Source organism: Carex rostrata, chromosome 4, assembly GCF_964058835.1.
Source record: "Carex rostrata chromosome 4, lpCarRost1.2, whole genome shotgun sequence".
Classification (NCBI taxonomy): Eukaryota; Viridiplantae; Streptophyta; class Magnoliopsida; order Poales; family Cyperaceae; genus Carex; species Carex rostrata.
Window position 1 is genome coordinate 3,973,919 of NC_135921.1, and position 51,207 is coordinate 4,025,125.

Consider the following 51,207-nt stretch of genomic DNA (forward strand, 5'->3'; position numbering starts at 1 on the left):
CCAAAGTCAAAGCCCAATTTATAAAGCCTTTTACTCATGACACACCACCTTCCACACTCTTATCATGCTTCTACACCCTAAGGTGTCATGCAAGGTGGCATGGAATGAAAGGTGGCATGAAAGGTGGCATGGCATTTTGGTAAATAGGCCGAACTTGAGGGGTATTTTGGTCATTGACGAACCTCCTCAAATGCCTATAAATATAGGGGTGAGGTGAAATAGAAAAATTACTAATTCACATGTTAATCTGATTACTTCGTTAATTAGAATTTCTCTCTTCCTCGGTTTTGGTTTTTCACGAGATCAGTGAATAGTGTTTTTGCAGAATTTCGTGGTTTACGGTATTTCTGGAAAAAAAAAATAAACCGCTCTCCGGTTAGTCCTGGTGGATAACCAATAGAGGTATCATTCGTTTGATACTCCGAGGCAACCATTTCTGATCGATCTTCTCGCTCAGCTACATTCCAACTGAGATTTGGAAACGAGGTATAAACATGTTATATTAATCTATTTAATTGGTAAATAGAGTTAATGCTTTAGAAAATCAATTATGGAGTAGATCTGTAAATGAATTAAATGAGGTTTTGATGCCGAAGGAATACTAAAGGTGGACCGCTTTGGAAAGTTTCCTGACATACCTCGTTTAATTCTTAGCTTAACTTAAACGTAAAATTTTTGTTTTACACACTTCCGCTGTTAAGCTAAATCAATGGGTTTGAGGATATCAAAACCCTAAAAATTATCCCCTCATGGATCCTCTACAGTCAAAAGACTTTTGTTTATAAATTGAGTACAGTTATGATTGTAATTAAATATGCACAAGTGTGAACCTATCTCAATATCTAATAAAAAGAAAATACATTGTTATAATAATCAAATCGGAGTCCAGTACCAAAGCACTGTGTGTACAAATATAATAATAATACAGATTATTTTAATCACCCCGTACTTTGCCAATAGGATCGAAAGATCCGATACAATATAATCCAAGTACTGTGATCAGAGGCACAATAATACACGTTGCCTAAATGACATCGAGCATTGCCCACAAGATAATAGCACACTAGCAGATGGTTATATCTTAAATTCCATGTTTCATCTCGCCTAAACGATTCGTCAACCAAACATATAAAATAGAAGAAATCATACAATGCAAGTCGTAAAATAAATCAATCTCATCCCTCATGAGCAGGAGAGAACTCTACCGTCCGGCCAGACCAATCAAGGGCTCGAGTCCAGCCTTGTGCACCACATCACAATTCCACAAGGCTCGAGTTTGGCCTTTGGAATTCCATTCTAGGCATGTAGCTCCTAATGTAGGGGGAATCACTCTCGAATTGTTTCGTGCCTCAGGACTTGAGTTCGGCCCACACGTAATGGTAAAATGATCAAAAATGATATATAATCAAAATTTATACATATAATATAAGTCCTAAAAGACCATGTGGTAAGTCAAGTTACACCCCGGTTCAGTGCCTGTTGGGCCGTCCTATATCCCATACTACAAGACGGAACGAAGTCACTCAGCCTTTGCTCAGCTCTCACCAATGCGTGCATGTGACTACTAATAATAATAACATTGTCTTCTACGAGAAGAAGACAAGCTACTAACCTAATACACTAATAATATATATAATATTATTTAATTATTTTACTCCTAAAATACAGTATATTCAGGATTTTCAGGGTTTATGCAATTTCTACATACAGTGCAGAAAGGATAAACATCCTCTACAATTTTAATGGAACTACTTAAAATAAAGTGCAGATGTCAGGTCAGATGGATCGACTGATAAGAGTATGCCCACAAAAGAAATAATTCAAATATCCCACACCTGAATAGCTGAAGACGCGACGGCTAAACTCCTGTAAAATCAGTGGAATCCTCGGCTGCTCCGAACTGCGTGTTAGCCGGATCAGTCCACGAATCAGACTCGTAAGGGATCTGCTGATATGAAATTACGTAATTATAACTAATTAAAATCTACGGTAAATTATACTAACTCTCGCTCCAATTTAATGTGTTTAATTTAAATTCTCATTTTTTTCGGTTTATAAAAATTGTCAATTCAGTCAATTCGACTCACCCGGTTTAGTCAAATTGACTTGATCCGGATTCGTCGTGAGTAACTTGACTTAATTTAATCTAAGTTGATTTTAAAGATAAATTGTATTTTTAGTATTTTAATTTGAAGATAAATTACTTGTTAAAAATTTAATGTCAAAATATTCGCAAAAATAATTATTCATGAGTTACGATAATTTTAAATGTGTTATACTTAGTTAACTTATTCTAACTGTCTACTCACTTTGATTTAATTTAATTCACTATAATTAATCTAGTCGTTCGAATTCGATATTCGAAACCTAAATTATAATTTAAATTTCTAATTGTAATATTATGATAAAATATGTTAATTTAATAGTTATTATCTAAATTCGTATTAGTTACGTATTTTATTAAATACGGTTGCGTTTGGTTATTTAAAACTTTAGTTTAATTATAATTTTAGAAACGTAGCTTTTTAAACTAATTTTACATGTTTCAATTAAAAATACAATTAATTAAATAAAATAAGTCATAATAAAATTCACGATTCCGATTCAGTTTTGAAATTATTTATTCTAACAATTAAGTCTATTATGATAATTCTATGATAAAATACATTACTTAATTAATTATCCTAAATATAATAATTAAATCTATTTTTAATATGAAGTAAATAGAAATACGTTACTCAATCACTCCAATTAATTAACATTTTATTAAATTTAAATTTTGGATCAAATTTAGTACATATTATTTTATTTACTAATTATTTTATTTATTTATTATGTCAATTGATTCGTCTTAGAGTTGCATTCAATTAATTTATTATTTTAAGATACGTACTTACATGTCATTAAATTATATGCTAACCTAGCATTTTAGATTATAATAACTCAACTATATTACTTATACATATTTATAATAATTATACTCTCAAAATTATATTTATTAATAACTTACTTAAGTTAATTAATATATTAGTTAATTATCACTTAGTGTTTAATATTTATATTATTTTATTAGGTTGCGGTTTGGTATTTTAATACGTTCATATTCTTTTGGTTGAGTCTGAGGCCCAATCCCATTCGGCCTAGTTCAAAAAAAATTATTCCACCGAGCTCAAATCTAAAACTTTCAAAATCAAATTTCTATTTGCTCTCTGCCGAGACATTTATTTCAAAATCTCATTTTTTACATATAGATCCCTATGATTAGAAATATTACCAAGGGTGTAGAATTTACATGTCAACTCCACAAACTATAAAAATTTACGCTTTGATCCATGTCAATTCCATACCGTAGCAGTAACAGAGAGACTTCAATACCACTTAGTACCAATGCACAAAGGGGTCGTTTAGTAGTTCAAGCACCTACTTACGAGTTCATAATCGATGACGACTAATTAATCAATACTACAAAGGTGAATTCTTAGATATCAAAAGTAACTATAATAAATTAGCAACATGCATTACATGTCTAAACTGAATATAATTAAGGTTGCAATTTCAGCGGCCATTTTTATTAATAACCCAAAAAAAAAAGTTTTTTACAAAAGTAACCTCAAAATCTGAGTTTTTCCAAATATAACCAAACCGCCAGGCATGCTGGCGGTGTCCAGTTCCTTACCAGACCGCCAGCATTCTGGGCGGTCCGGTTTTTTTTTTTTTTTTTTTTTTTTTTTTTTTTTTTTTTTAGAGAGAGAGATCTGATTTTTTTTTTCTTAATATTTTCATTTGTGAAGTTTTAGTTTTTTTTGCTTAGAGTATTTGCCAAAAAATAACGTCATTTAGGGAGAACCCCTGAGCATCGGAAGCATCAGAATTAAAAAAAAAACATCGTTTAGTGCCTCAAAAATGCAGTTTAAGTTTTAGTACAACGATCGGTATTTTGTTTAGTTAAAAGCCTAAGAGATTATTCAAGAATTATCTATAAACAGCCGACACTAAAGCTAAAAAAAATTCTTAGTTATTAGTGTCGCCTATTTATAAACAGCCAACAGTAAAGCTAAAAAAATTTCATTTTAAGTCCCGCGCACCTCTTTCAAACGCACGCCTAGGGTTTAAAACATAGCATTCACTTCGCTTCACGCTTCTCTCCGATCTGATCTTCTCAAACCAAAACCAGAAGATGTGATGCAATATGGTCCTGCGCATGCTTCACGAAAAGGGGCGTAACTTTTGATCCGTCCGTCGGATCGGGCTGAAATTTTGACAGGAACTCCACAGCCCGATCAGAAACAAATCCATAGATTTGTTTCACCCATTTTCGGGCTCAGATTCGCGATCCGAGCCTTCCTTCATAGACTTTTGGACCTTTCTTTATAATTTTAGAGTTTTTAGGGTCTTTTATGTTTTTTTTTTATGTATTTTATGTTTTTTTTTTATGTCTTTTATGTTTTTAGGGTTGCGTCACTTTTTGCCCATTTTATGTATTTTCTGTTTTTAAGTCTGATGCTTCGGATGCTCAGGGGTTCTCCCTAAATGACGTTATTTTTTGACAAATACTCTAAGCAAAAAAAACTAAAACTTCACAAATGAAAATATTAAGAAAAAAAATCAGATCTCTCTTAAAAAAAAAAAAAAAAAAAAAAAACCGGACCGCCCAGAACGCTGGCAGTCTGGTCCCTACTGGACCGCCCAGGTTCCTGGCGGTCTGGTAAGGAACTGGACCGCCAGCATGCCTGGCGGTTTGGTTATATTTGGAAAAACTCAGATTTTGGGGTTACTTTTGTAAAAAACTTTTTTTTTTGGGTTATTAATAAAAATGGCCGTAATTTCAGTTAATATCATTTAATTTGGTAATATATAAAAGATGAAACATTTACATTAAACAGGAATTCTACCGAATGGTATCTTGGTGGGTGTGCATTCCGATTCCGATTCCGATTTTAGGGTCGTGACGCCACGTCAGAGCACGCCTTCCGATGCTAATTAAACTATGAGTCAATAGTCAAACAATCCTGATAAGGCCACTTGGCTTACAGTTATCTACTATTTGTTATTAGATTGAGATGGGGTCTAACTCGTTCGTTACTAGCTCGGTTTAAAATTAATGAGTTTAAGTTAGAGTCTAACATTTCGCTAATTTGGGAACTAGTTCAGTTAGATATCAATTTGTGAATCTGTATGAATTTGTTTGTATTTTGTACTGTCTATCTCGGTCCAGCTTTATTTAAAAAGTTTGTATAATTAATTTTCTTCTTAAAACAAGATCTAGCTAGACCTAGCGAGTCAGCTCATTCCAACTCATGACAATCTCAAGCGGAGATTTCAGCTCGGACCTCTAAAGTTAGCTCGCTCGTGACTCAGACGAGCTAGTTCTTGACGAGTTTGAGCGGAACTTAGCTCATGACAAGTCAGCTCGTTGCCACCAGTAATATTATCCATTGGTTATCGAATGAGGGAACGTGTATCCTTTGCATTAACTCAAAAGAGAATCTTTTGAGTTTAATGCATCTCATCCGTTTGATAAGGATCGGAGCCAATATGGTCCCTGTCTATAACGCACAAGGCCCTTTAATATATATTAGTGCGGATTTCAATCAAACGGTTCAGATCTATTAACACATGATGTGCTAATGCAGAAGATACGAATTCGAGACAGAAAAACAGCACGCGGCTAATAGGAGAATTTTTTATTCATAGAAAATATTATAAAAGAAAAAAGAAAATGAAACAGTACTTAGTATTTCAATGTATATAGAAGGATATATATAATTTTGAGTCTGTTTAATATGATATTGATATCATATATGACGCTAATTTTAAAATTTATTGAACACACTTCAAACTAGTAATTCAAATCATTCAAACCAATTTACCTTGTGAGTTATAAGTTTACATGCATGATTTTTTATTTTTTTGGTTTATTTAAATATCAAGTCGAGCAGTAAAATATATTAAAAAATGAATACATTACAATTAACTTAAAAACTCCTACATTTTGACCGCTTGACTTGATATTAAATAAATTCAAAAATTTATAAATTTGACTAATTATAAACTCACAACTAAAGAAATAAATTAGTTTGAACAGTTTAGATTTACTGTTTCAAATCAATTCAATAAATTTTAAATTTAATATTACATATACACTAACATCATACTGTTCATACTAAAAATTTTCCAAATTTAAAATTTTCTCAATTAAATTTTTTGAATGGGTAGAAATCGCACCGTTCAAACTTTTTTATTTTTTGACTTGCCCCTTTAAGTTTAGAATTCATATCCTCTGTATTAACTCAAAAAAAAAAAAAAATCTTTTGAATCAATGTATCTAGATCGATTAGCTTTAAAATTCACACAAATTAGATCTACACTAATATTAAAAACCCTCTTTGTTATAAGCAGTGCCGGATGGACTCCGTTTGATGCATTAACTCAAAAGAAGTTTTATTTTGAGTTAATGCAGATGATGCGGACTCTTGAGTTTGGATCCCGAATTCCCAAAGTGCGTATCCTCTGAGATATCTTAACTTTTGCGTGACCGACGTGTCGGTGCCTATTTAGGGGGGTCAGTATTTTGTGTGCTTTGAGATTCGTGCAGAACGTATTTAAACGGTTGGGATTTTCCATAAAGTCACGCAAGGTTTGAGATATCTCAGAGGATACGAATTCGAATTCCCAATGTACACAGAACTGTGTACTTGTGATTATATGTGGCAATGAAAAACAATAAAAAAAAAATGGTATCTTTCTTCGTATGTGGCAATAAAAAGCAATAAAAAACATGATCTTTCTTTTTACTTGCCACATAGGATTTCAAGAAAATAAGAAAAAAATTCGCTTCTCCCCAAAAATCCAACTGCGCATGATATATTTGCTAAATATTCTTCTCCAACCGGCGTGTCCCGTGTCCATCTATTTTGATTATTCGAAGAACTATTACAATTACAAATAGATGCTAGGAATTTTCTCCTAATTTAATAATGATAAGTGTTCATCGTTATTGGGTATGGCTTTGATATTGGAAAATAATTTTCATATTTCATACAAGAAAATATGGCTTTGATATTGGAAAATTATTTTCTCCTGTAATTTATTTGCTGATGTGGTAATTAAAATACTCTAATTTTAGTTTCAGGTATGTAGAGGTTTAGAAACTTTTAGAGACAAAATTTCTAAAAATTAATTAGCAGTTATTTAGAAACTCTAAGAGTTTTACGTATGTAGATGCTCTTAAAGGAAATCTCCGTTTACATTAGAATATATTGAATTAAAAAATCAGCTCAAGAAAAATCAAGAACACATCACAGCAGAAACATCCCTCATAAACTATATACTGTATAAATTAGAAAATATAGAGCGGTTTGCTATCTCTACTGGTAAGGAACATGTAGTCTGATTTAAATGTAGGCCGTTTTCAAGTCAGGTGAGTGTATATTCTTTGCTCCGACATGAGCAAGATCTAATTCATTGCCACGTCATCTGTCATCCATGTAAAATTATATGGTCGTCTATTTTATATTGATATTCCAAGATGATTCTTTAAGATAAATTTATAAAATGAGAGATCATTCAACAATTATTTATTTTAATAATTTTCACATTTAAAAAAAATAAACTTTATATTAGAAATTCAACATCATAGCAAAATCTATCATAGCAAAATCTATGTTATTCATGTACTCTATTAAAAATGATGAGATATTATCGTCCATATATCATGTCTATTAAAAATGTTTATATTAATAATCTGAGTTTTAGGGTAAATCCAGTGATTTTGTAAAATATCAATGCTCGGAAATTAGATCCATCATCCAACAATAAAACGTGTTTCTACTTCACACAATATCTTCATTTTCAAAGTTCAAAACGTCGATCCGAACCGTTAGATGTGATCTCCATATTGAAATGTGCTTGGAGACCAAATTTTACATTTTTTGAAATTTTTTACTATTTATTAAGCCACTTTGAAAATCTGAAAATCCGGGTGAACAGTAAACATTTCTGGACCACCGGATCAACGATTTTCAAAGTGGCTTAATAAATAGTAAACAAAATTTAAAAAAAATGTAAAATTTGGTCTCCAAGCACATTTCAATATGGAGAACAAGATGAACGGTTCGGATCAACGTTTTGAACTTTAAAATCACAAAATATGAGTGTGAAGTAAATATAGTCGCTTTACTTCGCAACTCACCGTAGCTCATCTCATATATATATATATATATATAGAGAGAGAGAGAGAGAGAGGAGGGTTCCAATGCCTCATTTTTTTTATACATCATCATACCTCATATTTTATATCTTCATTTTCTTCATATTCAAAGTCTAAATTGTCGATCCGAACCGTTCAACATGATATCGATACTAAAATATGGTTAGGGATGAAATTTTATATTTTTTGGAATTTTTTTGCTATTTTTTGAGATGGGTAGAAAATCACTGTTTTTTGAACGGTTCAAAAACAGTGATTTTGTACCTATCTTAAAAAATAGCAAAAAAATTCCAAAAAATATAAAATTTCATCTCCATGCATATTTTAGTATAAATATTTTGTTGAACGATTCGGATTGACAATTTGGACTTTGAAAACGAAAATATAAAATATGAGTTATGATGAGGTATGAAAAAAATGAGGCATTGGAACCCTCCTCATATATATATATATAGAGAGAGAGAGAGAGAGAGGGGCTTGGGTGCTATGGATAGTATAGAGGCCTACGGTGCTACGGCTCAATATTCGAGTTTTTAAAATCCTAACGGTCGATCCGAACCGTTCATCTTGTTCTCCATATTAATATGTGTTTGGAGACCAAATTTTTCATTTTTTGAAAATTTTTTACTATTTTTTTAGCTAGGTAGAAAATCACTTGATCTAAAAAATTCTGCACCATTGAGATATTTGATTTTCTACCTATCTAAAAAAATAGTAAAAAATTTCCAAAAAATGTAAAATTTGGTCTCCAAACACTTATTAATATGGAGAACAAGATAAACGGTTCGGATCGACCGTTAGAATTTTAAAAACACGAATATTAAGCCGTAGCACCGTAGGCCTCTATGCTATCCATAGCACCCAATCCTTACTATATATATATATATAGAGTTAGGCTGGGGTGCTATGGATAGCATAGTGGCCTCTATGCTACGGCTCAATATTCGAGTTTTCAAAATCCAAACGGTCGATCCGAACCGTTCATCTTATTCTCCATATTAATATCTGCTTGGAGACCAAATTTTACATTTTTCTGTATTTTTTTACTATTTATTAAGTATTTTACAAAATTGTTGATCCAACGGTGGCTGCACAAAACAGTAAAACCGTTGGATTAGCGATTTTCAAAGTGGCTTAATAAATAGTAAAACAATTCAGAAAATTATAAAATTTGGTCTCCAAGCAGATATTAATATGAAGAATAAGATGAACGGTTCGGATCGACCGTTTGGATTTTTAAAACTCGAATATTGAGCCGTAGCATAGAGACCACTATGCTATCCATAGCACCCCAGCCTAACTCTCTCTCTCTATATATATATATATATATATATATATATATATATAATTGTATGTTAAACTAAGTATATATCTAAGGATTCCAATACCTCATGCATATCATACCTCATATTTTACATCTTCGTTTTTAAAGTTCAAATTAACAATCCAAACCGCTCAACATGAGATCCATACTAAAATATGTTCGGGATAAAATTTTATAATTTTTGGAATTATTTTATTGTTTTATAAGATAGGTACAAAATCACTGTTTTTGGATCATTCAAAAACAGTGATTTTGTATCTATCTAAAAAAATATTAAACATTTTTCAAAAATTATAAAAGTTGGTCTCCAAGCATATTTTTATCATGCTGAGTGATTTAGATTGACAAGTTGGATTTTGAAAACAAACGCATAAAATATAAGACAAGATGTGGTAAGAAAGGCATGAGATATTGAAACGTAAAAATTATAAAATCACACAAACTTGATACGAAAAAGTTATTGATTTTAAAATATCACAATAAAATATTTCAAATTTGGATGAGAGAATTTCTTGTGGATGTTGAATAGTTGAGTGATTTGACCTCTAATCTTTACTCAAAAAATATTACAATAAAAAAAAACTCACGCACATTATAATTTTTATTCACCCGAGATTCTTATATTTACTTAAATAAATCATTACTAGTATAGTGTCCATACATTGCAATGGGAACATATTATAAGATAACAAAATAAATCTCATACAAAATGACATATTTTCATAATAATTTAGACAAAATTACAAATAACATTAATTAAAGAGTGAGTCTATGGTGCTATGCATATTACGATTTGGCACCGTGCTACGGCTTTATATTTGAGTTTTCAAATCCTAACGGTCGATCCGAACCGTTCATCTTGTTCTCCATATTAATATGTGTTTGGAGACCAAATTTTACATTTTTTGAAATTTTTTTACTATTTTTTTAGATTTATTGAAAATCATTGTTTTTGGATGGTCCAGAATTTTCAAATCAAGTGATTTTCTAAATATCTAAAAAAAATAGTAAAAAAATTTCAAAAAATGTAAAATTTGGTCTCCAAACACATATTAATATGGAGAATAAGATAAACGGTTCGGATCGACCGTTAGGATTTGAAAACTCGAATATAGAGCCATAGCACGGTAACAACCCGTGATATGCATAGTACCATAGACTCACTCTTAATTAAATAACATTTTCACGTCAATAACATTCCCTAAATGACAATTTTTTTTTTCTTTTTGACATATTTTCATGGAAAAAATCTCAAACAAAATGACATATAACATTTCTTAAATGATAAAAATAGAAACAAATGAAGACATGACCAATCAAGTACAATCAATTCTTAAATTCCTCAAATGATATTTTTTTTTTAAAAAGAAAGAGATCGTGACCAATCATAAAGATTATACAATTTGTATGTCGAGTGTATGAGTGACGAGTACGTAAATTTAGACTTCTACACGTAAAAATACATCAAAAAAATGCATAAAACATAATATTTTATTGGACGGCTGATATTTAATTTGAAAGTTTTATCTTTTAATCATAGTCATTGATAGATCATCTCATCCACATGCTTAATATAAGAATGGAAATATTAAGTGAATAAGAATCTAAATGTATGCAAACAATGTGAAATATGAAGGATAAATAGTGTAATCTAAAATATGCGTCAAAAGCTTCAAATGGGATATTATATACTAAACTGTGTTACTAAATATGTTAATTTTTTTTCCATAATATAAATATCACTGTGTGCAATTTTAATTGAAAATTTTAAGATTTATTGCAATATTATTTCCGAGCAACTTGTAGCAATAGGCAGTGAAAGTGAACTATGCAACGAAATTGCTATTCTTGTTATTTTCACTACCTGACCTCAAAAAGAAAAAAAAGGAAATTCTCAAAATAAGCCCAATATGAGAAACTACCAATTGGATCTCTTGGTTCATAAAAAAAACCACCAAATGCTAATGCCAATCCGACCTTTAATTGTATTTCGCCAATAAGTGTTCATACATGGGCTTTATACGGGCTTTTTTATTGGGCCTGCGCTCAACGCTGACAGATTTCTTCATTACTTAAATTGGATGATTTATATTGATTATAGCTAGCTAACTGTTATCTTAATAGGTTTATTGACCATAACTAAACTTGTTATCAGTTCTTAGTTGATTGATGAATTATAGACGGCGTGGATAGCCAAAAGTGCCTAAGCTGCTCTTGTAATTAAATTTTTTTAATTATGTATATGAAATTTAATTAAATTTTCTTTTGTTTTAAGGTTTTATATAGTTTCGCCCCTTCATAAAATAACAAATGTGTGTTTGTAGTTTAGTAGTTAGAGTTCTACTTAATATTTGTGAGGTCTTTGGGTTCAAATTTTAATGATCATATTTATTTTTGTCTTTTCACATATTATGTATTTTATAATTGAGGAGGGTTCAAATGCTTCCATTTTTTGTGCCTCCATTTTTAAAAACTTTAATAACTCAAAATTTAAATCTTAAAATTCAAAATAAAACCGTTAGATATGAACTACATTATTTTATCTATGCACGTGTAAAAAAAATTATGACATTTCAACTTTATTTTTGTTGTCATCTTGAGCTTGTAAAAATGTATACTAATGTGGATTATTTCTAGACGTTGATTTTTCAACTTATTAATTCATATAAAAACGAAATCAAAATGTGATAATTATTTGTGGACACGGAGAGAAAATAATATAGATCACATCTAACGGTTTTATTTTAACGTTTAAATTTTAAACTTTGAGTTATTTAAGTTTTTAAAAATGAAGGCATGATGGAGGCACAAAAAATGGAGGCATTTGAACCCTCTCCTTTATTATTTAGTCCCTCTATTCAAATTTTCTAGTTCTGCTTCTGATTATAGAGACACAATAACATTTAGATATTAAGACCAAATGATATACTTTTATAATGCCATAATTAAGTGGAATCAGCCTGGGTCCGATGGCCATCGTACTCAAAGTGGTTCTAACGGGTTCTCTCATCGTCAAATTTGCTTTAGGATTCATGTGTACTGATTTTAAAGCAGATGCGAAATTGCAGGAGCGAATCCTAAAGCAGATCCGACGGTGAGAAAACCCGTTAGAACCACTTTGGGTCCGATGGCTATCGTACCCAAGCTGTTTTCTAATTAAGTAAGATAGTAATATGTTATGTACTTTAACCCCAACCATAGAAATAAAACAATAATAACTCCCAAAATAAAATCATCTGAAGAATTAATAACTGGGCGGTCAAAATCAAATAATAATTTAGCGCGCAAGCATTGCACACACATTTGAGAGCTAAGAGTGTCAATGAAACCAATTCTTTTGTATATTCTATCAGTATCGTATTTTATGGATCTAAATTTGCCCTTTTTTTTTAAGAAAATGAGGAACCTTCTTTTCTTCCATGTGAATAGTTCAAAATCGATCACACGGCTTCAATTACTTTTTTCTTTTATACCAATCTAATATATTGAAACGATTCATATGTAATTAAAGTCGTGTGATAAATTTTGAACGATTCAGATGGAAAAAAAAAAAGATGGTGCTCCTTTTCTTAAGAAAATGAACAATTTGGATCCGTATTTAATAAAATGGTTATGGACAAAAAATATTTTTTTCATTAACTTATCGGAGTAAAGATACGGATAAGAAAGAAATGATGTTAACTTATCAAGTAGCATAATTGTTCAATATAAAATTACAAATATTTTTTATTCATACATTTATCTATTATATTATATTATTTATTTATTTTTGCTATTATATTATTGTTATTTGTGCAGGATTGATGTTATGTATAGTATTTTTTTTTTGTTTAGTACTTCTGTAGTAGTTGATATATAACCACGGTTCAAATATCTCATGTCTTTCATTTCTTATTCATATTTCATATCTATATTTTTGTTTTCAAAATTCAAATAGTCGATCATAACCCTTCAATATAATCTCTATATTAAAATGTGCTTGGAGATCAATCTATATATTTTTTTAGATATTTTTACTATTTCTTTAAATAGGTAAGAATCACTATTTTTGGATGTACCAAAAAACGTGATTTTGTACCGATTTTTTTATTTATATCCAAAATAATTATTAAATTTTAAAAAATAACCAAAGTTGGGCATGATTTTGAAATCTATCGAAACCAGAATTTTTTTTTTCCGGTAATTCAGTCTCAAATCGGAAATTTTTTTTCCAGTTTTAGAATTCCAAAATCATCGCCAAAAATAAAAACAGAGAAACCGTAAATTTTTTTTGGGTTTCACTACTTTTTTTTCTTTTATCAGATTTTTTTTATTTAAATAGAATTATTTATAATTTATTTATATTTTGAATTGAAATATTAGAAATATTTAATATATTTCTTTAAAAATAGATGAAATACTATATAATTTGATTTATTAGAAAGACTGCTACAAATAATTTGGATCAATATTTTTCATGTCAGATTTTTTGCGGCCGTAAGAAAAATTAATATATTTCTTTATGAGTTATTGAAAAAAATAAAAATGCTTGAATTCTGAGTTATTGATCCCGGTTTAAAAGTCACTTCTAGACAATACAGAAAATATTGTGATCCTTCTAGTACATTTAATTTATGAAAAAGTTATATCTATTTTGAAATTTTTTTTAATAACAATCATTAAAAAAATTTTAAAAAAAATTAATAGATACCATTTTTTAGAAATTAAATGTACTAGAAAGATGACAATATTTTCTTAAAAGTGATCTTTCAACCGGGATCAATAACTGAGAATTCAAACATTTTATTTTTTTCCAATAACACATAAATAAATATATTAATTTTTCTTTCAGCCCCAAAAAATTCGGCATGAAAAATATTGATCCGGGTTATTTGTAGCAGTCTTTCTAATAAATTAAATTATATAGTATTATCTATTTTTAAAGAAATATATTAAATATTTCTAAATATTTCAATAAAAAATAAATAAATTATAAATATTTCTATTTAAATAAAATAAAAATCTGAAAAAAAAATAGTGAAACCGGAAATTTTTTTTACGGTTTCTCTTTTTTTTTTGGGCGATGGTTTTGGAATTCTAAAACCAGAAAAAAAATTCCGGTTTTAGACTGAATTACTGGAAAAAAAAATTCGGTTTGGGTACATATCGAAATCATTACCAACTTTGGTTATTTTTTAAAATTTAATTATTATTTTGAATATAAATAAAAAAATCGGGATTTTGTACCTATCTAAGAAAATAGTAAAAATTTACAAGTACAATTAAATTTCCAAATACAATTAATTTTAAATAGATACATCGATCTAGGGGTACAAACGGATCAGATATTATCCGACCGTATCCTATTTTAATTATCGTATCCGAATAGTATATATACTATATAGTTTACCATAAATTATGAAAATATTTATGTATATATTTACGAATATCCGATATCCGATCTGTATCCGTATGTATCCATCTAATATCCGATACGTTTGCAGCCCTACATGGACCCAGTGTTTTAATATTCGATCTATTCGGCCGAATATTTTTTTCCGCATATTATTTATTCGGCCGAATATTTTCGAATAGAGAATAAGAATCCGAATAAGAACCGAATATTTCCGAATAGAAAATAAAAATCCGAATAAGAACCGAATAAGTTATAATTTCATTTATTCTTATTTGTAGTTTTGTAATTTGTACTATGAGTTGTTAACTTGTTCTAACTTGTGTTATATTTTATTTATATTTATTTGTAATGTTCGAATAAGTATTGTGATCCATGCAGTGTTTCATTTATTTTTATTTGTAATTTTGTAATTTGTACTGTATGTGCGGTATTCGGTGGCTTTTCAAATACCGAATAAAAACCAATTATTAAAACACTGCATGGATCACAATACTTCCAAGTTCGAATCCAATTTGTACCGGACGTAGCACATTCCTTATTAAATTAGTTTTCTTTTTACAAATGTTAATTTATAGAACAGAACTGCCTCTTACATCCAAGACCAACAGTGCATTCAAATCATGGGAAAGTTGGCAGCTAAGTCTAATAAATGAGGTAGAGTTAGAGCTGCATCTGTTCACTAATAAAAATATTACAAAAACCAAGGAAAGATCAAAGATGCATGTTTCTTTTAAATTTATATCCCTCCTTGGCTCCTTTTGATTTTAAATTCAAAGCCTGCATAATCTTGTCCTTTGTCCCTCTTAATTACCTCTTCACTAAAAGACAAAATTAGCACAGTTTCCAATACAAAAGAAAGGACCCAATAATAAAAGGCACACTCATTTCACTTCTCCAGGCTTTGAATTCAGATGCCAGAAACATATTTAATGCCATAGCTACACAGATTGATTAAATTGGACATGAAATTATGTTGAAGCATAAAAAAAAAAAAAAAAAAAAAAAAAGACATGAAATTATGTGGGTCAGAGCTGATATCAGTACATTACAAAGAGCCAGCTAATCACTAAGTTACAAAGAAAAAATACAATTAAATTAATTGCATAAAACAAAACCCTAGCAAACACATTTGATAATTAATTAATTGAGAAGTTAAAAACCCATCCATGTCCTTCTCTCTTCATTTCATACAACAAATCTTCAACTAAGGAAAAAAAAAAGGAAAGAAAGATTGAAGAACAAGGAAAAAAAATAAATAAAAACTATTACTTGAGGCCTTAACAAAACTAAAGCATTAACATGTAGTTGATGAACAGCAACAAGGATGTACCGCTCCGTACCAGCATTACAATTACAAGAATCTCATGTCGTTACTCGTTACAGTTCATCCAATCATATAATCTTGACTTTGCTTTGACTTCACATTTATGGCTCCTACAAGAAACAAAACAATTTATTATACAAGATAACAAAAGTTCATCTAAGACTACCTCAATTAATTAACCAGATTCATAAATTAATTTAAATGTTATCAATATCAGAACCTAAAATATTTATCTAAAATTTAGAGCAAAATATTTTGGTAATGATATAATAATATACACTTTACTGGACTAAAAAATTTGTACTAATAAGATTGCACTCTTCTATACATACAAAATCACATTGTTATATTTATATCTAAAGTCAAATAATAATAACCCTCTAGCAAAAAAGAAAACATCACTTACAATTTTTGCTCCTGCAAAATGTTCTAATAACAATATAAAAAACAATATTTCATTATTCATTTTTTGTTTGATAACTAGATTATTTCAGCATTGCACATTACAAATTTACAGTATAAAGACAGCACAGGGAGGGAAAAGAAAATAACCTGAGTACTGAACCTCCTGAAATTCACATCAGTGCTCTCTGATTCCGATACAGACTCGAGTTCGCTCTTGCTCTCGGCTTTCTTGCTATTGCTACCTTTTCTCAAGCCAAGCAGCCCTTTCCACCGCATTGCCTTCGGTGGCCTCTCGTCATTCCCTCGATCCTGCGCTCTAAGCTCATCTCTCAGTGTCGTCACTCGGTGACCGCTTCCATGGCTTGTCGACTCTTTCATCGGGAGAATACGGCCTTTGAAGAAGAGCTGGTCGGCCGCTATCATCTGGTGTGACCCCACCGAGAACTCAAAGTCGGGATCACTAGGCCCTGCTGGGTTGCGGGATTGAGATGCTGGTGGCGGGCACTCGAGACAGAAGTCACTAGAGAAGGAAATACGGGGACCGGCGATCGGGTAATGCGATTGATGATCTGGATTGTACATGTTTATACATGCCATATATTGGTTCCACCTCTCCTAATTTGGTGTTGTTTCTCTTTTCTTTATATCAACCTCTCTCTCTATACCTCTTCTTTTCTATTTTTTTTTAGCTTTGTATATATCTTCTTTGATCTCTCTTTAGCGCTCTTTTGTTATTTGTTTGAAAAAGGGAAGGGAAGGGAAGTGAAACTAGTTGATTCTCTTTTGTTTTGATGCAGTGGGAGTACTTCAAGTGTTATTGATTGGTGAGGATATATATACACACAGACACACACACACACTTGGATATATAGTGCGTTAGGAAATAGCTGGATGAGGTTGGAGTGGTTTAACAATTAATTGTGAATATTTTAAGCTAGATCCGATGGTCAAACTGTCACAGGGCTGCTACAACACTCCCAATGGACATCTCCTGGATTTTCAAGGAGAGCATTGAATTACATTACTGCAGTCTAGGTAAACAGGTAAGCAGGAACAATTAAGTATTTGTCAAGTGCAAATTTAATCTCCTTTGTTAGTAGTACTGTATTTTTACATGGATCCTTCAACATGCAAAACATTTATTATTCATCCATGGGCCTTTTGAATGACTTAAATTACCATTAATGCTCTCTTTTTGTACTGCCCTCAGAATTAATTCCATCAACAGTACAAATAATTTAAATTGATATATAGCGTTAATTATTGAGATTGAATATGCTTAATATCATGATGAGATATATAGTGCATAAAATTTGAAGTTATGTAAGGGACATATATATATTACTTCGCATATCATATGACATGAAGGTCCAAAGCACAGACTTAAACACTGAATATTATGCGTAAGATCGGAGTATTAAGCCGATCTAGTTGCAGGTGCACCGAGTGGACGCTATTAAACCTCAAAAAAAAAAAAAAAAAAAAATTACAGGGTATGTTTATTTTTTGGATTTCAACCTCATGATGGTTTGATTTTTCCTCTATAATATGCTTCTGGGCATATAGTGAAAGACAAGAGCCGGTATACTGTCTCAAAGTACAAAACATGCTATGTCAGTATGTTGTGAAGACTTCTTTGTTGAACACTGGTCTCTACACTCTGTTACTAGTACCTGAAGCTCTATAGAAAACATGCTATGTTGTAAAGACTTCTTTGTTGAACACTGGTCTCTACACTCTGTTACTAGTACCTGAAGCTCTATAGAAAACATGATATTCTCATCCAACATCACTCTAGGCGCTTATATACAAACACAATGTGCAGGTAGTGTTTCAGTCATACATCGAAAACTAGTTTTCAACCAGTAAAAGTGTATGATGTACAGGCCGGATAGGATACTGTCAAGGTAAAAAACATTAGATTTAACGACCAGTTGATGAATAAAACTGCTTGGCATGGGCACTAGGATAAAGGTGCAGTCTTCCCATAAAGCACTAAAATGCTCGTGACATGAATTTTTGTATATTGTGCCTGACCTTATAGTTATAGATATGTTTGTCAGAGCTAGCTACTACCTGTTCAAAAATTATATTTTCTTCTGGACTGAAACTTTGGTTAAAAAATTTAGCTGTTTATTTCCTAGTTGCAATTTGTTAATATATATAAGAGTTAATTTTTTATTGGCTAATTAATTGTTTATGTGAGAGAGGCGGAAAGCGCCTCGTACATTCCCGACCAACAAGTGGTATTAGAAAATAATTAAAAGGTTGAAAAAATGTAACATAAATTATATTTATTTTTAATTTTATACCTTTTAAGAATATAATTAATTACTTGATTTAACGTATTTTCAGACACATTAAGTTAGAAGAATCCGAACTGTCTAACTTGATCACAATGATAATTAACTCCTACAAATTATTTGTATGTTGAAGCAACAAATAAAATTTGGGAGAATTTCATATATACCACTCAAAATATGTGAAATTACGTATTTATCATCCAAATTTCTGTAATTGCATATTTATTATCTAAAAATATAATAACTCACACATTTACCCAATTAATCAAAATCTGAGATTAATAAGAGATTAATTAAATTTAATATTATAAATAATATAATTAATAAATAGATTAGTCCCTCCCCTCCTACCATCATAATTTCTCTCTTTTTGGCGCTGAAACATAGCTTCTCCCGCCTCCTCTCATGTGGCTGCTCTACTAAAACTCTCCCCATCAAGCAAACTAAAAACCTAGAGAGAACACTTAGAGAAGATGGAATAAGAAGAGGAAGAAACACCCGCACCGGAGGAGATAGATAGACCTAGATGGGAGGGAGCTCAGAGTAGAATCACCTTGATATCGACAGGAATTGAATCAATAATCAACAGCACACCATTAATGCCATAACAATAATGCATTTGTAAAAATCTGACCTCCCTACAAAATTTCATACTCTGACATCCCACTTGTACTGTTTGATCTTGGTTATATGATTCTTAACATTTTTGTTTATCTTTTTTATTTTGTTTCTTCCTTTGATGGTACCAAAAATAGTGAGAAAATCACTAAAAATCTATTATACAAATCAACCAATCATGCACAAATAGTGCGTATAGTAACCATGAAACTTGACATTGCATCAAACAGACCATATAGGCGTCATGTACATGCCTACTAAACATCACCAATGCTTGTACCGGCCCCAAACATGAATAAAACCAAGCCAAACCCCTGCTGGTACAGCAACTTCTCAAACAACCCCAAATTGACCTTCTGTCAGTATAACAGCTATGCATGATTCTTTACAATTGAAATTACCCAAATTCTTTTATGGACACATACTAGACACTCATACAAACACAATGGAAAAATAATTCCTCAAAAAGGAATTTTCTGTGAATTATGGTGACCACTTGAATCTCATACTCCAAAAATAATGTTTAATTTGGCTAATGAAAATGTTGCTTATTTTGTGGATCATTTTTTGGAGTCATGTTTCTTTTTTTGTTAAGTCACTTTGATATATGTTTTTAATCTCTTATATTGGGTATAAAGGAGAAGTCTAGGGAGAGAAAGAAATGGTGCTAAGTTAATCCTTGATTAATTATAGTTTTAAGAATGTTAAACATAGTTAATCTAAATTTTGAGTATATTTGATATATATAAAGTTATATTGGGTAAATGTGTAAGTTATTATATTTTTAGATGGTAAATATGTAATTACAGAAATTTGGATGGTAAATACGTAATTTCATAGTTTTTGAGTGGTATATATGAAATTCTTCCATAAAATTATACACTAAAATTGAAAAAAAGAAGAAGAAGAACTCGACCATATATATACACTAAAATCACACAATTATTGCATTTTTGGAACCGACCACTTTATGCAACTGTTGAAATAACGAAATAGCAAAATAACACACAATTTTATATTATTTATAACATTTTACTATGAATTATGTAAAAAAATCATATATAAAGTACAAAAAATTTAAAAGTTAATGAGAATGAAATGGACCACATTCCTTCAACATGAGTCTTCCCTTGAACACACTAAAATGTTCAAAATGATGCTATAATAGAGACAAATAATCCGCTAATTCAAAAAATGGATGGAAAGAGGATTATTTCATAACGATTTTTATAGTTATTTTATATTGTTTTTATCACCATTATTATAATTATGGCAAAGGCTTCTATGGACATAAGGAACTATTTGTAAAATGAACATATTTTTATTTTCAAAGTTCAAATATTCGATCCGATATATTCGATCTCCATATTGAAATGTGCTTGGAGACCAAATTTTACATTTTTTGAAATTTGTTTACTATTTATTAAGCCACTTTAAAAATTGCTAATCCGGTGGTTCATAAATTTTTACTTTTTTTATTGTTCATAGTAAAACAATAATTTTCAAAGTGACTTAATAAATAGTAAAATAATTTCAAAAAATATAAAATTTAGTCTCCAAGCACATTTCAATATAGAGAATATGTTAGAAGGTTCGAATATATCGGTTGTTTGAAATTTAAAAATGAAAATATGACATGGAGTACAAATGCGTTTTACTCCATGGCTCACCCAAGTCAACCTCATATAATTATATCATTATTTTTTATCAACATTTTTTGTTATTATTATTGTTGTTGTAGTATATATATTGTATGATATACATTTTCATATTCCATCATCAAACAATATTTTATATTCTACTGAACAGTGCCACAATAACACTATTTTACTTTTATTTAAATAATATTATTGTGACATTATTTTTTTATTTACCAAATCAATCAGATAAGGAGGTGCCGTATTCACAGTGGGTCCATATATATCCTAACTTTCAACAGCAAGACTAGTTGTCTAAATTAGAACACTATGGCCAAAAATATTAAAAAAAAAAATTATATAAATGATATTTATCTTATCATCTTGAAGCAATCCAGAACTTTCGGGTTTCATCTGACTATTCCAAACATTGCAACTCTTGCTATCTTTGAAATTCGAAATTAGATGTCGAATAAAATATGCTTATAAATTTAATTTATGCATAATTCTAGCATGTATTAAGAATATATTATGCTCTAAAATAATGCTTAACTTATTCGTTCTACATTGTTACATGACTATGAGAAAAGTTAGTTTCATTTAGGCCCTGTTCGGCGCACTGATGGGAATGGGTGTGGGCATAAAAAAAGTGAAAATTTGAACTGTTTTTTACTGTTTCTGTATTTTTTTTTCCCACGGGAACAGTAACATAGCCGAACAGAACCTTAGTGACAGATGTCCTTTCTTTTCGAAAGGTCAAATTACATAAAGTTAATTTTCCAGCTTATGGGCCTGGTCCGCTGTTTACTGTGCGTGTGAAAAAAACAATCACTCAAACTTTGTGAAAATCTGCCCATGCGCACAGTATTTCGGCCATTCAAAAATTTCCGTTCCCTTTAGACGGCCAAACAGACCCTAAAAGTGTGATAAAAAAAGAAAAAAATAATAAAAAAGGAAAAAAGAATAGAACTGGGTGTTTTTAAGTTTACTAATTAAGTTTTTTTTGTGAATTCAACTATAAAATCTATCGGATTGGCTTCTAACAACAAATCTGGACCATTGAAACTCATATACCTTACCAGTGATGCATCTATTTTAAATTTTCAAATTAATTTTGTATAGAGCCAAGTGGTAAAAAAATGTTAAAAAATGAATGCATTAAAATTAAGTTATAAACCTTCTAATTTTGACCACTTAACTTTATATTAAATTAATTTAAAAGTTCAATTTTTTTTTGTATGTATACGCATCTCACTCATAAAGTAGATGGATTTCAACAATTCAAATTCGTCATTTAAAGTCAATCTAATAACGATTTTAAAGTTGAGTTTATAAAAAAAAAATTGATAAACTTAAGAACATTCTAGTTCTACTCATAAAAAAATATATAAACCAAATGAAAAATAAAACTAAGATATTATCTACTACCCTCACTCCCTCAGAATCCCACAGTATATATATTCTCCATATATATCATATAAATCAAACAAAGATGTACACACAAATACGCGGTCTCTTTAAGAAATATATATTTTTTAAAAATGAAAAGATGGCAAATTTTAGGAAATATGAGACAGTATCCGCAAGAATAAAAAGTGACTATCTACCAGGACATACCAACATAAAAGTATTTTTTTTCTTTTCTATTAGTGATGGTAGTATCCGCGACAATATACCGATAATATCTCTCGCGAATACTGTTCTATTCTTGTATATATAGAACGACTGCATCAAATATGCGGATTCTTTATGAATTCGCTAAGAAACTACATATTTAATATAGTTTTCATCATTATTATAATTCATCAAAAAATAGTTGTTATTTTTCTAAACTTCTGAACATTCTACATAAATTTAATGTGTGTAAGTGTAACATATGCAGTGGCGTAGTCAGAATTTGAGTCAGGAGTGGACAAAAAAATTTGGATTACCGGGTTATCGAGTCAGTGGGAAAAATTAACTTATATTTCTAAATCATTTTAATCAATCTCACCAAATTCTAAATCATATTCAAAAAAATAAAAAATAAAAACATTAACACTCAACAATTTTAGTTAATTATCAATCGCAATTTGCAATTTAGTTCATTCGATTGAATTGTACTGTAGTATTAAATTGTCAAAGAACAGAGATAGAAAATTTAATTTCTAGATTTAAGCAAACCAATATATTTATACTAATATTCAATTTTAAAATTTTAGAAATAAACAATTGCTTACTTGTGTTAAGTTGTGGCTCTGCCACTGAACATATGCCTTTTAACAACATTTTGCAACTATATATATTTGTATTTGTGTCACAAAATAGAATTTATTTTTTATAAACCATAATTAAAATAAAGATTTTTATGAAATCAATATGATTATTTTTTTTTACAAAAACTACAAGCACCGAAATGACATTTCGGTTCTAGATGTTTTTATAATTTTTCAATGTATTTTTTTCTCGAAATCTGTAAAAACGGCTTGGACCGAAATAACATTTTGGTCCCCAAAAAAAATGGAATCGAAATAACATTTCGGTTTTTATAATTTTTGTAAGAAAAAAAAAATAATATTGTTGGTTTCATAATTTTTTTTATTTTTCTAATTATGGTTTATAAAAAAAATTCGACAAAAATATAGGGTATGGTGAAGACAGAATCACAGTGATGGGAAAGATTGGATACGGAGCTGCCACCCTTATAATTGTCCACATGTTAGCTAGCTAGGTCACGATTCTATATACAGCGACCCCATACATGATTCTACTATGCATAGATCTTCTGTTCCAAATTCTATGCAACACAGTATACTACAAGGCCAATTATACTAAGTATGGCATTGTTTGGTCCCATTGTCAGTGAAATGTAACAGAGTTGTTGTTGGGCATATGCAAGGGAGAAGTTATAGTAGGCATGTTTTAGAGTAAAAAGGATGGAGAGAAGGGGAAAAGGTAAGAAGCATGTTGACCAGTCTATTGACTGGTGGTTAAAGATTCATTTGTTGAGCCTGAGCTGGCATGCAGGACCGCTTGATCTTAGCACGTGATCACTACGTATATTTTGGAAAAAAAAAATTATAAACCATAATAAAAAAAAAAAAATTATGAATGATTATTTTTATTTTTTTTACAAAATCATAAGAACTGAAATGTCATTTCGGTCTGAAAACGACTGGAACCGAAATTTATTTTTTTAATGTATTTTTTCTCGAAATTTGTGAAAACGACTGGAACCGAAATGACAATTCAGTAAAAAAAAAAAGTGATTGAAATGACATCTCGGCTTTTATGATTTTTTATAAAAAAATAAAGTAATCAAGTTGGTTTGATACAATATATTTTTTTATTTATGGTTTCTAAAAGAAATTATATATTTTGTATACATGAATTCCCTTTTATTTGATAAGCAAGACATTAATCTATAGAGAGGGATTAGAGTCTTGCTATTTTAGCTTGAAAATAATTGCTAACTAGTTTAGCTTAGAATATACTAATTCGTTGATTTAAAATATTGGTGGAATAAAAAAAATAGTGATATGAAAATAGCGATTAGTATAGTTATTTATATTATTTTTTGTACCATCATTTTTATTATATGATGTTGTTGATTATTTACATGATATTATCATAATAATCATAGTCATTTAAATGATTATATATAATTATTGATGTGACTAATATAGTAATATCATTTTCCATTAACATTATTATTATATTATTATATTACAATTCGAATTTTTACATTGCATCTAACATGGATGACCCCAAATAATATTGTCACTGTTCTTCCCAACAGTGCAATAATGACACCAACTCTTAGTTAAATAGTAATATTTGTACCGCTTCATCTCAGCATTGGTGAAAGTCTCGGACGTTCATGACTAGTAATTTTTTTTTAAAGAAATAAAACCTTTGTTTTAACAAGTGCTATATATATATATATATATAGATATATATATAGAGAGAGAGAGAGACTAGGGGGGGGGGGAGGGAGAGGGGTTGGCTAATAATAAAATGTTTGTTTCAGAACCGTGGTGTAATCAATTGATTTTTCGATTTTCAAAGTTCAAACGGTCAATCTAAATTGTTAGATGTGATCTATATATTAAATGTGCTTGGAGATCAAATTTTAGATTTTTTTTTTACTATTTATTAAGTCAGTTTTAAAATTGCTGATTTTAATAAATAGTAAAAAATTTCTGGATCATTGAAAACAACGATTTTAAAATTGGCTTAATAAATAGTAAAAAAATTTTAAAAAATATATAAAATTTGGTTTCCAAGCACATTTTATTATAGATTGAATGTAGAACGATTTGAATCGATTACTTGGACTTTGAAAATATAAAAACTAAAATATTAGATGTCCAAATTTTGATATGCTGTCAAAAGTTCTCAGTCCATTGAATTTGGAAACTGTACTTTTGATAGCACTAACAAAGATATAGCGGGAGCGATGTAGTGAACACCATATATAATTTTCCATAAGGAATTATGTTTTCTTTTTCTCTCAAGTATTTAACAAGAAAAAAAAAAATATTGTGCACTATATAATTGGTCGAGAATGGTAATTAATATTCTTAATTGCAACCTTTTGTTGTATAATATTAAATATCAATTTGTAGATTAAGTTTCTCTTCTTTTGCCTATATTGTACAACCTTTTCTCAGCTGAATATGTTGTGTATTATTCTTAATTACTCTGCTGATGTGAACTAACCTAACAGTAGATACTTCCCTTAAAAAAAAAAAAATTCAAGGGAGGGGTATTCCTTGACAACATATTAATTTGACAATGTTCATAATTATAGAATATTATTTATAGTTTTCAAATCTAACAAATACAATATAATATGTACTTAATACATATCATATATATGAAAAATGATGAAATTTAATATAAGTTTTGCAGCTCATCAAATAATATAAAATTAACAACGATTCATATATGAAGATTTATTAAGGTGATTTCAAATTATATTGAAATGGTATATAAATTGATACACTAGTAATCTACAATGAAAATAGCATGTTAACTTATTCTATTTTTTTTATTAACTGATTTAAGATAGTGTTGTTCAGATTATTGTCAAGATAAACCATTGTTAGAGGATATCCATCTTTATTTTTTTTAATTTGGAATTGTGGTCTTTGTTGTAATTTAAAGATATGCAAGGTTTTTGTCAAATATTTTTACAAATTGAATACCTTTGAAAAATTAATGCTATGAAGGAAGTCATTTATGAATGCCTACTATAAAACAGGACATCAACCCAGATCTGGTTTTTTGGGTTTTTGTTTATCCAAACTTGGTAAAAATTTATTTGTTTGGTTCAAATAAGCTTTCCCTTAATAGAGGTCTCCATGTGGCACATGTACCAGCTCTTTAATTCCCTGTTCTTTTACCTATTGTCACCTTTTTAACAACCTATTATTTATATAAAGAAAGTAGGATTTGGCTTTCTTTTTTTGAGATAAAATAGAGTTAATTTCTTGAAAAATATTTATAAGAAATAGTAGTTTTTATGTTCAAACAAGGAAATAAAATCCTTAGAAATTCAAAGGCGGAGCCAGAAATTATGATAAGTGGCAAAAATATTCAGGGTGTAAGATAATGTTATAATTATTTGAATAGTGAGTATATTTTTGCAATTATTTTAATATAGTAACATAAGTATATTTTTGAAACTTTTGTTTAGTATGTGGCTCCACCACTGTAAAGAGTGGATTAGGCTCTGCTTCGCTTGTATATTTTTTTAGTAAAGGTTGGAGGTAAAATCACCTAACTATTTAATACCCTTGTTATTATGACAAAAGATTTTTCCATCCAGGTTTTGAATCCATGACGATCTGCTTTGCTTGTATGTATGATACTTATTTGAGATATTCAAACAGATCAAGACTACTTATTTAAATGAAACAACATCTTGTATAAAATTCAATCTCATGTCCTATTATTAAGGAATAATGATAGGTATATAATTGTCTTTTTAGACAATTAATTAATTCTGAAATATTTAAAATGTAAGATTTTATCGGTTCGGAACCTTCCAATAAAATAGAAACAGTCAGCACAAAAAAAAACTTAAACCCAATTGGAGTTGGGATGGGGATTTTTTGCCGATTTTTTTATTAATAAAAAATAAAAATAAAAAAATATCATGAAAGAGAATTGTTTTGCTGGAAAATTGAAATCTAGGAAAAACGGGATGGTTTATCCCGTATCAGTGTCTGGACGGGGTAAACCATCCCGTCCTGTTAATCTTGATCCTAATTAGCGATTTAACTTTAAAAAAATGTCTTGGACGGAATAGATTATCCCGTCATCACTGTAGCATTTAAATTTTTTTTTTTATTCTCTTAGATTAAATTAATTTCTGTCCAACTAATCAAATTAAGATATTGATATTACCTGATATATCATAATCATGTTAAAGCAAATTGTTGAACAATTAAAGATTTTAAAAGTAAAAGATAATTTAGTTACACAAAATTAGAAGATTCGAAGAGATATAAGTTTCACAAAAATGTCAGTCTAATCAGTGGCAAGCCACAATGAATGAAGAGTAGGCAATTGGTTACTCCTGAATTTTAAACACATAGTATAGATCTATGTATAATCAGACAATTGTCTAAGTTTAGATAAAATCTTGTCTATTTTAAACAGTTTACAAATTGAATTAGTTAATTCACGGTAGTCTACGATTCACTAATTGTACCAATAAAATATTTGTCTATTCTTGATAAAAATTCTGACTGAAGCTCATGTGCTGAATCATTACAAATAAAATGACAAAAACATAAATAAAAATAAAAATATATTTATGATGAGATCATAGTATGAAGATATTATGCGTTCAGAGGTAATCAAACATACCGTGCCAGTCCAAATTATGTGGGTACTAAAATTTAAATGCTAATGGCCGAGGATGGAAGGACACAAATGGTGGTATTAGGGGTACTATTGGGGCACATGATGCCTCTGACAGGGGTCTAGTTGAATAAACTGAGCCCCTTTCTCTCTTTCTCTTCTCTCTGCCAATGCTGCCATTGCATTTTGATTTTGATTTGTAGTCAATTGAACTGAGCCATACAGAGTTCTACTTTGTTGTTATTTCAATTGGATGGCCAGGATCACTGCTCCTGGTGGGACCCATTGTCTGACATCTACCGACGCTATGCATATATCGCCAAAAGTAGGCCACAGCCTTTTATTTTATATATTTTTTGTTCTACTCGTTTCACTTCACACAAAGTAATTTTTAAACAAAAAAAATTAACAAATTTTATTTTGAGTTGGGTTTAAAACGTTTTATTTGTGATGGAACGAATTTATGATTTGTGATGGAATGAATTTTTGTTTAAGAGCCTTTTGGATCAAACTCTCTTCCTTCAAAAAAAATAAAAAAAATAAATGCTTTACAAAGTTATATTGTTTCCGGAAATGGAAATTTGGTAAGTAAAAAAATAAAAAAAAGATAATGAATAAATGTTGGTTCCATGGATTCGGACACTCGGAACTTTTCTTCTTAGCCCCTTGTGTTTAGGGAAAAACACAAAGTAGCGTCTAGATTGAAGTAGGGTCTAACAAATTCTTGAAATTAAATTATTGAACATAACATCCAAAAATTGGTGGAGAAAAAAATAGTGTTCCTATCAACTTTTTAAATTTAATTATTGAACATAACATACTCAAAGTTAGTTCGGCTACTATGCCAATACCATCGGTTCCAAAACCTACTGGATAAATTTCAAACAATGAATTCAAACTATTCAAATCGATCTACTTCACGAGTGATGGGTTTACATGCAATTATAAATTTTTGAATTCATTTAGTATGAAGTCAAACGTTAAAAGAATTATAATATATTTATTTTCCATCATTGTTTGACCACTTGATATTTGTCGAAAATTTATAAATTTTGCGTGTAAATGCATCACTCGTGAAGTAAATTATTTTGAACCATTAAGATTTGTCATATCAAATCTTCCAATAAATTTTGGAAGTCGTTGACACTTATACTAAAATATCGCCAATGACATACTCTTAAAAGTAAAAAAAGCGTTGCAATGCTTTTTTTCACCATAATTTCGTTAACCTCTTGTATTTTTCAGAATAAACACTCTCCACATTTTCTATAAAGTTGCAAATACTCCATTATATGTATTTTTTTTTTTTTTGTAAAATTGTGAGCATTAGAGCATTTTGTATCATGATACTTGTGTAGTAGATTATATAAATTAGAAATTTATGTTCAAACTGAAATCACAGTTGAAATTTGTAATGCCGTAATAACTATATAAGGTAAAATAAATATCGAATTTATGCCAATATAGCAATTCTATGTGATGATTTAACAGTATAATATTTGATATGATATTTTGACTCCATTTAATATGTCAAATGAAGAAAATGAACATTTGAACTTAGGGTATTTGTTTTCATTCTCAAAATGCAAAGATTTATTTGAACTTAATGATGCAAAAGTAGGGGCATTTCTAATTTATTTTGTTCATATAACTTGTATTCTATTATAATTAATTTTTGTACTTTTTTTTAACATACATTACATAATCTATGTCATAATAGTGTGAGAATTTGTCATTATAAAATTTCGTTTTGTATATTTTTTTTTTTTGGTTATATTCTGTTACATTTTGATAATTTTTTTTGTGTGGAACTGAAAACCTTATCCGGATAAGAAAGCAAAGCAAAGGAAAGAACAAGGAGAGGTACTTAATTATTAATTTGTTTTGGAGGTCTTATCTAGCTGTAGCATATATGTAATTTGAAATAATTAATTGGCCTAGAAAGCAAGATCTCTGTGGGAAGTGTGCATTAAATTGCAACTGCGGTGGCTTTAAGAGGCTATAAAGTGAGATGCTAGGCTGGAATCATGAATTGACTATTTGAAATGGGTGGAATTCAATGCTGGTATGGTGTAAGCTTTTACTGCCGCATAAGGTACGGGTGCCACTCACATGCCTACCCCTTGTAACATTTTTTCAAAATTTATACATTTCCGACACGTGGCTGCCATTGACACCATCCAACTGCTGAGAAAATTTAAGGATTTTGGTCAAGTCAAGACTCAAGACCACATTAATTTAATATTCTAGTCTCTGTTGAGAAAGTTTTGTAGGCTCGGTGTACAAACGGCTATGATACAGATATACTGGCAAATGCAAACGAACTTGGGTTAGAGGCTTAGAGCTCGTGGCTTAGAGATGCAACTCAAACTTGGTCTCCTCCAAAGGCAGCAACGCTATCTTTCACCGCCTCATAGTTTTATATTATATTGTGTCGTGCCACATAATACATCCAATGCAATCTACGCTTTATTCATGCATGCATCGTGCATGCCAGCAGACTACTCTTACTTACATTACATACATGCTCCAATCAAGAAATATCTAAGCTTTATTCATTCTTTTCTTTTCTTCTCTTTTCCTTTTCACCAATGAAACCTTTTTATTTTTTATTTTTTAAGTCACATCACATGCAACTATGCAAGGCTTTTGCATGAAAAACGACAAAATTATGACACAGTGGGGCGGTCGTTGGTCAAACGGATAGGTATATAATGCATCTCTATCTATAAAGTTTAGATTATATGAGGGGCTAAATGACCCTTGATTAAAGGTTAGAGACTAATTAAGCTATTGGTTAGATTTAAGTATAGTTTAGACTAAAGGAAAATTCAAAGAAATCGGCTTGGGCTAATTGTTTAAGCAGTAAGAAAATGTTCAGAGATCTTGGTTATAGTAAATTGACATTTAAAATTAATTGTATATCATATATCAATCAAATGGGGATTCAGATCCATCGGTAAGTGTCCAGCACACAATAGAAAGATAACAAATATTTTAATGTTCATGCAATTTTCTGAGATTTGCACAAAAGTTCATGGAGGAGGGTTCAAATGCCTTCATGTTTTTGTGCTTCCATCATGCCTCCATCTCTCTTCATCATTTTCAAAGTTCAAACAGTCGATCCAAACCGCTCAACCTAACCTCCATACTAAAATATGTTTGGAGACCAAATTTTATATTTTTAGAAATTTTTTTACTATTTTTTTAGATAGGTACAAAAATACTGTTTTTAGATGGTTCAGATTTACTGATTTTGTACCTATCTAAAAAAATAGTAAAAAAATTCCTAGAAATATAAAATTTGGTCTCCAAACATATTTTAGTATGGAGGTTAGGTTGAGCGGTTCGGATCGACTGTTTGAACTTTGAAAATGATAGAGGGAGATGGAGGCACAAAAACATGGAGGCATTTGAACCCTCCTCAAGTTCATGTAATATTTCAAAGATTGTAGGCCGTGGCTTTAACAAATGGGCTTAGAGATGACAATTTTAGCCCGGCCCAATTAGGTCCACCAACCTTACCGGTTCGACGATTCCGACTTGACATTTTATGTGTCAGGTCGGATTGGATTTGTCGCACATATACAATGGTATTTAGACATGTTTTTGTGCGTGTTTCAAGTAGAGAAATAAATCATTTCTCTTACGAATCTATCAATTAGTAATTAAAATAAATAAATCTTAATTAGTTAATATTTAGCTTATTTTTAATATTTTAAAGAAGAGAGTTCCACTACCTCTTAATTAGATATTGGTTTGCTAGTTACTGAGGACCTCCAAAATTTAGTGTAGATTTCTATGTTTTTATTTTATTTTTGTTTTTCTGTTTTGCCATACAATCTTTAATTAATTTGATAAGTAGTGTAGCAAAGCTATGATAACTACTTGAAGCAAAAATAATAAATGTATTTTCAATAATTAAGAAAATAAATTGAGTAAAACATCAAATTGTAACATACTTTAAAGTGGGCCAACTAATAATTCAATTAATATAGAAAAAAAACAATCAAGCAATTTAAATACCTAAGCAAAACAAAAACATTAAATATAAATTAATATTTTTCCCATAAGTTTTACATAAAATATGTCTTAATCCCTTAGAAAATTGCAACGGATCTTAGTTGAAACTTTTATTTTATCTTAGTATACTAATGACCTATATATATTTATTTGAAAAAAAAATTACCAGAGATCTGAAACACCAGGGCAGTATTGAGATGACAGATGAGCTGTTTTATAAATTTTATAATTAGTTTGACTTTTGGGGTTTTATGTGTAATTTGAAATAAGTTGGACTTTTATTAGTGTATATATTATCTCCTCAATATTGTAATAGGTTGACTTCAATTGCATGTATTTCCATTAAAATAAAAAGTTTGACTCAAATTTTATTTTGTTTTAATTTGTCCCTGATTAGCGGAATCTAACCGACATATATAATATTCTTTTTGAGAGAGAAAATCATATAAAGTAATATTACAGGTGAATTAGACAATAAACACTCCTCAGCAACTATTATATTGCTCTTTATATACCTTATTCAACTCAATTAAACCAACGATTAATATTTTTGTTTATATAGTTCAAACAATCGATCTGAACTATTCAACATAATCTTCGTATATAAATGTACTTGGAGATCCAAATTTACATTTTTTTTTTGAATTATTTAACTATTTTTTAGATAGATAAAAAATCACTATTTTAAATTATCCGAAAGTAGTGATTTTCTAAATATTTAATAGTAAAAAATTTCTAGAATAATATGAAATTTGTGTCAAATTGGCCTCGAAAATTCAAGTCGAGTCATGTAACTCTGACAAATATATATATACTTCGACCATGGTAATTTTGTGTCCAACATTTACTTGTAGAATTATTCATCATTTGGGACAACAATTATGACATGTTGAGCAGAAATTGGAAAAAATAAATAAATTTAAGAACTACATCTGACATTGGCTAGACACAGTTTTCCTTGTTAAAGACATTTAAAATTTAATTCCAATTGGACTTCCTAAAAATAGGATAAATCTTGATCCCTTCCTTCACTAAAAGAAATGGATGTGTGGTTCATAACAGACCAATAGAGGAAAAGGGCCTTGTGATATTTATAAATTTTAATATGTAAAAAAAAAAATAGAAAACAGAAAAAAAGGTCTCACAAGTTTTCTATACAAAAATTTCTTGATCAATTTGAACCATACTTTTTTCTTTCAACATTAAGTTTTTTGTAGTAGGTATCTTTGTAAAATTTATTACACAAAGTAAAAGATTTATCATATTATGCAAGTATAAGAGATAGGGGTGTCAACAGGTACGATAAGGGTTGGGCGGAGATATTTTTATACCTGTACCCATTATGATAAAAAAAAAAAATCTTTACCCTTACTCATATTTTCGAATACAGTACGAGTCGGGTAAACGGATAAAAAAGTGCCATTAACATTTCGATTTGTGTTTTCGATAAAATATTTTTCAAAATAAGAAAAAAATAATAATGAATACAACTAATTTGTATTATGAAAATTTAATAAAATACAAAAACTTTATTGTATTATGTATTATCTTCATACAAATATATATCTATAGATAATTTTTTTTTTAAATTATCTTATATGAAAACGGGTAAGATAACGAAAAAAAATCATTACCCTTACCTGTGATTAGCTAACGAAAAAAAATCTTACCCTTACCCGTGTTTTCGGATACGATACGGATCAGGTAAACGGGTAAAAAGATGCCATTGACACACCTAATAAGAGAAGATATAAAACAGTCAAACAGATATCCAACAAAAATTCAAATTAAAAAAAAGATCACAAAGTACCTGATAGTACTTTTATATTATTAAATTAAAATTCTGACCATCTATTTATTTTTTAAAAAAAATTGACAGAAGATCTCAAACTCCCAGGAGAGTAGTACTGAGCTGAGCTGTTTTATCACAGATCAGTTTGACCTATTTTAAATTACCTTTGACATTTTATTAATTAGTACCTTCTTTTTATTGTATTACGATTTGACTCGCTTTGTTTGTACTTCTATCTATATAAAATAAGGTTTGACCAAAGAAATTTTTTTTTCTTGATTTTTCTTCTTTTGTTCAGTATAATGGTTAACATGTGAAGTAATACAAGCGATGACAAAAAAAACAATATTTGACACTATCAGATGCACATTCTTGGAAAATTCTTCATGTGTGCTACTGTACAGAAGTTATGGATCCAAGATTTTGGTCTAGCTGGGTGATAATGCTAAATTCATAATTACACTAGCATAAATTTATGATAATTATTCATTCCCACTTTTCACTAGACAATACATAATTTTTGGGTATAATTCGGCTTTCCCTCTTCACTCTCTCAAAGCGTATTAAATCAGGTATTTTCTAAATTTAAGGACATGTAGTTAGGGATGGAAAAAAGCCCAATTGGCCCGGTATCTTACCCGCCCGGTCAGTCCTTTATCCGGTTGGCTTGATGCTGTGATGGGCCAGGTAAGGGTGGGCCTAGGGTCTAGACTTATGTCGAAGTCCACATGCAGCCCATGGGCCTTTATGTTAAAAAAAATAAGCAAACTAGCAACCTTTATTTGCTATGAAACTATAAATTATTTTGTTGTTCCAGTAGTAAAATCACATTGTTATTTGTTGTTAAACTATGAATTAATTTTTTTTTTCCATTAGAAAAATCACATTATGAATTGTTTTGTTTTCTTGTATGGTCTATTTAATATGGTTGAATTTGAATGAACTAGCGGGTATGGGCAAGCCAAGCAGGTCCATGGGCTAGGGCAGGCAAGGATGTGCAGGCATGGACTTGGGGGAAAGGGCCATGGGCGGGTCGGGCATAGATTTTCAAGCCCATCACATTGGGCCTGGCAGGTGGGCAATTAGTTTTTAACAGACATGCCAGACATAAACTTAGCAAAATACCCGTGGGCTCAACTCATTGCCATCCCTACATATAGTATTACACTATCACTTCAATTAATTGGTTTCCAAAATTCCAGCTGGCCCTATGACTGAGACAAAAGCTATGAAATGTTCAATAAATATCACAAAATTAATAGAACCATGTGCTCGTTCTATTGCTACTTTGCTAGTAATCATGTAATTTCCCTGTTGAATAACAATGCATTTTCTGGCACATAATTTTTCGCAGAGAATTGGGACAACTATAAATTTCAAGTACCACCGACCAAAAGAATATAGATCGATGTTTATACTGTTTATGGTACGTACTATCGTACAACAGTTTGCAAGATATTAATTGAATGTTTTCTTGGAAAATATATATATTTTTTAAGAAAAGTCATGAACTACCCGTTTCATCTAACTTGGTTTATCTCTAGATGTCACTAGTCTCAGCTGTCACATATTCCGGTTCTTTGATTACCTGCTCAACTATTCACCACACCAGTGCTATCCTCCTATGGATCGACTAGGAGCCAACTATAGAGCAGATAATCTCAGCATCTCTTTTGCATCATCGACTTGATCCAAAACAGTTCATCTTACCTTCTTATCTTACCTACTGAATAAGTCTAATTTCGTCCTATTACAGAGTGCAGACAAATCCCACCAAAATAATTATATGCTAGAAAGCCCACTTTGCAGTATAGAATCAGGCCCGGGACAGTTAGGCTTGAATTGGGCTATGACACAGAAAATCTTATAGGATTTTGCGGAGCCCGCTGTCAGTGATCTGATGGATCAGAAGCAAACGGCCGGACACAGACCGAATTTGGTACGATGTCCATCGAACCGTCGTTGATTCCAAAGAAAATACATCTGCGCATTATGATACTATATATATATATATTTTAATGAGTAAGAACAGGGGTCTTCCCTATTTTCATAACTGCAATTGATTACATGGTCAAGGGTTTCATTATAATACATCTTTTAATTGTAGAATTGTGAACTTTGTCCAGTTGTATTAAATTTCCAATGTTGAAGAAGAGTTTGAAATTCTCACCACTGAATGCTATTTGAAGCCAACTTCACATTGAGATCTAGTTCCCAGGGACCCATAAAAGAAAAAAAAAAAAATAGTGTCCCAACCAGCTCTGGGTTTCTCAATTAAACTGATGATTTTTGTTTTTCAGTTTTCCTTTTCTTTTTTGTCTTTTATTGGATGTAGCATTGAATATAGAAATTCCAAATGATCCAAAGAAATGTTTCAAATTAAAGCATAAACCAAAAATAAATAACAATTATCATATATATATATATAGCTGTTGGACAATACTCCGATTAATAAATATCATGAAGCTTAATCAGAGCAAATCAAATAATATACATCATGTTAATAAAAACATACAACAAATTTCTTGACTCAGACCAATACACACACTGCAAAAAGGAAGGTCCGGACAGTAATTATTAGAGAACATTCTGCATTAAAATATCAATTTTATTTATTCCTTCTTCCTTCAATTTAAGTCTCTTAATCACAACCATACACAACTGAATGTTACCAACTAGTAGGCAACAATCCTGAGACCTAAACTCCTTTGTGCGAAATCGATGAGGTTATCGATTTCATCTTCGCTGACGTATCCATCACCATCAGCATCAGCAGCACGGATACCGCGGCTGCTCTTCCAGCCGCTGAAGCGGCCACGAACAGCCTTGATCGCACGTTGGAGCTCCTCACGGCTGATCCGGCCGTCCTTGTCCACGTCGAAACGCTTGAGCCACTCCTTGAACTCATCCACTGTCATATCACCATCGAGCGCCCTAGTTGTCATATTCGAGTTCTTTCTCACCACCGTATTCATGTTCTTTATCGCCATTTTAATTAATATATCAGGTGTAGAATGATAAGAGTGTATTCTTTAGTTTCTTGTTTGGCAAAATGGTTGAATGAGCAATATGGAATATGTGAGGGATGTAGTATATAAAGCAGTAGGACAATGGAAGTTGCCTTTATTCTCCATTTTGACGTGGTGCTTTTTATTCCAAAGAAAAGTCTCCAAGTGTTCTTTTTTAGAAAGGAATGGCGAGAATGGTCTGACAACTAATTTATTCTTTGAATATATATATATATATAAAATTTCTTTTCAACATTTAAACGAGTTGCCTACATATCACTTTTTATTTTATTTTTATCATAGTGATGTTGATTTATTTTACAAATTTAAGTTCAAGGTGTTCTCTGTTTTTTTATTGGTTCAATGACCACATTTTATGTGATAATTGTTTTACAATTTTTATTTTATTTTCATTTTTTAGGTGAAGAATCAACTTATGTTTGGTCAAATTTTAATTTCGAAATATGTTTCGAAGATATCTCCTCCGTAAAAGCATTTTCCTAAGAAATTCACCAAATTATAGATAATAATGGCATGCATATCACCGGTTTTTTCATTGCCAATTAACCACATATCAGTCAATACTTAATACAATATTCATACATCACATTGCAGCTAATTTAAAAGAAACTACCAGTTCCTGTTTATACGCGCATCGATACACAACTTGGTGCCAAATCAAATCCGTAAAAAGTGGCAACATTAATTACTGTTCAGAATATATGTGTGATTCTGTCTATTAAGATTTGACCTATGCAAATATCTCATTCAATAAGATTAGCAATAACATGGAGCTTACTTTTGTAGCTTTCTTTAGTGTATGAAAATAATTGGATGAGCAAGAATCCTTCTGTAGCTTTGTTGGAGTAGCGTTAGGTTAAGAGAGACTAATAGGAGTAGACCACACAAGAAGAGAATCACATAAAGCAAGCAATGAGATAGCAAAAGAATAAGATTCCATGCATTATCAGCAACCCTTTTTCTAATATCTTCATATAGTAGCTAGTCTATAAGTAGTAGATCTTTTCTGACAAAGATTTGATTCAATACTTCCAAAGAAGCGTGTATGTGTTTATTTGGAAACATCTGGTAGTCCAAATAGTTCAAGATAATTATAAATTTTCAACAAATCAGGCTGCCTAACTTTGTTAGCCCAGTCAAACTTTTTTTGGCCATATGTTGTGTTATCCGGTTTTCTCATTTTCAATCTCCTGGTCAAAATATTTTTATTACTTTATTGAACTAGAACTTTCTGGGGTTTCCTGTTAGGTCTAATATATATAAAGAAAAAAAAAAATATGACATGTTTTTCTGATAGAAAGTCTCACTTTCCAACTTCAGGAAGAAAAGATGAGCAAATCTTCTTTTGGTCTTTAGATGATTACATCTCAAATTAACTTTACTTGGCAAAGTGTTTCTATGATTTGTGAGTCAGCTTAGTCTAATCTTATCAATTCAGATTAAAAAGTTGCAGCACTTTTTGGAAGTTTTACTCTGTTTTGCACTTTCGATAAATAAAATGTATATTAGGCGGTTTGTCTACCAGATCCATTAAAATAAAAAATGAGAAATAGTTTGTTTCCACTGGAGAATGGGTGGTGAGCCCAATGACATGCTTCAATTAATACCAAATTTCTATGGATTTCTGGATCTGATTTGGGCTTACATTTAAAGGGCTAATGTTATGGAAAACAAAAATCAAATGAATTATAACAAATTTAAACTGACTTCTGTTGGATATAACTAGTTTTTGTTGTAGGCAATTCTTGGTAAAAAAACACCACCAATCCACCATACATGTAAATTATATCTGGAGCTAGTATATCCTGATCTGGATTTGAGCTTGACTCAACCTAATCTTGAAAAGTAAATGGCCCGATCAAAACTAGTCAATCCGCGCACACACTTCTCTAGGACACGGGCCCAAATTAACCAATCCGAGCAGACTGATTTGAATCAAACTAAATCCGAAATCCACAATTGCCCTGCATCATATGACACCATGAACAGTTCTGACTACCTTATGACCCTGTTTTTCCCAAAAACACAAATAATACTAATCCAAAATGAACTTTATCAGGTAATAACTGAGTCCAAAACAACTGAGTGTTAGACCCGATTGTCTTGATACTGAAACACACGCAATCCAAAACTCGAATTACCTGAGATAATAAAAACAAGCCAAACCCAGTAAAACCCAACACCCGAGACAACCCAAACCCAATTGATCGGGAATCCCAAATGATCCAAAGCAGAGTTGCTTGGAATCTGACCAAATGACCCAATATTCAGGAATGATCTGAACCCGAAACAAAAGAACACAGAACAAAATTAACTGCCTGGTTCTACCTTTAAACTATATCTATACAATAGAAAAACCGACTTTTATCTATGTTTCTGTTGGAACAGGAAATAAAGATCAGAAATTTCATTTAACCTTTGTATATTTGATGAAATTTAATTTTTGTATTTAAGCCTCATATATTTATAGTTCAATAATTATGTTAATTTAGATTCAGTAAAACAGTTAATCCTGTTTACATACCCAAATTAATATGAGGGTCTGGTTCAATTGGCAAAGTTAAATAAATTTTCTGGGAGATTATGAGAATATAAATGTGATGAACAGGAAGTTATGTACTGGCTAATAGACATAAAGTTGATATTCTGAGGAGAAAAAGACAAGATTTTTCTGGATAAACAATTAATTGCAAAGGATGGATAGCATAATTCTCAGTGGACAAGTCTAAGTGCTCATCTCCACAAGTCCATTTGAGTCCATCTATTTTTTTGCAAAATGAAATAAAAATTATAATTTCCAATCATCTTGGAATTTAATTGTTCCCTAATCATGTTCATGTTCAGCTACTTTGAATCGACATCAACATCCAAAATCAGTTTTGCTTTTGTTGAATTGCCTTTATGCTCTGTGCTTTCGGTGAAAGACTTAGATGGCACTACACTCAATACAGAGAACCTTATACTAAGTTCATCTCAAATTCTCTTGCCACCACCAGCTGCTGCCAAGAAACGGAGTGCGTATCCTCTGAGATATCTCATATTTTGCGTGATCGACGTGTCCGGTGCCTATTCGGGGGTGACACAGGGGGCTAGTATTATTTGAGCTTTGAGATTGACGCAGAACGTATTGGAACGGTTGAGATTTTCCAAAAAGTCACGCAAAATATGAGATATCTCAGTGGATGCAAATTCCAAGAAACACCCATCTTCAATTATTGTCATATCTTGATTGATCTTAAAAAAGGAACATATCTAGATATGCTTGATCTACTTTTGGAAAAGTTGTAAGGCTTTTCTCAAAAAGAAAAAAATGTAAGGCTGATATTTCATGGCTAGTGATCAAGTTTGTTGCATCTTTCCATGAATGAAGGGCTCTAGGAGATTTCCTCTAATGGACCTGCATCTTCAAATAATTTTGAATTGAATTATAACAACAACAACAACAACCAAGCCTTTATTCCCAAACAAGTTGGGTAGGCTAGAAATGAAACCCAACCGGAGTCACAAATAATAGTAATAGTAATAGTAATAGTAATAGTAATAGTAATAGTAATAGTAATAGTAATAGTAATAGTAATAACAGTAACAATATTAGTAATACTAATAATTCTAATAATTCCGAATTGAATTAGTGTTTTAAAAATGTAATGCTCTTCTTAGCTAAAAGAAAAAGAAGAAAAGTCATTCTAAATGGAGAATCTGTTCACTTGTACATATTTGGGAAAAAAGTATATCAACCCATATTCTTTTGCTAAATATATGATATGCACGATCAACAGGATCAGACCAAGGAATATTTTCCTGGTAGAAAAAAAATATGGTTTTTTTAGAACAACTCTGGCATGCAAGAATATAATACTGTGGTCTAAGTAAATATTGGGAACGGACATAAACAATTATGGTACTGAAATTCAGATCAAAAGTTTTCTCAACTTCCAAATAGATAGAAAAAGTAATAAAAGCAGTGCAAGGCATGGAATGGTTTCTGCGATTGCTCAAAATGATGCAACATTATGTACAAATTAAAAGAAATATTAGTAATATCAGTTGATGACATTGAAATTAATCAAATCTACTAATTCAGATAAATTTAATATACTCTGTAGGTACCAGATTGATACAGTCATTATTGTTGCCAACTTGCCCAACTTGCCCAACTCTAAAATAAAAAATCACCTGTTAACATTAATTGGCAATGTTCGAGTAATAGCTGTATCGGTGGCTTATTTGAAAATTCAATAAAATACAAGGTGCATATATATATTGCAAAGGAGTTATAGGTTCTTGATATCTTTCTTGAAACGGAGACAGATAGACTCTGATTCAATGATGTGTCTTTACTTATCTTTCTATCTCTATCTTTATTTTACTGCTCCCCAGCAATATTCTCGGTCAAATGAACTTTTTCTTTCTTTTTGTGTGAAAATACTATATGCTGGATAGAATTCACGGTGGATAAATTGCTTCCACAACTTTAGTTAAATTGGATATTGGCATCTTGCTATTCTGTCAGAAGCTGGTTGATCTAAATTGGATAGTTGAGGATCAGAATGTAAAGTCAATTACAAGCTATTTTCAGATGACTCAGATCAAACAACTGACAGAAATCATGTTGAGCAAACACTCTGTTTTACCAGTTTGAAAATAGGGGTGAAAACAGACAGGGAAAAAGGCTGTCTCAGCTGAATTGTGTTGTTGAAGAGGAGCTTTAAGTTATTTGTTCAAGGGACAAATAATATTATGTCATCGCTGACTTATACAGCTGTTGTGACGGCTAAATTTGTGTGTGCCATTCTGCTAAAGTTCTCTATTTGGCTGGAATTTAGCTGTGGCAGTAGTGCCATGGCGTGTTAATAATTGTATCTGATTGGTTAAATATAAGTTGGTTCTGCTGGTGTAATAAGTAGGGGTGCAAATGGGTCGGATATTATTCGACTGTATCTGAATCCATATCTAAAAATTAGATACAGATATTCGATATCCGAATATTCGTGCGGATATGGATATAGATATGGTTTTAAATTTTAATTATCCGTATCCGAATAATAGATATATTCTATATAGTTTAATATATATTATGAAAAAAATTATGTTATTCACTATTATAAAAAGCGGATATCCGTTATCCGTATCCGTATCCATTTAATATCCGTATCTGTATTTGTCTAATATCTGATATGTATCTGAAAAATAAAAGCGGATACGGATATGATTTTACCACTATCCGATCCGTTTGAACCCCTGTAATAAGCAAGTAATGCATGTTACATTTACTGACCAAATTAATTTTCTTTTAATGAAACCTTGAATGCAGACCTTTTGACTTTGGTGAGAAAAGTTTATCACCAGATTCCCATGGTCAAAGTGGCCAGCCCTTCCTTCTTCCAATACTAAAATTATCAGAAAGTAAACTCATTGTTGACTCCAGCTTTTGATTCATTTGGGATTGTGATGGAATCATAAGAATAAGATCCATTTTAGGACTGGATTGGGATAAGGTACATCAAATTGTGCTTTAAAGGATTTCCTTTTTCTTGAAGTATTGCAGCTATATATTCAAATTCTGTAGAAAAGGAAGAATTAAAAATCAGATACAATTCTGGAGAGGATAAACATCAACAGGTCTGATCAGATATACGTTTTCTGGTTGACCAATTTAAAAAATTGAAGCGGACATGAACCCTAACTTACCTGAAACATATAAACATTTCTGACCATGGCTTAAGTGAGTTCTACCTATTGAATACTCATCATGATTCCAAGCCATAGTTGTGTATGAATTTTTAAAAACTAATTTATAGATCTGATACCAATTGCAGAGTTTGACAAAGTGGAAGCATTAGTTCTGTTTAAAAGTTTTCTGAGTAGAATAGATAAGAGAATTCAATATTTTGTGTATTGGAGACTAGTCAATATATTTTGTTAAAGATGAATAGACAAAATCATATTTTACAAAAATCAAAATGGCACTACATTTTTTTTGGTAACACACACAGTCCATTAAGATGGTACTAGTGTTCCAAGGTAGATAACATACTCTCTAACAAATCCGATTTAAGTTCTCCATACAGAAATTACAATTTCAATTCTTTCTTCCGGATCCCCTTTGACAGCTTGAAATTTCTCGGTTAAGCAATTGTATTTCTCATCGCCATGCCAGCAGTGACATTAATTCATCTAGCATCCAACTCAAAAGTTTGCTTATTTCAGTTTGGCACCCGCTTGGTGACATCATTCCTGAGGTAATGGTATAAGTTTCATTGGCAGTACAGGAACATATTGCTCTGTTTCAGCACAGATCTAAACAGAGTATAGAAAATGAATTGGCAGAGGAACAAATTGCTCTGTTTCGGCACAGATCTAAACAGAGTAGAGAAAATGAATCAACCCCAACAAGTTGTCCAGTATTAAACAAATTAGTCCTGAATAGACTTGTATTATATTGCAGATATCATTCCAGAAAATGGTACTAATCAATTGGCAACAATTCACAAAAGCTGACAAAAAAAAATTATGAGAATGTTTTTCAACACTCAACATTTGGATGGGAGAGATGAGATCCCCATATTTTCATGGCATGGTATCAGCAGTTGCTAATTTGCAACTGGTTTTTACTATTCCCATTTTGGAGCCTCTATGGTCATTTCGGGATGTCTATCATGTCAAAAGTCATTGAAGCATATGTAAATTAACCACTGCTTTAATTAAGGACTCGTATATTTTACAGCATGTAGTTACCTCCCATATATCAGTGGTTTGACAAATAGAAGTGCCTTAGGAAATTAGGAACCTGATGTCACTGTCTTAAGAATATTACATTGCTGCCACTAGTAACTTGCTTATAAATAGACTGATGGTTCTTTAACAATCCACATAACAACCTTAATATATCCTCTATCACTAGCTAGTTCGTAATACCAAATGGCTATAGGTATTAGCGATCCGGGCCACAATCCACATCATCATCCACTCCGTTTTAAGACACGAGAAGAGTTTGATCAATGGCTAAATGATATTGATACAAACAAAGACCGCATGATAAGCCAAAAGGAGCTCCACGATGCTCTAAAAGTGTTGGGTCTGCACATGAAAACATTGAAAGCATGGATGGCCATAAAATCAGCTGATCGTAATCGTAACAAAGTCATCGATATCGATGGAAGTGCTGAGAGGAAATTGCTTGTTGATTACGCCGCAAAGCACTGGGGTATCATAGTCTCTCTGTGATAATTTCTAAGAATATCTACAAACTTGAATGTATGTATGGCTTTTGTAGTTGTGTTTTCCTTTGGTTTTCCTCTATGTTGTGTGGTGGTATGTGTCTGTGTCTATTGTCTAGTGAGTATTGTTAGCTTTGATGCATGGAGAAGGTTTAAGAGTAATTCAGTCAAAGTTGACATGCTTTTATAATGGTCAACTAAGTCGAAGATAAATACAGTATTGTAAAATAACATGTATAATTAGTTATAATAAGGTACTTCGGGTCTTTTATTATGTTTACTCCTAGACCAAATAGCTGCTCTACTACATGTAGACACCAATCTATCTAATTTGGGCGCCACAATTTACTTCAATCCTTTCGCCTCATACAGTGCATAGGTGAGACAAGCTCTTTTAAATTACTATCTCCCTAACTTAATTACATTGAATAGCAAATAATACATAAAGCTCTTGCTAATTACCAGTCTACTTGAAGAATTGAATCAACCGCTGTGCTTAACGAAAGTCCTTTACTCGCTCTTTGCGTGGATATGATTCTACCATATGGCAAGAGTAGTTTTTAAAAGTGGCTAACTGATAAGAATACCACTGAGCTAATTATCTTTTAAAATATCAGTTTATACCATGACAAGGGATATGCTGTCAACTAAACAGAAGATTTAATATTTAACTCTATATTTACCATCAAAATAATTCGAGAAAACCTGTTGCAGAGTGGCACTATATATTAGAAATCTTACTGTTGCACCTCCCAAGATCCTGTTTCCATGCCGTGTCACTGCTCTAAGATACATGTAAAGAAAGCCTCATTAAATACACATCTCTTGTTATATATTGCGATGTAGAACAAATTAAGGAATTATTAGCAGATAATTAAAACAACATGCTTAGCAGTAAGAGATAGTATATCAGCATATATATGAGAGCTTATTTTCAGAGCCATTTGACCGAACATGACATGCACATAAAATGAATGGATGCTTTGGAAATAAATAAGTAGTAATCTGAAGTTGCCATTTGATTTTCAATATGAGATCAGCCTGAAGGAAAACAAACAATGAATGAATACATTAAGTGACAAAGATGATGGGCCAATCTGAATGCAACTCCAAGAGTGCTTAGCCACTTTTATGATTTAAAATTTTTAATTATATTCTTTAACCCCCTCATGAAATATCAAATATAATAATATATTTGGAGTAGAACTAGGGTGTTATTAAGTTCACCAAGCCTCTCGGTGAACTCAAGTCTAAAACTCATCGAATCGGCTTCAAATAACGAATCCGAACCGTTGAAACCCACCTACCTTACAAGTGATGCGTTTACATATGAAAATTTTAAACATTCGAATTACTTTAGTATAAAGTCAAGCGGTCAAAATTAGAAAGTTAATAAATTAATTTTAATGCATCCATTTTTTGAACGTTTTTTTATCACTTGACTCTATGCAAAATTAATTTTAAAATTAAATTTTTTTACATGTAGATGCATCACTCGTAAGGTAGGCGGATTTGAATGGTTCGGATTCATCATTTGAAGCCAATTTGATGAATTTTAGAGTTGAGTTCACCAAAGAGCTTGGTGAACTTAAGAACACCCTAGTTCTACTCAATATATATATTTGATCTTACATCTGTTGTGTTCCAAATCGAAATTGTACCCATTGCTTCAACCAGATTAATCAAAATACAATATTGATATCCTTAATTATTAATAGACAACACTTATCTCATCTAAATTTAAATTATAAATGTCAAAATAAAACCGTTAGATGTGATCTATGTTATTTTCTCTATATGCTCATAAAATATTATTACATTTCAATTTTGTTTTTATGTGAATTAATAAGTTGAAAAATCAACGTCTAGAAATTATCCACATTAGTACATTTTTTTACAATCTCTTGATGTCAACCAAAACAAAGTTGAAATGTTGTAATATTTTACATGTCCATAGATAAAATGATGTAGATCATATCCAACGGTTTTATTTTGAATTTTAAATTTTAAATTTTTAGTTATTAAAGTTTTTAAGAATGGAGGCATGATGGAGGCACCACAAATGAAGGCATTTGAACCCTCCTCTTCTTTGATATACTTACTAATAAGATAATATATTAGCAACAACGAAGAACAGCATAGATAAATTTAGCGAGGTCCATTATCCCAATATATGTAAACATCTGCAACAATGTGCTATTAATATAGGATAATCTATTTGCAATTACAAATAGGATATATGGCCATTATTGTCATACTCTAATTAAGATTGTATCAGTACCAACATGTTGGTTTGTTGTAGCTTGGTCCGCATGAATATAATTCATGACACATGGAGGGAGGTGGCTTCTGAAAGGATGATGTTGGCATATGCTTACTGAAGGAATCCACATAAAAAAGGTGTACATATGTAGAAGATAATGCCGAATAGTATTTCCCCTGTTCAGGAATAAAGGGGCAAACACTAATTTACCGAATGAAACTGGTGTTTTTGTGGACTTCATGCCTGGATAAATTCAATCCATAGTTAACTATCAGCATACATTGGTCTTATTATATGGATATCTTAATTGTTGGATTTATTAAATGGTACGTCCGTTATGGAAACACGAATTCAAAACCCGACCCGTTATGAAGAGGTACATTGGTTTTTATATAAACCATATCCTTCTCTCTCTCATGAATGAAATAGTGACTGCCAAGAAAGAGAAAAAAATAGAGAGCACCACCAAGAAACACTCTGTTAATGCTTGAAGGTTTTAGGTCGTAGAAAACGCAAGGCTTCCGGCTTCAGCTTGTGATTTCTTGCAGAACCAGTGATATTGCTACGCTCGTAAGATCTGCTTCTGCTTCCACATGAAGATTAACAGAGTAATTTGTAAGTTCTATCCATTAATTAACATCAATATATATATACCATACTATAATAAACAAACCAAGGAGGAATGCAAACAAACAAAGAATTTAATCATTCATCTAGCTAGAACACCTAACTTATAGGAGCACAAGTTCTTATTCTTATATAGTCACTTATGGCCCTACAGTTCCTCTTTGTTTCCCCTAACAATAGTTACCCAATTTACAACCTATAAATTTGGAACAAGCTGTCATTTTCCTTCGTACTAACCCAACATATCTATAATCTCTTTCAGAAGTTAAAAAAAAAAACAAGAGTTTACGGTAATGGTGATAAAAGCGTCTTACCCGGGAACTATTGAAAGTTCTTGTACCAGAGGCACCCAGGTACAAAACCCTCCTTTTAATAACTTTAAGCCTTCACAGAAGATAACGAGGGAGCAGTTCAAGCAATGGCTTGACGAGGTTGATATAAACAATGATGGTTACATTAGCCGGAACGAGCTCTATGGTGCATTACAGGTGCTTGGTCTGAAGTACAAAACATGGAAAGTGTGGGGAGCCATGAGAAAGATTGACTTGAACCATAATAAAGTTATTGATATTGGTAAAGAGAAGGATATGCTAGTTGACTATGCAGAAAAGCACTGGGGTATTATACATACTAATTAATATTATCGTACTCTAGTTACTTGTATGCGGTCTTATGTCATGCATATATGGACCTATGCAAACATGGTTCAGACTTTTAGATACTGTATTTGTTCTATTTTGTGAAATGGTTAGTGTCTAATTAACTTTTGGTTTGTAGTTATTCCATGTTTCCTATGTATTGTTGTAATTTGGCGAATCCACAATTTATACGTTTGGAAAAAATAAAAAAAGTTGAGTGACCGAAAATAATCTATTAATGTCCAGTCACAAATATATTACAAAATTTTGATTTTCGTAACTTTTATAGATACCATGATAGCGCCACAAATACAACACTTATGGTTTGAGGTACTAAACGAACAGACTGAATTTGCACAGGATTAGATCTCAACTCCATTTTTCATAGAAAAAGAAGTGCTTTAAGAAAGTATAATTGCCATGTCTAATTATTTCTAGCTGGAATGTCAAACCGTTAATTAATATTACCCTTTTACTACTTAATCATTTTATTACTATATATTCAGAAAAATAAATGTGAATAAAAATCATCTGATTAATTTAAGAATAATTATTTTAATACCCGCACTACAGTACTCGTGCTACAGTACCGCACTTAGAAAAATAATGTATTGTGGTCCCCACTAATTTTATAGTCTCAATTAATTATTATTCTGAAATTCCAGCAGTATCATTTCTTTATGGTCCTCACTAATTATATAGTTTCTCTTTTACAATCCCTGCACTCTTTCTCGCGTCAACTTTTTTCTAACAAAAATAGTTTACTTTATAGGAATAAATACTTCAGTGTATAAGTATAAATACTTTCAATACTTAGATATTAATACTTTCAATGTCATATGTAAAAAATACTTGCATGGTGAGGTATAAATACTTGCGCGAAGACGAGTCTGAAAGTACGTCATCATGGATCTCATTTGAAAGAAAAAATTGCGTAGATATTAATAATATGAAAGAAAATTAAAATTGTGAAGATTTTGCATTCCCTGCAGGAAGTTATCTTTCTGCATTTAATTTTTTGTGGTCCTCCAGCAGGTACAGTGCTGTGGGTACTATTATTTTCGCGCTACAGTACCCGCACAATAAATAATTGTTCACCTCATAGCTATAAATACTTCCGTACATAGGTATAAATACTTCTATGCATATATATTTATACTTTAGGAAAATAATTTGAATTGTAAAATTTTTGTGATCTCCATAAAAAGTTATTTTTTCACATTTAATTTTCGGTAGTCCCCCATGTGGGTACAGTGTGGGTAATGTAGCGTGGATACTGTTATCAGCTTCCTTAATTTAATGAATAAAGAATATTTCTTTTTCTAGGAAAAGAGAATAATACGAAATTCAGACATATACAAAATAAAATACATCTATGATCTAGCTATCCGATCCATACAAACCCATTAACACCCATATCCATTGTTCTTCAAATTCCGGAGTCACTCTTTTTCCCTTTTTATTCATTTGGATGCTGGTACGTCCCATTCTTTCCTCTTGTCTCATACGGACAATCACCATGTCACACTTACAATATTATTGTAAAAGGGCTCCTCGGGTATCTTTTAATTTCAGCGTGAAATATGGATCCTCCAAAAACATTTAATTTCAATTTAATTTGTTTTTTACTGAAGCTGTAACTTCTCTTTTCCTGAAATGCATCTTGGAAATTTTATACAAAAAGCAACTAACGTTGCACTTCACTCTTTGTTTTATACAAAAGCCGTAGTGTTTCTTACATAATCACATCAAGTACGGGTTTTCTCAGAAACTTGTAATGTAACATTGTTTAGAAATTATAAGAGATCATATTATGTATATTATAAAAAAAGTACATATAAATATAAAACGTATCACATGCAATATAGTTTAAATCTAATCAACATAAAAATTATTTTCTTGAATTCATTCATTCACTTTTTTTTTTTTTGATAAAATGCATAAAACCGGCCCGTTTCATTAAAGAAACCAGTCTGCATTACAACAAAACATCCAAACTAGCATAGCAATAGATCAAAGTCCAACAAATTAAAATAACATGTTCCTCAGCAAAGACTATGAGACATTAACAAAAGACATAAAAATATTAATCTAAGCGGTTGCTAAATAACATAAAGGGTGCATGCAACTAAGTAATACTGCTAGCAAGAAGCATCCTCATCTTCGTCTTCTGGGTGCTGATACAACACCAACTGGGTGTCCTCTGGATCCCAAACCCTCAGGGGGATATCTTCAATGGAATTAGGTATCTAGCGTAGGACTAGCTTCCTAGTTTGTCTCTTGATCAACCCTGCCCAATAATTAATTAAAGCCACAACCATTAGAACAATAGACCTAAAAGTTTTCTTACTAGTGTGTTGGAAGCATGATTCATTTCACAATTTCCACAAAGTCCAACAAAGGGCACAAAAGACCACTAGGAAAGCAGTCTAAGAGTTTTTATCTAAAGTAAAAGAGAAATCAATTATATCTGTGATAGTGTTCCAATTATGAAAATGTTGTTGACTGAGTCCCATCCAGAACCATAGGTGTTGAGCTAATTTTCATTGCAAGAACAAGTGATTCACTGTTTCATCAGCATTACAAAATTGACATGTTCTACAACCTTACCATCCTTTGCTACTAAGTCTATCTTTAGTCATAATTTTGTTGTTACTGAGTAACCACATTAATATTTTGATCTTATGTGGGAGGGATAAATGCCACCATAATAAAGGCCTGGAAAGTTGAATACCATCAAAGTTAAGCAACCTGTAAAGAGATTTCACTGAGAAACAACTAGAAGATTCCCATTTCTAGGAAATTTTATCATATTGTGAGTGAATGATATGGTAATTAATTTATGTCCATTCCTCAATCATGAAAGAGTCTAATTGTCTAAACTGAACTGCCCCTCCTTGCTTTTGGATAACCTTTTGAAGGCTAATGTTAGGATGGCAGTAAATAGAGAATAGTTCAGGATAATGGATAGTCAGAGAATGAGGCTGATCCCACACCTCTATCAAGAATTTGACATTGGTTATTTGAATTCCAGGCTAGTAGGTGATACTACAGTGACCTAGGGATTCTAATTTGATAATTTCTTTCCAAAACATAGAATGTTGTAGAGGAGAGATAGAATAATACTTATAGTTAATAATGTCTTTCCATAAATGAGTATAGGTTGGATCTTTAAACTTCCACCACCATTTCAGCAATATTGCAATGCTCATTTGGTAAGATCTAAAATACCTAGTCTACCATATTCTTTAGCTAAGCTCAATACAATCTAACTAAAGAGTATTTCCTTTTAGCTCTTTCTAATCTTATCAATTTGATCTAACATAGATTTGGGAATCTTATGTATAGAAAGAGTATATAATGGAATAGAAGAGAGTACTGAGTTTAGAAGAGTTAATCTACTCCCCATGGAAAACATATTTCCTTTCCATCCCTATAGTCTTCTTTCAAAATTTTCAAACAAAAATTCACAATCTTTCTTTTTAAGACCAGAATATGAAAGAGGCAAGCCTAAGTAGTTGAGAGAGAATTTTCCTAGTTTACATCTA

General features: G+C 31.0%; 2 protein-coding genes and 1 long non-coding RNA gene across 3 annotated transcripts; 1 reads left to right on the forward strand and 2 right to left on the reverse strand.

Annotated features, from left to right (window-relative positions):
• Positions 1-16,072: 16,072 nt before the first annotated feature.
• On the reverse strand, positions 16,073-17,488 carry LOC144552787 (uncharacterized). Its single transcript, XM_078300780.1, has 2 exons — positions 16,805-17,488; positions 16,073-16,362 (listed from the first exon to the last, which is right to left on the reverse strand). Exons 1-2 carry the CDS (start codon positions 17,252-17,254, stop codon positions 16,354-16,356), a joined length of 459 nt encoding a protein of 152 aa, XP_078156906.1. The 5' UTR covers positions 17,255-17,488; the 3' UTR covers positions 16,073-16,353.
• Positions 17,489-36,403: 18,915 nt separating this feature from the next.
• On the reverse strand, positions 36,404-36,955 carry LOC144552805 (putative calcium-binding protein CML18). Its single transcript, XM_078300799.1, has one exon. The coding sequence runs from the start codon at positions 36,870-36,872 to the stop codon at positions 36,558-36,560; it is 315 nt and encodes a 104-aa protein (XP_078156925.1). The 5' UTR covers positions 36,873-36,955; the 3' UTR covers positions 36,404-36,557.
• Positions 36,956-46,454: 9,499 nt separating this feature from the next.
• Positions 46,455-47,801, forward strand: LOC144552755 (uncharacterized). Its single transcript, XR_013511215.1, has 2 exons — positions 46,455-47,009; positions 47,284-47,801. It is a non-coding gene; the product is annotated as an uncharacterized LOC144552755 (long non-coding RNA).
• Positions 47,802-51,207: the final 3,406 nt, after the last annotated feature.

Bases quoted from the DNA above. Each gene is read 5' to 3' on its own strand.
- LOC144552787 (XM_078300780.1), bottom strand. From the start codon at position 17,254: ATGGCATGTATAAACATGTACAATCCAGATCATCAATCGCATTACCCG.
- LOC144552805 (XM_078300799.1), bottom strand. From the start codon at position 36,872: ATGGCGATAAAGAACATGAATACGGTGGTGAGAAAGAACTCGAATATG.